The sequence below is a fragment of the Nicotiana tabacum genome, chromosome 22, assembly GCF_000715075.1.
Source record: "Nicotiana tabacum cultivar K326 chromosome 22, ASM71507v2, whole genome shotgun sequence".
Lineage (NCBI taxonomy): Eukaryota > Viridiplantae > Streptophyta > Magnoliopsida > Solanales > Solanaceae > Nicotiana > Nicotiana tabacum.
In genome coordinates this window covers 47,988,829-48,060,491 of record NC_134101.1, presented here as the reverse complement: position 1 = coordinate 48,060,491, position 71,663 = coordinate 47,988,829, and the positions used below count along the sequence as shown (strand labels likewise).

General features: G+C 38.1%; 6 protein-coding genes across 15 annotated transcripts; 4 read left to right on the top strand and 2 right to left on the bottom strand.

Moving 5' to 3' along the window:
- Window positions 1-23,457: 23,457 nt before the first annotated feature.
- Window positions 23,458-29,357, top strand: LOC107787108 (putative RNA helicase SDE3). Of its 3 annotated transcripts, none has more exons than XM_016608630.2 (5): window positions 23,458-23,766; window positions 25,119-25,944; window positions 26,037-26,207; window positions 26,960-28,417; window positions 28,719-29,357. In XM_016608630.2, exons 2-5 carry the CDS (start codon window positions 25,147-25,149, stop codon window positions 29,238-29,240), a joined length of 2,949 nt encoding a protein of 982 aa, XP_016464116.1. In that variant the 5' UTR covers window positions 23,458-23,766; window positions 25,119-25,146; the 3' UTR covers window positions 29,241-29,357. The 3 variants fall into 3 exon arrangements, with proteins under 3 accessions (XP_016464116.1, XP_016464117.1, XP_016464118.1); XM_016608631.2 differs by having other exon boundaries at window positions 23,470-23,691; XM_016608632.2 differs by having other exon boundaries at window positions 23,470-23,691; window positions 25,113-25,944.
- Window positions 29,358-29,410: 53 nt separating this feature from the next.
- Window positions 29,411-31,183, bottom strand: LOC107787109 (non-specific lipid transfer protein GPI-anchored 21-like). The gene is made up of 4 exons (XM_016608633.2): window positions 30,669-31,183; window positions 30,096-30,122; window positions 29,912-29,971; window positions 29,411-29,827 (listed from the first exon to the last, which is right to left on the bottom strand). Exons 1-4 carry the CDS (start codon window positions 31,006-31,008, stop codon window positions 29,589-29,591), a joined length of 666 nt encoding a protein of 221 aa, XP_016464119.1. The 5' UTR covers window positions 31,009-31,183; the 3' UTR covers window positions 29,411-29,588.
- A 910-nt stretch (window positions 31,184-32,093) lies between these two features.
- On the bottom strand, window positions 32,094-42,369 carry LOC107787105 (protein CDC73 homolog). Of its 8 annotated transcripts, none has more exons than XR_012705181.1 (6): window positions 41,241-42,369; window positions 40,963-41,045; window positions 40,728-40,835; window positions 35,507-35,683; window positions 32,874-33,022; window positions 32,094-32,463 (listed from the first exon to the last, which is right to left on the bottom strand). XR_012705181.1 is itself a non-coding variant. In XM_016608627.2 (4 exons), the coding sequence occupies exons 1-3, from the start codon at window positions 42,250-42,252 to the stop codon at window positions 40,746-40,748; spliced, it is 1,185 nt and encodes a 394-aa protein (XP_016464113.1). In that variant the 5' UTR covers window positions 42,253-42,369; the 3' UTR covers window positions 32,326-32,463; window positions 40,728-40,745. The 8 variants fall into 8 exon arrangements, 3 of the variants coding, with proteins under 3 accessions (XP_016464113.1, XP_016464112.1, XP_016464109.1); XR_012705182.1 differs by lacking the exon at window positions 35,507-35,683 and adding an exon at window positions 34,545-34,817; XR_012705183.1 differs by lacking the exons at window positions 32,874-33,022; window positions 35,507-35,683 and adding an exon at window positions 34,545-34,817.
- On the top strand, window positions 32,173-33,588 carry LOC107787106 (non-specific lipid transfer protein GPI-anchored 5). Its single transcript, XM_016608628.2, has 3 exons — window positions 32,173-32,494; window positions 32,937-33,040; window positions 33,452-33,588. Exons 1-3 carry the CDS (start codon window positions 32,173-32,175, stop codon window positions 33,497-33,499), a joined length of 474 nt encoding a protein of 157 aa, XP_016464114.1. The 3' UTR covers window positions 33,500-33,588.
- Window positions 34,513-35,196, top strand: LOC107787107 (non-specific lipid transfer protein GPI-anchored 5). Its single transcript, XM_075244467.1, has 2 exons — window positions 34,513-34,825; window positions 35,058-35,196. The coding sequence occupies exons 1-2, from the start codon at window positions 34,513-34,515 to the stop codon at window positions 35,186-35,188; spliced, it is 444 nt and encodes a 147-aa protein (XP_075100568.1). The 3' UTR covers window positions 35,189-35,196.
- Window positions 37,594-39,697, top strand: LOC142175839 (uncharacterized). Its single transcript, XM_075242840.1, has 7 exons — window positions 37,594-37,876; window positions 37,938-38,055; window positions 38,143-38,288; window positions 38,377-38,648; window positions 38,838-39,075; window positions 39,163-39,221; window positions 39,452-39,697. The coding sequence occupies exons 1-7, from the start codon at window positions 37,594-37,596 to the stop codon at window positions 39,695-39,697; spliced, it is 1,362 nt and encodes a 453-aa protein (XP_075098941.1).
- Window positions 42,370-71,663: the final 29,294 nt, after the last annotated feature.

Sequence of the window (71,663 nt, the reverse complement as noted above, 5' to 3'; positions counted from 1 at the left end):
ATTTTAAGTTTGAGCGAGCACTCACTTGACCATCATGCCTACGGGTTATATTTCTTCAAGTTCGAATCATTGACTCAACTAGCAAGCCTAAGGGCTACATCACTTCAAGTCTGAAAAAATAATCGATCGATCATAGAGACTATGAAGTCAAAATTTGATTAAAGTTTTCATAAAAACAAGTCGATCAAGTTGTATATATATACAAAATTGTCTACATAATTGATTACAAACATAAAAAAAAACTTAAGAACTAAGCTTCCTGGTCATCCTCAGGGGCGTTCGCTTCTCTGTCGGGCTCTTCCCCGTCCTCGGATCCGCTCTTGCTACCGCTATCATCATCATCATCATCAGAAGCCAAGGCTTCAGCTTCAGCTTCGAGCTCTTTAGCCTTTTTTATATCTTCGGTAAGGTTGAAACCTCGAGCGTGTATCTCCTCGAGGGTCTCCCTCCGAGACCTACAATTAGCAAGTTCGGCAACCCAATGAGATCGAGCGTTGGCAGTATCCACCACCTCCCGTGCCTCCATCTGAGCAGCCTCGGCATCAGCCCGATACACAGCAATGGACTTATCCGTCATGACTTTCGACGACTCAACCTCCGCCTTGGCCTCATCAAGACGTGTTTCAAGCTCCTCAATCCTCTTAGCTTGAGCCGACCCCTTTTTGCTTGACGCTTCGAAGCTGAACATCGGCCGATAGTAATTTGGTCAAAATGGTTTCTTTTTCTGTAGCCAGGCGGTCGATAGCCTCCTTCCACCGATTACATTCAGCTTTGATTTGATCAACTTCTTCCCGAAGTAACCCGATCTTTTCAACCTTTTGCTGCTGCTGAGACAACGAAGGGTTAACTTCCATAGTTGAGTCAGACCTATACTTTAACAGAACGAGGCTCACCTGCTTATCGAGTTCGGCCTCTTCTTCATGAACCTTAGCCAAATCAGCTCGGAGGTCCTTTATAGCCTCGTCCTTTTGGCTGCAAAGAAGCCGCAGGGTGTCTCTCTCACCCGAGACCTTCTGAAGCTCGGCCTCACACTGACTAAGATCGACTCGAAACCTACTAATGGCCTGCATAGTAGGGAAAAAACACAAGTCAAGTATGGAAAAGAACAAAGAAATAAAGCGTAGAAAAATCATTACCCGAGTAATGAAACTTTAGGCCTACTCTAGAAGAAGAGAAGCGTCACCAATATCGGAAGCATCATCGACTCCAGTGAAGCAATCCCGAAAAGGGTCCCCTACACTAGAGCCTCCGCCCATATCGGGGGTCTTCAATTATCGAGCTTCCTTTAACGCCTCCTTAGAAAAGGTTGGAAGAGAAGGCGAATGACCCACTGTCATAGCCCCAAGCAAATCACTCGGGGTGCTCCGATCAAGACTCAGGATTTCAGGACCGACCCCGACCGGTACAGCCGCCATCGGCTCAGGAGCTCTAGTAACCTCGATAGCTTTCGCAGAACGGATCACCAAAGCCGAGGCATTATCTTCTTCTTCTTCTTATCTCAGTCGTTGGACCAAGTCAATCGGAAGGACAATTGCCTTCCTCCTCACCCTCTGAGTTTTGGGCTTGGGGTCCTCTGACCGAGAGGCATCTCTTCGCTTCTTATCTTTCCCCGGTTTCGGGACCGGGGACTTGGTTTCTTCTTCACCGCTCGAAGGCCTCAAAGCGGCATCCTTGGTTACACCCGCATGAAAGGAAATCAGTAACAAATAGAACACAAAGAATACTTTGAAGGAAACAAGAAGCAAAACTTTACCATGGTTCTTGGCCTCCTATCTACCTTTAGCCAAATCACACCAAGCGCGTTCAGCATAAGAGGAATTCGAGGCTAACTTCCGAACCCAATCCTCGAGGTCAGGTACCGCTTATGGCATCCAAGGGGCAGCTGAATATCGAATAAAGACATAAAAAAAATCGGGAAAAGACACGAAAAACAAACAAGAAACACTTACGGTCAAAATTTCATTCCTCGGGGAACAGCATCTTCTCTTTCGGAATAAGGTCACGGGTCCTCACCCGAATATAACGACCCATCCAACCCCGATCCTTGTCTTCGTCTATGCTCGACATCAAAGCCTTCGATGCCTGACGATGAAATCTGATTAGTCCTCGAAAGATTTGAGGCCAATACAATCGTATGAGGTGATTCAGAGAAAAATCCCCCCCCCCCGCTTTGATAGAGAATAAGCGAAGTAAGATCACTATATGCCATAGAGAGGGATGAATTTGACCGAGGGTGACCTGATATCTTTTGCAAAAATCAATGATCACCGGGTCGACGGGTCCCAACGTGAAGGGATAAGTGTAAACACTTAAAAAACCCTCCACATGAGTGATACCGCTCTCTTCGGGGGATGGAATTTGCAACACAACCTCGGGACCCAGTTGCAGTCTTTTCTGACGGCCTCGAGATGACCCTCCGTTATAGAGCACATGTACATCGACACGTGCTCGCATCGACTCGGAACAGATGAAGGATTCTCAACCTTAAAATCGATCTTCAGAGTACACGGGCCGGGAACATAGTCGTGAATGGACGGTTCCACCGGCGCCTTATCGCCGGACGGCCATGAAGAAGAAGCTTTCTCCTTCTGAGGTACAGTTTTCGAAGTTTTAGCCATTGATATGAGAGGAAGAAAGGCAAAGAAAAGTGAAAAATTGATGGCACCTAAAACTCTGGTGTAGATGGCTCTAAAGCGATGAAACAGAGGGAAAAGATAAGAGAATTTGGAAGAGTGAAGGTGTAAAAGTGGTAAAAGTTAGATGGAAGGGTTATTTATAGGCTCGCATCATGTCGGCTCAATATCAGAAATGGCCGACCATCATCAGACAAGCATTAAATACCTTGAAAGACTAAATCAATGGGACAGCTATCACATATGTCATAATCGGTCCCTGATAAAACGTCAGCTTGTTGTCCGATCGAACTGTCAAAGATCATGTCGATTCTCACCACATCCTTTATGAGAATCGAGGGGACTATCTGTATACGGTCAAAATAGATTTCGGCTTTCCTACGTTCGATCGAGATCGAGTGGCAAGAAATCGGAGCAGGATTTTGGGAGTAAGCTCTGAAGACGGTACAAACGAGCCTCAAGTCCAAAGGTTGCTCGAGGAGTCGGCTCGATAATCTTATCGAGCCCGAGGCATTGCTTCGAGGTCGGAAATGCACCACGCCCGCTCCAAAGGTCGAACTCAAGCCAAGACCGAAGAGCCGACCCAGTAACGGGTTCGAGCCAGTATCGAGTTCGAGCCAGTATCGAGCTCACAGACAAGAGTCGTTGCAACCGCACCAAGAGAGAGAATCTTGACGGGAATCGAGGAAGAGACAAATCATCATGGGTTCTCCACTATATGCTTTATTTTGTTATTTTGTTATAAATAATGTAATGACCCTCTATTATAAAGGGGGGTCCTTGTAAGCTAAAGGAGGGCAACAGATTGAAACAACAAACCTTTTCTTATAGACAAAGATATCTCCTTGTGCTTGTCTTAATTCGTCCTATTCATTCTTTCTGTTCATCATTCTCATTCTCATAGTCAAAATACTTGTATTGTTATCTTTGTATCAAAGGATATTACGTATCCTTAGAACCATACATAAATTTAACTTCATCTGATTTTTTGGGTAAACAATTATATTTATGACTATATATAGATTTTATTGTACTTAAGGAAAGGCAAATTTGATAATAAAGACATATGTAGCAGGAGAGGTTGGTAATAAATCTATGTAAAAGGGGAGCTCCTTAAGTTCTTTAGAAATTACAAAAGGATTGGATAAACATGGTTGGATGAAATCATCATTGCTTAAGGAAATTCTTGAATTATCAAAGTTAATACAACCTCCACAACTATTGATCATACACAACTGAAAAAAAAATAAAACTTCACTGTCTTAAGACAATCCAAGCGCTCAAAGCACAACAAAAAAAATGAGAATAAGTAATAACGAATCTTACACCTTCCAATCAAATGATGGGATTTTTTTATAACCTTAATTAAAATATTAATATATAACCTTCACATCTAAAAAGAATACTATTATAGTAGTAATTCATCCTTTTATTAATGAATTTATGTAATCTAAAGATAAGTCGGCTAACGTAAAGGACTGTCGAAGAATTGCTCACATATAATACTGTTGGGCCGTGCATAACCTCACCTTGGCCAAACAGGCTAAGAGAAATGTAACCCTTAAAACAGTCAACTCGAAATTAATTAAGCGGAAAGGGTCTAAAAATGTCACTCAACTCTCAAAAATGACCTATCTATGTCATCCGTTAAAAAATTGGTTCATTCATGCCACTAAGTTATACTTTTGGCTCATTCATGCCACTCAACTAACAGAAATGGTCTATTTATGTCATCCGTTAAAAATTGGTTCATTCATGCCACTCAACTAACATAAATGGCCTATCTATGCCATTCGTTTAAAGGTTGGTTCATTCATGCCACTGACATTATACTTTTGGCCTATTTATGCCAGTGTCTACATTTTCCACGATACATTTTCCACGAAGATTTAATAAGTTATTTTATCATTTATTTTTAAAATGATAAGCCAAAAGTATAACGTTAGTGACATGAATGGACCAACATTTAAACGGATGGCATAGATAGGTCATTTATGTTAGTTGAGTGGCATGAATGAGCCAAAAGTATAACTTATTGGCATGAATGAACCAATTTTTTAACGAATGACATAGATAGATCATTTCTGTTAGTTGAGTGACATTTTTACACTTTTTCTGTTAACTAAAGGACAAATTTCGTTGAAATACCAAAAACACCCTCCATGTCAGCTGAAGCCCACATGTTGACCCTAGAAAACCAAAACAATTGCAATTCCCATAATACTCCTACGACCCCAAGCTCCTCTCCTTAGCGGCTTCTATAATAGTAGTAATAACAAGGAAATCCAAAAGATTAAGGCGAATATGAGCAACATGAGTGCACTTGTCCATTCCTACTGCATTTGCCTGATAATTTAGATAATACTTCCATTCAAAAATAGATTGGATTGTTGCTTGCTTTTCTTGCTCATCTATGGATGTTAAAGACAGTAATATAAAGTAGTAATAATAGACAGATTTACAAGGATAGCAAGTAAAGTGATTTGGGATGGAGCCATGATTCAGAATTCAGAAGCACCTTGTTTTGGAAGGATGCCATTAAATTCTCTTCTAAGTTATTGTTCCTATTCTACTTGTAATGTTTATATCAACATAAGAAAACTTATAGTAACACAATTTATTTGCAAAATCATATATATTTTTCTCATTTTTTTCTTCTAAATATTATAAATTATTTTACGCTTCGGAATAGCAAAAAGCAAGTAATATTTCAGTCCAAATATTTAAAGAAAGTGTGTTTCTTGTTCACAAAACATTTCTCCCTTTAATGATTGTATACGGTCGAAATAGATTTCGGCCTCCCTACGTTCGATCGAGTTCGAATGGCAAGAAACCGGAGTAGAATTTTGGGAGTGAGCTCCGAAGACAGTACAAACGAGCCTCGAGTCCGAAGTCGGCTCGATAATCTTATCGAGCCCATGACCAAATCAATCCGCAAGGCATTGCTTCGAGGTCGGAAATGTGCCATGCCCATACCGAAGGTCGAACTCAAGCCAAGACCGAAGGACTCGACCGAGTAACGAGTTCGAGCCAGTATCGAGCGCACAGACAAGAGTCGTTATAACCGCACCAAGAGAGAGAATCTTGGCGGGAATCGAGGAAGAGATAAATCATCATGGGTCATCCACTATATACTTTATTTTATTATTTTTTATTATAAATAAAGTAATGACCCTCTATTATAAAAGAGGGGGATCCTTGTAAGCTATGGACACACAAAATAACTAGAACAAAAGATCTTTTCTCATATACAAAGATTTTTCCTTGTCTTTATTTTACTTCATCTTACTTATTCTTTCTGTTCATTATTTTCATTCTCATAGTCAAGAATACTCGTATTGCTATCTTGTATCAAAGGGTATCACGTATCCTTAGAACCATACATAAATTTAACGTTATCTGATTTTTTCGGATAAATAGTTTGGCGCCCACCGTGGGGCTAAGGATAACAATGATTGTTTGATATAAATATGCAGTACACACCAGTTTACAACTTAAAATAAGCAATGGCTTTGCCTATCGGCCACGAAGTCGGCCTTCAAGATGAAACCAACAACTTGGCACCCCGGGATGGAAGGCCACTTGACGATGGCACTGAGGCTCGAATCGAAGTACCCGAAATTCGAGTCGAAGTACCATTGGATGTCAATTCACAAATAACTCTGGAGGCGAATCAGCATTCTTAACCGAAAAAAAGCATTCAGGGCAGTACTCGATCCGTAGCCCGAGGCACCCGTAACGCGGGGGAAATCAGAGCCAGCTTACGTATGATCTTCGAGATGCTACAAGCCCAACAAGTAGCGATAGTCTAGTTACAGAGTCAAACTCATATACAAAGCAGGCCGGATCACAATCCGCTTCGAGAAATCACCCCCAGAACGGAGTCCGCCATAGTGAAATCAAACGATCAAGAATCGGGGACCACTCCCAAAATTACTAAATTGCTCGAGGAACTCACAAAACGAGTTGAAGCCAACGAAAAGAGAGTGGAAACATACAATGTCAGGGTCGATCAAATCCCGGGGGCTCCCCCAATGATAAAAGGGCTTGATTCGAAAAAATTCATACAAAAACCTTTTCCCTCGAGTGCGGCCCCAAAACCAATCCCTAAAAAATTCTGTATGACCGAAATTCCCAAATATAATGGTACGACCAATCCTAACGAACACGTCACCTCTTACACATGCCATCAAAGGTAACGATTTGGAGGATGATGAGATCGAATCCGTATTGTTAAAAAAGTTCGGGGAGACCCTCTCGAAAGGAGCAATGATCTGGTATCATAATTTACCGCCAAATTCCATCGATTCTTTTGCCATGTTAGCAGATTCGTTCGTAAAGGCACATACTGGTGCCATAAAGGTTGCAACAAGGAAATCAGACCTCTTTAAAGTAAAGCAATGGGGTAATGAAATGCTGAGGGAATTCGTATCCCGATTTCAAATGGAACGCATGGAATTGCCACCGGTCACTGACGATTGGGTCGTACAAGCTTTCACCCAAGGGTTGAATGAGTTAAGTTCGACAGCATCACGTCGGCTGAAGCAAAATTTGATCGAGTATCCAGAAATAACTTGGGCAGATATACACAACCGATATCAATCAAAAATTAGGGTAGAAAATGACCAGTTGGGAGCTCCGTATGGACCCGTGCATCAGAACAGGATAGCTACTAAAACCAAAAGGAGATCGACATAGAACAAAGGTCGAACAGAGACCGATATCAACCGTATGTCGCAGATCGTATGAACAACGGTTCAACACGCAATACAGTTCGGAACAATCGAAGGATTGATCGAGGGAAAAATTCTCGGGGACTTATGAGCAAGAGCGGCTTTGATAAATATGTTGATCCTGTAGAAGCACCTCAGTTATCAAAGTATAACTTCAGCGTTGGTGCATCCGCTATCATGTCGGCTATCGGATGCATCAAAGACACTAAATGGCCTCGACCCATGCAGACCGATCCTGCCCAAAGGAATCCCAATCAAATATGCGAATATCATGGCACTCATGGCCACAGAACCGAAGATTGCAGGCAACTAAGAGAGGAAGTAGCCCGCTTATTTAATAGAGGGCACCTTCAGGAATTTCTGAGTGATAGGGCGAAGAACCATTTTAAAAATAGGGATTTCGGCAAGCAAAACGAGTAAGAAGAATCGCAGCACGTCATTCATATGATCATCGGCGGCACCGATACCCCTCAGGGACTAGTGCTTAAACGCACTAAAACATCGATTGTGAGGGAAAAGCGATCTCGAAGTCAAGATTACGCACCCATAGGGACTTTGTCCTTCGATGATGAAGATGCAGAAGGAGTCATCCAACCTCATAACGATGCATTGGTAATATCCATGCTCTTGAATAAAACTAAAATTAAGTGTGTGTTAATCGATCCAGGTAGCTCGGCCAACATCATCAGATTGAAGGTCGTAGAACAGCTCGGCCTGCAGGACCAGATCGTACCCGCAACTCTGGTTCTAAACGGATTCAATATGGCATGTGAAACCACCAAAAGCGAGATAATCCTACCAATAAATGTGGCCGGAACCATCCAGGAAACAAAGTTTCATGTGATCGAAGGCGATATGAGACACAACGCCCTTTTCGGAAGGCCATGGATCCAACACATGAGAGTTGTACCTTCGACCCTACACCAGGTCCTCAAATTCCCAACATCGAGAGGTGTCAAAATAGTGTATGGAGAACAACCGGCCGCAAAAAAAATGTTCGCCATCGAGGAAGTGAAATCAATATCCTCGCCTTCGCCGATAAAAGGATCTGGCTCAGAAGGAGAACGGGACACCAAATAGCAATCACAGATGTCGGCTTCGACCCAGCCAGATAACCAGAAGATCGAAGAAGATGATGATCAAAGGGTCCCTCGATCTTTCATGATTCCCGATGACTCTGACGCCACTAAATCAACAATTGAGAAACTAGAGCAAGTCACACTAATCGAGCACTGGCCCGATCGAAAGGTATACTTGGGAACGGGGTTGAGCCCCGAACTCAGGAAGAAACTTGTTCAATTTCTTATCGATAACATTGATTGTTTTTCCTAGTCCCATTTAGATATAACAGGGATCCCACCGGACATAACGACACATCGGCTAAGCTTGGACCCTAGGTTCAGACTAGTGAAGCAAAAGAGAAGACCCCAGTCCGAGGAAAAACACGCATTCATAAAGGACGGGGTAACCAAACTTCTCAAGATAGGGTCCATTCGGGAGGTGAAATATCCCGAATGGTTAGCCAATGTAGTTGTAGTGCCTAAAAAAGGGAACAAACTTAGAATGTGTGTGAACTATAAGGATTTGAATAAAGCATGCCCTAAAGATTCCTTTCTGCTACCCAACATCGATCGCATGATCGATGCCACGGCCGACCACGAGATCCTCACTTTTCTCGATACCTATTCCGGGTATAATCAAATCCATGTGAACCCGGAGGACTAGGAAAAGACTTCATTTGTCACCAAATATGGAACATATTGTTATAATGTGATGCCCTTCGGGCTAAAAAATGTAGGTGCCTCTTACTAACGCCTAATAAATAAAATGTTCGAAGAACAAATAGGTAAATCAATGAAAGTTTATATTGATGACATGCTAGTTAAGTCCCTGCGTGCAGAGGACCATTTGATCCATTTGCAGGAAACGTTCGAGATTTTAAGGAAATACAACATGAAGCTCAACCCCAAAAAATGTACTTTCGGGGTCGGTTCGGGCAAGTTCCTTGGCTTCATGGTGTCAAAATCGGGGAATCGAGATTAACCCCGATAAAATCAATGCCATCGAAGATATCACCATCGTGGACAACATGAAAGTTGTACAAAGGCTAACGGGGCGGATTACAGCCTTAGGCTGATTCATTTCGAGATCATCAAATCGAAGTCACAAATTTTTCTCTCTCCTCAAAAAGAAGAACGATTTTGCTTGGACTCCGGAATGCCAACGAGCATTAGAGGAACTAAAATGATATCTATCGAGCCCACCACTACTTCACACTCCAAAAACAGACGAAAAACTTTTCTTGTACTTGGCAGTATCGAAAATCGTCGTAAGCGGTGTCCTAGTTCGAGAAGAGCAAGGTACACTATTTCCCGTTTATTATATAAGTCGGACATTAGGAAAAGTGAAAACTAGATATCCGCACCTAGAAAAATTGGCATTTGCACTGATAAGCACCTCTAGAAAGTTAAGATTGTACTTTCAATGTCACCCCATATGCGTATGAACCACTTACCTGCTTCGTAATATTTTGCACAAGCCCGAGCTATTAGGCTGATTGGCCAAAAGGGTCGTCGAACTCAGTGGGTACGATATCGAATATCAACCCCGTACGGCCATCAAGTCTCAAATTTTAGCAGACTTCGTGGCCGATTTCATGCCAACCCTCGTACCCGAAGTCGAAAAAGAACTCCTATTGAAATTGGGTACATCATCGGGGGTATGGATCCTTTTTACGGACGTGGCTTCAAACGTGAAGGGGTCCGGGCTAGGAATAGTTTTGAAACCACCCTCGGGTAACACTATTAGGTAATCTATTAAAACTACCAGGTTGACTAACAACGAGGCCGAGTATGAATCCATGATTGCAGGTCTCGAGCTAGCTAAAAACTTGGGAGCAGAATTCATTGAAGCCAAATGTGACTCCTTGCTGGTGGTGAGTCAAGTAAACAAAACCTTCGAAGTTCGAGAAGGTAGAATGCAAAGGTATTTAAACAAACTGCTTGTCACTTTGCACCATTTCAAACAATGGACTTTACGGCATGTTCCACGAGAACAAAATAATAAGGCCGATGCACTTGCAAATTTGGGATCGTTGGTCGAGGAAGATGACTTGAGCTTGGGGACTGTCGTTCAACTTTCGAGATCGGTAATCGAAGAAGGTCACGCCGAGATAAATTCTACAAGCTTAACCTGGGATTGGAGAAATAAGTATATTGAATACTTAAAGAGCGGAAAGCTCCCATCGGACCTTAAAGATTCTAGGGGCCTACGAACTAAAGCTGCTCGATTCACGTTGGCTTCGGATGTAACGCTATATCGAAGGACATTCGATGGACCGTTGGCAGTATGCTTGGGTCCGGGAGGTACCGATTACATCCTATGGGAAGTGCACGAGGGCACATGTGGGAATCACTCTGGTGCTGATACATTAGTTCGAAAAATAATCAGAGCAGGGTATTATTGGATCGATATGGGCAAAGATGCAAGGGAATTTGTTCGTAAATGTGACAAATGTCAAAGGTTTGCGCCAATGATCCATCAACCCGGAGAGCAACTTCACTCAATCCTATCCCCATGGCCGTTCATGAAATGGGGAATGGATATCATCGGCCCTCTGTCATCTACCCCAGGTAATGCCAAATTTATTTTATTTATGACTGACTATTTTTCTAAATGGGTTGAAGCGCAGGCGTTCGAGAAAATAAGAGAGAAAGAAGTTATAGACTTTATTTGGGATCATATCGTATGCCGATTCGGGATACCCGCCGAAATAGTATGTGACAATGAAAAATAATTCGTTGCCAGCAAAGTAACAAAATTCTTCCAAGATCACAAAATAAGAAGGATACTATCAACACCATACCACCCCAGTGGGAACTGACAGACTGAATCAATGAACAAAACTATCATTCAAAACCTAAAGAAGAGGTTGAACGACACTAAAGGAAAATGAAAAGAAATCCTGCCCAAAGTCCTTTGGGCATATCGGACAACGTCAAAATCCAGTACGGGGACGACCCCATTCTCCTTAGTATATGGGTCCGAAGCATTGATGTCAGTCGAAGTCGGTGAACCCAGTACCAGATTTTGATTCACGATGGAAGAATCAAATAACGAGGCTATGAATACCAGCCTCGAATTATCGGACGAAAGACGAGAAACTGCTCTCGTCCAATTGACCGCCCAAAAGCAGCGAATCGAAAGATATTATAATCGAAGAACCAAGCTCCGCCATTTCAAGCCCGGGGACCTAGTGTTAAGAAAAGTCACCATCAATACCCGAAATCCGAACGAAGGAAAACTAGGACCAAATTCGGAAGGACCATATCAGGTTCTCGAGAATGTCGGAAAGGGATCGTACATGCTCGGCATTATAAACGGCAAACAGCTATCAAGCAGTTGGAATGTGACCCATCTAAAACGATACTACTGCTAAGGTACGACCCTTCCATATTCATTTACATTTCAAAACTGACCCATGTAGAAGTCTGAACAAGAGCTAAGATGGATCCTTCGCTTGAAAGCACGCGTTGCACTCTTTTTCTCTTAGACCGGTTTTATCCCAAATGGATTTTTTGGCAAGGTTTTTAATGAGGCAACCAATGATCGTGCTGCACTTACAACATTATCTGAGGCCTCTGTACAATCGACCTCGAATACTGAGGGGGCATTTGTCCTCAAATATATCAAGTTCTGATGCAAGAAAGTTATTTCGCAACAACGGGGTTCCAATAGGAAAGGTTATAAGGGCCAAAATGGTCAAAACGAACCATGCTCATGTAGTTGGCCCGAACACGGACGCGAAACATGAACACATGTATAATGACTTGCAGAGAAAGTCCTCATCTTTACCGATATCTTGTATCCAAGAAAAATTCCTATATTTGGAGATTTATTATAAGTCAGAATTAAGATAAACTCGATCACTAAGCCTATAGGCTACTTTTATTACGAGTTCGAGCAAGCACTCACTCGACCATTACGCCTACGGGCTACATTACTTCGAGTTCGAATCAACCACTCGACAACTAATCCTACGGGCTACATTTATTTTGAGTTCGAGCAGGCACTCACTCGACCATTATGCCTACAGACTACATTATTTCGAGTTCGAATCATTCACCCGACGACTAAGCCTACGGGCTACGTTTATTACGAGTTCGAGCAAGCACTAACTCAACCATTATGCCTACAGTCTACATTACTTTGAGTTCGAATCATTCACTCGACGACTAAGCCTACAGGATACTTTTATTACGAGTTCGAGCAAGCACTCACTCGACCATTATGCCTACGGGCTATATTACTTCGAGTTCGAATCACTCACTCAACGAATAATAAGCCTACGGGCTACTTTCATTTCGAGTTCGAGCGAGCATTCACTCGACCATTATGCCTATGGGCTATATTTCTTCGAGTTCGAATCATTAACTCAACTTGTAAGCCTAAGGGCTATGTCACTTCGAGTCTGAAAAAATAATCAATCATAGAGACTACGAAGTCCAAATTTGATTAAATTGTTAAGATCCTTGTGAAAACATTTGTAAGGCACGTATAAAGTCTTCACGAAAGAGAAGCAAGTCGGCCAAGTTGTCTATATACAAACTTGTCTACATGATTGATTACAAACATAAAAAAATAAGAACTAAGCTTCCTGGTCATCTTCAGGGGCATTTTCTTCTCTGTCAGGCTCTTCCCCGTCCTCAGATCCGCTCTTGCTACCAGCATCATCATCATCATCTCCATCAGAAGACAAGGCTTCAGCTTCAGCTTTAGCTTCGAGCTCTTTAGCCTTTTTTATCTCTTCAGTAAGGTTGAAATCTCGAGCGTATATCTCCTTGAGGGTCTCCCTCCCAGACCTACATTTATCAAGTTCGACAACCCAATGTGCTCGAGTGTCGGCAGTATCTGCCGCCTCTCGTGCCTCTATTTAAGAAGCCTCGGCATCAGCCCGATACACGGTAATGGACTTATCCGCCATGATTTTTGATGACTCAACCTCCGCCTTGGCCTCAGCAAGCCGTGCTTCAAGCTCCTCGATCCTCTTAGCTTGAGTCGAACCCTTTTGCTTGACGCTTCGAAGCTGAACATCGGCCGATAATAAGTTGGTCAAAATGGTTTCTTTTTCCGCAACCAGGAAGTCGATAGTCTCCTTCCACCGATTACATTCAGCTTTGATTTGATCAACTTCTTCCCAAAGTAACGCGATCTTTTCGACCTTTTGCTGCAGCTGAGACAACGAAGAGTTAACTTCCACAGTTGAGTCAAACCCATACTTTAACAGAAACGAGGCTCACCTGCTTATCGAGTTCGGCCTCTTCTTCACGAACCTTAGCCAAATCCGCTTGGAGGTCCTTTATAACCTCATCCTTTTGGCTGGAAAGAAGCCGCAGGGCGTCTCTCTCCCCCGAGACCTTCTGAAGCTCGACCTCATACTGGCTAAGGTTGACTCAAAACCTACTAATGGCCTGCACAGTAGGTAAAGAACGCAAGTCAAGTTTGGAAAAGAACAAAGAAATCAAGTATAGTAAAATCATTACCCGAGTAATGAAACGTTGGGCCTCTTCTAGCAGAAGAGAAGCGTCACCAATATTGGAAGCATCATCGACTCCAGTAAAGCAATCCTGAAAAGGGTCCCCTACACTAGAGCCTCCGCCCATATCGGGGGTCTTCAATTCTCGAGCTTCCTTTAACGCCTCCTCAGAAAAGGTTGGAAGGGAAGGCGAATGACCTACTGTCATAGCCCCAAGTGAATCACTCGGGGTGCTCCGATCAATAATCGAGATTCCAGGACCGACCCTGGCCGGTACAGCCACTATCGGCTCAGGAGCTCTGGTAACCTCGATAGCTTTCGCAGATCGGATCACCAAAACCGAGGCATCGTCTTCTTCTTCTTCTTCTTCTTCTCTCAGTCATTGGACCGAGTCAATCGGAAGGGCAATTGCCTTCCTCAGCGCCCTTCAAGTTATGGGCTTGGGGTCCTATGACCGGGAGGCATCTTTTCGTTTCTTATCTTTCCCCGGTTCCAGGACCGGGAACTTGGTTCCTTCTTCACCGCTCGAAGGCCTCAAAGCGGCATCCTTGGTTACACCTGCATGAAAGGAAATCGGTAACTAATGGAGCACAAAGAACACTTCGAAGGAAACGAGAAGTAAGACCTTACCATGATTATTGGCCTCCCATCTACCTTTTGCCAAATCACGCCAAGCACGTTCGGCATAAGAGGACGTCGAGGCTAACTTCTGAACCCAATCCTCGAGGTCGGGTACCGCTTGTGGCATCCAAGGGGCAGTTGTATATCGGAGAAAGACATCAGAAAAAATTAGAAAAAGATACAAAAAGCGACGTCTTATGAGAACCACTTACGGTCGAAATTCCATTCCTCGGGGAACGGCATCTTCTCTTCCGAAATAAGGTCACGGGTCCTCACCCAAATATAATGGCCCACCCAACCCCGATCCTTATCTTTGCCGATGCTCGACATCAAAACCTTTGATGCCCGACGATGAAGTCTGATTAGTCCTCAAAAGATTTGAAGCCGATACAATCGTATGAGGTGATTCAAGGAAAAATCCAGCCCCTCGGCTTTGATGGAGAAGAAGCGAAGTAGGATTATCATACGCCATAAAGAGGATGAATTTGACTGAGGGTGACCTGATATCTTTTGCAAAAATTAATGATCACCGGGTCGACGGGACCCAACGTGAAGGGATAAGTGTAAACACTTAAAAAACCCTCCACATGGGTGATGACGCTCTCTTCGGGGGATGGAACTTGTAACACAACCTCGGAACCCCAGTTGCAATCTTTCCTAACACCCTCGAGATGACACTCCGTTATAGAGCACCTATACGTCGACACGTGCTCGCATCGACCCGGAACAGATGAAGGATTCTCAACCTTAAAATCGATTTTCAGAGTACACGGGCCGGGAACATAGTCATAGGTGGACGGCTCCACCGGCGCCTTGTCGTCGGACGACCGTGAAGAAGAAGCTTTCTCCTTATGAGGTACAGTTTTTGAAGTTTTGGCCATTGATATGAGAGGAAGAAAGGCAAAGGAAAGTGAAAAATTGACGACACCAAAACTCTGGTGTAGATAGCTCTGCAAGAGACGAAATAAAGAGAAAGGATAAGAAAATTTGGCAAAGTGAAGGCATAAAAGTGGTAAATGTTATATGGAACGGTTATTTATAGGCTCGCATCATGACGGTTCAATATCAAAGGTGGCCGACTACCATCTAACAAGCATTAAATACCTTGAAAGGATAAATCGATGGGACAGCTATCACATACGTCATAATCGATCCCTGTTAAAGCGTCAGCTTATAACCCGATCGAACCATCGAAAATCATATCGATTCTCAGCGCATCCTTCATAAGAAACGAGGGGACTATCTGTATACGGTCAAAATAGATTTTGGCCTCCCTACGTTCGATCGAGTTCGAGTGGCAAGAAACCGGAGTGGAATTTTGGGAGTGAGCTCCGAAGACAGTACAAACGAGCCCCGAGTCCGAAGGTTGCTCGAGGAGTCGGCTCGATAATCTTATCGAGCCATTGACCAAATCGATCCGCAAGGCATTGCTTCGAGGTCGAAAATACGCCACGCCCATCTCGAAGATCGAACTCAAGCCAATACCGAAAGGCTCGACCCAGTAACGAGTTCGAGCCATTATCGAGCTCACAGACAAGAGCCGTTACAACCGCACCAAGAGAGAAAATTTTGGCGGGAATCAAGAAAGAGACAAATCATCATGGAGCCTCCACTATATGCTTTATTTTATTATTTCTTGTTATAAATAAAGTAATGACCCTCTATTATAAAAGAGGGGGATCCTTGTAAGCTATGGACACACACAATACACTGGAATAAAAGATCTTTTCTCATATACAAAGATTTCTCCTTGTATTTATTTTACTTCATCTTACTCATTCTTTCTGTTCATTATTTCCATTCTCATAGTCAAGAATACTCGTATTGCTATCTTGTATCAAAGGGTATCACGTATCCTTAGAACCATGCATAAATTTAACGTTATCTGATTTTTTCGGGTAAACAATGATTAGTTGTTTATGGTTATTCAAACACAAATACACAAGTTATTTGCCGGTTAGTTTCGCCAAGTCATTCTGATAGTTAGCTTATGCACTTACAAGTTTATTTTATTAGTTTGTCTACTTATATTATAAGATCATCTTGCTTGTTCTGTGAACTTATGATATTAACTTGAGACAATTATAAAAAATTTCTCTAGAAATAAAAAATAGATATTCACTGCTAATTTAGTTTAGATTTAGACCAAATAGGTGTACGACCCTTAAACTTGGCTCTAGTTTCTATTTTGACTCTTTAACTTAGCGCTTTTTCTATTAAACACTTTAATATTATATAAAGTGGATCTATTGAACACTTTACTCATAACCAGTAAAAACAATAAGGTGCGTGTAATTCACACATGAATGACTTAGCAAAATGACAAATAAGAGGGAGACACGTGGCATTTGGGCCCAAATAGTCAAAAAGAAGTTTTGAAAATAAAAAAGATTTATTTTATACATAAATTCCCCCAACAATTCCATCGTCTTTTCTGCATTTCCCCACCGGTTCTATTGCCTCCCACCAATAGCCGCCATGAACACTATCTTCTCCAGTTAAACCGAGAAGCAAAATGATCGTACTGTTAATCTCATATTCCTAAAACTTCAATCTAAAAGAAACTTCCAAGCATTCAAACATGGCGTCTGAAGAATCCGAGATCCAATCTATTGAACGGATCTCAAGAGAAAGAAGACAGCAATTAAGGTAAAATTTCTCCAAAAAAGAAGCCGCAAAGCTCGAGCCAAAAACGCCACCGTCAAGAGGTGACTGCAATTGCCGCCACCACTGCTATCTCTGTTGTCTCGGGTTTCACGTTGCAGTTTATTTTGACTGTCTCAGGTCATCTGCTCACAATTTAACTAATGAATTTCACGGTGCAATTTATTTTTTCATTAAAACTACTGAAATGGACATTTAATCGGTAGCCGTCACTGCTGAATTTTACAGTATTTTCGTGGCGTGAAGGAGTTTTATGGTCGGTGTGAGGAAATTATGGTGGGAATGGTGGCTCGGAGAGGAGGAGGAAGAAGAAGAATGTAAAACGATGTTTTTCTTAAATAAAACAAAAAAAAAAAAAATAATTTTGGTATTACTTCACGCGTCTAAAGAGAGGTGAGACACTCTTTTTGCCACATCATCAGGCGTGTTCAATAGGAATAATTTATATGACGTTGAAGTGTTTAATAAGTACAAGCTTTAATTAAAGTGTTAAAATGGAAACTACAACCAAATTTAAAAGGTTGTCTAGGTATTTGGGCCTTAGATTATAACTACTAGCAAAATAGCCACTTTGTATTTGCAAATATATTTACAATACTCAAGGGGCAAGAAAGATTTTGTAATGCATTACAAATGTTATTGTATTTGTATGATATTTTGATAAGAGATTCGTTAAAATAATACTATGAATCTTGTAAAAATAACACAAAGTGATTTTTGTAGAATCAATTTTATTACACTAAAGAATTTTTGTAGAATCAATTTTATTTATAAGAGGGTCATTTGCTCAGTCAAAGAGGAAATAGGTTAATTTAGTAGCAATTATTTATAAACTAAGGGAGTTAACGGAATTTTACAATTATTTATAATTAAGTATATGCACTTAATTATCCAGGATTTCCGGTATTGATAGTGTTCGTATTATAATCCTGGCATAACTTTGTCAACGAATCAAACAACAAATAGTAAATTGGGACCAAATCGACGATTTGCAAAATAAAAGGATCTATTTGCAATTAAGCCATGTACACAGGCTTTATTGTAATTTACAAAAATCATAAAATCTTTTTTATCCAATTACAGAATTATCCTCCTGGGACCAAGGCCAACTTTTAAGCCAACAGCTGAGCACACGTTACTACAAAGCTTCTCAAAGTGTGGCTTATATATAAGTAGAATAGAATACATACTTCTTACCTCATAGAAATATTTTTTTTTTATAAATATATTATATTATGAATATTCATTTAGTACTCTATTGTAAATAAGTTTCTTGAAAAAATTTATCCATATAAAACTCCGCCGTAAATATGTTTATCTATTTATCTATTGGAAATAAGCCTCCTGAATAAGTTTATCCTTTCGGTACCTCTGGTAGAAGATTATCTATATCTGGTACAGTAGCAGCTTACAAGCAGCTTAGAGTAGCAACTTTTAAGCAGCTTACACGCCACCTTACACACCAGCTTGCAGTAGTAGCTTCCTTTCTTCTATAAATAGAGGAAAATTCAGTTCATTATGTACATTAGTTTGAAGTTGAATAAAAATATCAATCTCCCATTATACTTGTCTTCGATTTATTTACTTTACAACCTTTATTTTATAACATGTTATCAGCATGAGTCTCTAATTTCATCATTACTACTTGACTGTGAGGCAACATACTGCCCTTGTGCGTGGTCAAATCGAGTTTATTCAAAGCATTTTGAGGAAAATTATATCCTTGGAGTGGTGAACAACACGTTGGTTTTGTTAATTTCCAACTCTATGAAGAGATGAAATCCTTCTGATGTCATTTCTCAAAGATAAGACTTATTAATTTATAATTTTAATTTGATTTCCTTCATGAGCTTGAAAAATTATGTTTATTATCTAAGTCAATCACGTGCTAATTCTAAGCAACTAGTAATGCATGACTTGCATGTATATTGTGATTTGAAATACAAATTTGAAGGCTAAGAATACAATGGATATTGAATCAACTTGCTATGTTACGTGCTCTGTATACGTATTAGCATATAACAACTATTTTTTTATATACTTGTTTTCATCATGTTGTCACCTCCATAAAAGATTACAAAATGAATAACAATGTCATATCCATCTAAACTCCAACATAGTTTTATGAGAAATATATAATTACCAACAGTGGTAATATTTCCTAAGTCTCGTTATGACTTAGCTTCATGGTTCACTTGAACTCCAGCAGAGTACGACCACCAGAAGCAGCTATATTTTATATATCTCATTGTAACTAAATTGTGTTAACCACTAGAAGTGTTATATGTCTATGACCACCATAAGTGATAATTTATGCTTGCTATGGTTACAATGAAGATAAATTAGAGAAAATTCTCTATATTATATTCATACCTCGATTTGTTTCTGAAGTAGCAAATATCTTAAAAGAGATTCAAAACATCACAATTTGATGTGATTATGCACGTTCAGATAATTATGTTCTATCTCCCGAAGGAAGAGAACTTTTGATAATATTAATCAATTTCCTTAAGTAAATGTGACAATATTAAATATGAATGCGCTCTTGATGTAAATATATTACGATTCACCTCCAGAAAAAGGTAATACGATTGAGAGAATATATTCTCAATATTTCAGATTTCAGATTTCTCCTGAAGTAGTAAATAATTAAAATTTCCTCTTGAAGCGGGAAAATATTATGTAGTGGTAAAAAATATATTAAAATTCTAAATTTTCGTCATTTATACATTTAGAATTGTCTTTATATTGTTCATTTGATTATGATTTTCTCTCATGACACCAGAAGTGTCTGAACAATATTTGGTAGTACAAAATTTATCAAAAGCTCCTGAAGATCTAACTGTTTGTTTAAAAGACACATGACACCAGTAGTGTCGGATAAATATTAGATTATGGATAATAAATGAAGGCTCTCGAAGAGTTTATATACAAATATGCCATTCATATTATATGATTATGGTCAAAATATATGTTATAGTAAACCTGAAGTTTACTAATAAATGGCAATCATATTGAGACTACAATTGACTGGAAGATTGAAAATTTTCATGTTTCCACAATCATAGGGGGTAAAATAATATGTATGTGAGAAGTGACCCGCCTTATTCTTTAATTTGTACTATATCATGTATCACAATAAACAAAAAGCTTACTAATGCAAAAGCAGTCACAGTAAACCAAAAGTTTTACTGAGGCAAAAGTAGCTAATGTAAACCAAAAATTTACTGATACAAAAGTAGCCACATTAAATCAGAAGTTTACTGATACAAAAGTTTATGCCATAGTAAACCAGAAGTTTACTTAGAGATAGCACATGCCATGATAAACTTGAAGTTTTTATTTGCCATTTTTAAATGAGCTATTTGAGAATTCAGATAAGCATATACTAAAGAACTAGAAGATTCTTCAAGAATTCTCTTGTGTTGCTTGTTCTCATAATAAATTGATTATACCAGCTAAAGTTGAGACTAAAATCCCTGAATTCTGGAATATATAAAAGGTGAATATGGGCCTATTCACCTATCATGTGAACTACTTATAGATGCATATATGAGATGGTTATATGTGTGTTTATTGTCGACCTGCAGTTTGGCATTTGAAATTGCATTTCTCAATTAAGAGCATACTTTTTAGATTATGAAATCAAGATAGTTCATCTTGATGATGCTGGTTTATATCAAGATAGTTCATCATGGCGCTTCACAAAGTAATCTATTGCTGTTACTTCTTCAAATCATATTGAGATTATAGTTATTCATAAAATAAGTAGGGAATACATATGGTTGAGATCTATGATTCATTTTATTCGAAAAAAATATGGGTTGAAATATGATAAAAAAAACCACAATATTATACGAAGATAATGCTACATGCATAGCCCAATTAAAAGGATGATTTATAAAAGGAGATAGAACGAAGCACATTTCACCAAAACTATTCTATACACATGATCTTCAGAAAAATGGTGACATCGATGTGCAACAAATCCGTTCGAGTGACAATCCAACAGATTTGTTCACTTTGCCAACTTCAACTATTGAGAAGATGGTATACAAGATTGGAATGCAGAGATTCAAATATTTGGAACAAGGTTTTCATCAGGGAGAGTGAAATACGTGTTGTACTCTTTTTTCCTTAATAAGGTTTTTCCCATGGGGTTTTTCTTGTAAGGTTTTTAATGAGGCAGTTAGAATTGCGTATTACTAAATATGTGTACTCTTTTTCCTTCACTTGAATTTTTTCCACTGGATTTTTTCTAGTAAGGTTTTAACGAGGTACAATATCTTTAATGAACATCCAAGGGGGAGTGTTATAAATATATTATATTATGGATGTTCATTTAGTACTCTGTTGTAAATAAGCTTCATGAAAAAACTTATCCATATGGGACTCCGCCATAAATATATTTATCTATTTAGTACTCTATTAAAAATAAGCCTCTTGAAGAAGCTTATCCTTTCGGTACTTCATTATGGATAAATATTACCTCTGGTAGAAGATTATCTATATCTGGTACAATAACAACTTACAAACAGCTTATACACCAGCTTAGAGTAGCAGCTTACAAGCAACTTACACAACAACTTCCTTTCTTTTATAAATAGAGCAGAATTCAGTTCATTATGTACATTAGTTTGAAGTTAAATAAAAATATCAATCTCCCTCTATACTTGTCTTCGATTTATTTACTTTACAGTCTTTATTTTATAACATTATTATTTTAAAGATATAAATAATTATAGACCAAAATTTCCATGCTTAATAATACTTGAAAATTTGTAATCACAATTGATTGCTTACAAATGTTAATACTTAATAGGATAGTGACAATCTATTATGGATAAGAACTGTTTTTTTCACGTACATTTTTCTTTATTAGTAATCCCAAGTATCCAACAAAGGCTAGGGTGCAGGACCCAAGGGTGTGGGTTTAACTCAAAAGCATAAAAAGTATCCAAAGTTGTGATAGAGTAGTAGTTTTTTTTTTTTTTTTTTTGTAATTTTTAAATTTTGTCCCAATTTAAGAGTATTTATAGTGTTTTCACACTACACATCCAGCATGACTCGAACCTAGGACCTAACGATCGTGGATGGAAGTGCTTTACCAACTGAGCAAGCATCACATGTCTTCTCTTTAATTAGAATTTAGAGGTTTGGGTTTGAGTTCTAAATCGAAAGTGGATGGAGAAAAACTTTAGTACCGGACACCGAATAAAAAATAAAAAAATATCAGCCAATTTGAGCAATGTGAAATAATTCCATTGATTCGTATAAAAAGTAGGAAAATTATACTATATCTCATTCACAACTTCATCTTTCTAGTGTCAATGGATATTTGAAAACCGACTAAATCGATCGAGTATCACGCGGAACCGATTTTTAGATTTCTTTTTAAGAAACCGTAAGTTTTTATATAAATCTATAATTGCACCGATAATTAGGGCAACTTTTTTATTTTATAAAAATAAACCGAAAAAATACCGAACCGTACCGAATAAATTTTACATGTGAAAATTATATTTAGCTAGTAAGTTTAAAAATATTAATGCATTGAATTTTTCTTTGAGCCTTGGAATTATGAAAATTATTACAAGCCAGCAAGTAATTAAACTCAAGATACTAATTCCTAAAGCCTATTATGCTACTTCCACTTAAACTAAATTCTTTCAAGTATCTTTATTAGCAAGACAAAATGTATTCTAGCGATTATGAGTAAAAAACTATAATGTATTGAATATGTTTCTTTTCATATAATTTAGATTTATCTTTTTGAATATTTAATATTCTATAGACTTTATTCTTGAGCCCAACTTGGTTAATATATTTTCACTCATGTGATTTATATTTTTTTTGCCTTTGCTTGATTTCTTTTACGTTGTTATAGAATAGTTGATGAATCTATACTCTAGTCATCCTTTTTTTTTAATTCATCACCCTTTAAATAGTAAAAATATCTAGAGAATTTTGCTAAGTCTTATAAAAGAACGTATGTTATTGCATTCTACTTTTATTGGTGAATTTTATATGATATTTAAAAAAGATACTGAAAATTAACCGTATCGTACCGATACCGATATGATTGGGATGGTTTCGAAAAATTCAATTTAATTATATATAATAAAATAACTGAAAAATTAATATGGTACAAAGTTTATAAAATAACTATTAGAACCTAAATTATTAACACCCCTACTTTACGGCACTAACTCTCAATTTGGTCCCACTTTTAATTTATTTTATTTTACTAAATAAAAGGAGCAGAAAAAGTGCCAGCCTAACATTCGCACTTTTTTGCAATTATTTTGTTTAAGACTGCTCTTCTCTTCTCTCCTTGTCACGCTCTTCGTGTTCACTTCACTCTTGACTCTACTACTAACTTATTTCATCAGAGTATGGCTTTATCAAATTCTCAGCTCTGAATTACTCGCAATCTGTAATTTATCTGAAAGAGTGAAAATTTTACGAGGAAAATATATCGCCGTCTCTTAACTTTCAGAATTTGGTAAGGCATTTCACAATTTCTGATCTCAAGTTTAAAACCCTTCTGTAATCTCCCTTTCTAGAGACCAAAATTGAGGTGGGTTTTCCTTCTTATCTGTTTTATTTGATCTGCATTTTCACTTTCTGCACAATTAGCTCGTTTGTGATTGTGGGCTTTCATTTTTCACGCATCGGTCATTTTGTCAGTTTGTCATCCTGTTACCACATGGTTTTATTTGTCTATTTTGTTGACAGTTAATATTTCACGGTTATCATTGCAATTTCTATTTATTTTTTTTGTAATTTTTGGCCTAATTTTGATTCCTTTTTCTTCCTCTTGGCATGACACAAAACCCTGATGTATACTTGATTTTCAATGTTTTACCGTGATTTTCTGAGAGGATCTCGGGGTTACCATGTTTCTACTGAGTGAACAATGTACTAATAATGTTTCAAGATGTTGTTCAAATTCTGATAATCTTCAAACTTAACCTCGCCGGAGTTAACATCATTTTCTCCTCCTTTTATTGGTGACTGAGAAATCCATCTGTGGCCAACCCTTAGGACCAACTGCAGCCGTTGAAGCTCCAGCATAGTGGGCCCGCCCCTCTACCCTTCTCCACTTAAATAACAGCCTTAGTTCGCAACGTGCAAGGCTCGAACCTATGACCTAAGTCACAAGTCCTTCAACCTTTGCCACTTGAACTAAGCCCCGGGGGCTAACATAGTTTAGTTTTTACTACTTGTTTTTGTAATTCGGTTGCTATATGAATCATGTGAAGTTTTTATAGATAAATAAATGAAGGAAGAACAAATTGTGATGTCCATTAGCCGTTGTGTTACTATCACCTGTTTATTTTTTAGGATGACTAACTTTGGAACCTTGTGCTCGGTGATTAAAAAAGTTGATTAGGTTCATATATACGTTCAGTGTATCTAAAAAACTGAGTGCATATTTAACGGTTAACCACCTAGAGTATCAAAAAGGAGAAATTACAATGAAAAACCATGTGCTTTCATAACAATGTTAAATACATAAGAATAATCCACCAATACAACATTGGCATGCTGAATTTATGATTACTTTCTTTGAAAAAAGTTTTCTGCATCTATGGCCTATTAACCTGAATAATGTGTCAAAGATGGAAGAAATTACAGGCTGTGTATCAATAGATATGTTCTCTACAGTGCATTAACATTTCCATATGAAAACTACATTTCATATTAATGTTTTCTTTCATGAAAGAGTCCTGGATTTTCTCTGTTACCCAATCTGAATGTGCTAGTTAATTTGCTGCTTGTTGGTTTAATTCTCATTATTTTGATTGTACTTTTCTTCTTAGATTTATTTGAAACATCAGATTATTTGTGTAAAAGAAAATTTGGTTTAAGTGTTATGGAAGGGTTACTTTGTTGCAGTAAGTATGTTACTTTGGTTGAAAGCTGCAGGTTCTTCTTGAAATTCTCTCAAGTACTCATGGGCTCAGTTGCTGATAAGTCGGATGATGAATATTCAGTAATTACTGATAAAGGAGACATCGGATTCGTTGACTTTGACAGATATAAATCAGCTTGTAGCTACAATCCAAATGGAGAGAGCGAGATAGTTGTTATATCTGTTCCATTTCCACTGATAGGGGGAAAACCTAAATCAGGAATTGTTGGTGAAACTATTGTCGATTCAATCACAATAGAGAATACCACTAATGATTCGCTGGAGCTCTGGTCAATTAAGATTTATGACTCGAAACCTGAGGATTCGTTCACGTTATCTCTGATGAAACCTCCAACTCCATGTTCCGACGTGCAATATATTCAAGAATTCATGGAGTCCTTTAGCTTAGAGGATAGAATGCTACGACCAAGTCAGACACTAACAGTGTGGTTGTCTTGTAAACCGAAAGAAATTGGGTTGCACACATCAGCTGTGCATATCAATGTGGGTGATGAGACCATCGAAAGATTGGTTTTTGTCCTGGCTGAGGATAAGGTCTCGCAGTCACTGGCTTCGAGCAGGCCATACTACAGAGACAGAAAGAAGAAAGCACCAGCAATAGATGTTTTTGCTCCTAATGCATTCGTTGTGGGTTCTCGGCCTACAAGGGCTCGAAATCAAGGATTCAGATACAGGCTTTCTTCATATCCCATTCCTGGGGATATAAGGGAAATCATAGAGAAGAAACAGTTTCCTGATGCTATTGGAGAAGGTTTAAGAAGAGATAATTACATTGTTTATTTTAGAATTTTACTAAATATTGAAGAAATCAAGATGGAGGTTTGTTTTCAAATTTTTATTTGAAGTACTGAAATACTTCATTTTGGGTAGTACAAAAATCTTTTAGTTTTTTTTTTTTTTTTTTGCATCAGGAAGACATGAGGGACTATGATATGGAGTCCGTCACCATGAAGCGAAGGGGACCTCAGTATTTGTCCCTTGATGTCCCGGGGCTAGCTGAGAGGAGGCCGTCACTTGTTTATGGGGATTATATCTTTGCAAGGATAGCTACTGCCGATGCAAGTGAGACCACCCCTTATCAGGTGCTTTCATATATTTGCTTTGGTTTTTATCATAACTTGCTACTTAATAATTTTAAGCTCTCTTTACTGCGTAATTTAGTGAAAATAATTATAAATCCATGGTACCTGTAGCTTTTCCAAGTTAAAAGATATGCTCTGTGTTTAATCCTCCTGTCATCTTCCTATTATCTTTAAAATCTTTTCATCTTGAAATATTCATGTTGGCCATTACGACTACAGATGTTGTGGTAGAGCTTCAGCATTTTTGCTATTAATTATCTTCCTTGAGTCTTTCCTTGTTTTGTTTCTGTTTTTAATTTCATTTTTTTCATGAAGGGGAGACTTGGCCCTTGGAGAAACGATAAAGTTATCTCTGTCTGACCTATAGGCCACAGGTTCAAGCTATGCAATCAGCCTCTGATACATGCGTCAGGGTAGGCTTCCTGCATTACACCCCTTGGGGTGTGGCCCTTCTCCAGATCCTGCGTGAATGCGGGATGATTTGTGCACTGGGCTGCCCTTTTTTTTTCAGTTTCATTTTCATCTATTTTAATGGAAAGTACACCTACCTTGTTCAATGACACATGCATTGCCACTTTCTCAGATACATGTTAAAAGTGCCACTCTTTGTCTAAGATATGCATAAGAACAGGTTTAAGAACAGATAAAAGAGAAATAATCATATAACTGTGAGATTTTATACATCAACTTGAGAGATCAAAAGAAGAAATTTATTTACATGAACTTGGTGATTTTTGGTGGTTCTTGCACAGGGTTATATCCACCGAGTTGAGGCGGAAGAAGTGTATTTGAAGTTTGATAAAGAATTCCACATCAACCATGTTGCTGGAAATCTTTATAATGTGCAGTTTGCATTCAATCGTACGAGTGTGCGGAGGTTACACCAAGCCATTGAAGCTACAGAAAGCTTAAATGGAGAAATTTTCTTTCCATCTGGCATATCCAGAGCGAGACATATACAAGCTGCCAGACTGGCACCTATTTCATGTATGCTTAACAAGGAGCAGACGACTGCAGTTGAAAAGATCCTTGGGTGCAAAGGCGGAGCTCCGTACGTTATCCATGGGCCTCCTGGTACAGGCAAAACAAGGACTCTTATAGAAGCTATTCTCCAGCTACACGTTACGAGGAAAGATGCTCGTGTTCTCGTCTGCGCACCTTCAAATAGTGCTGCAGACCATATACTTGAGAAACTTGTCAGTCAGCAGAATGTTGAAGTGAAGGACCATGAGATTTTTAGGCTGAATGCACTCACACGTCCTCTAGACGACGTGAATCCTAGTCACATTCGCTTTTGCAATGTTGAAGTTGATGCCTTCAAGTGTCCTCTTCTCAGGGACCTTAGAAGATATAGGATTATCATATCTACATATGCTAGTGCATCTCTTCTTTATGCTGAAGGTATTAAACGGGGACATTTCTCTCACATTTTCTTGGATGAGGCAGGACAGGCATCGGAGCCTGAAACCATGGTTCCTCTGTCGCATCTTTTAAGGAACGAGACAGTAGTTGTACTTGCTGGTGATCCACTGCAACTTGGTCCCATAGTTTTTTCAAAAGATGCTGAAAATTATGGATTGGGGACATCATATATGGAAAGGTTATTTGAATGCCAGTTATATGGTGATCTCAACGAAAATTATGCTACCAGACTAGTAAGAAACTATCGGTGTCATCCAGCAATTCTGCAGCTTCCCTCAGAAATGTTTTATGGAGGAGAGTTGATCGCATGTAAAGAAGATGATAAAGCTTCTGCTCAGACTTGGGTGGACCTGCTTCCAAACAAGGAATTTCCGTTGCTTTTCATCGGCATCCAAGGTTGTGATGAAAGGGAAGGAAACAACCCATCATGGTTCAATAGGATTGAGGCAAGCAAGGTAGTAGAGATCATAAGGGATCTGATAGAGAACAAAGGTCTGAAAGAGGAAGATATTGGGGTGATAACACCTTACAGGCAACAAGTACAGAAAATAAGAAAAGCCCTTGAGAGTTTCGATTGGGCTAATGTAAAGGTCGGTAGTGTTGAGCAATTCCAAGGTCAGGAGAGAGAAGTTATTATTATCTCGACCGTCCGATCAACTGTAACACACAATGATTTTGATAGAATCCACTATTTAGGATTTTTAAGCAATCCAAGAAGGTTTAATGTTGCTGCTACAAGAGCCAGATCGTTGCTTGTAGTTATTGGGAATCCACATATCATCTGCAAGGTAATTCTGTATTAATTTCTGCTATTGCAACTAGTAGTATCAATCTAGATTTGATATGCCACAGTAAAGCTGAAGTTTCTGTCTATCCTTTTTGTTTATTTTCCTGATCCTGGTAATATCTATTGTTGGCAACGGAGGAGGAAAATATTCTCAGGGAGCTAAATGTTACTGTCATTCATAAAAGTTGAATTGTTGTGGGCATATGTGGAGCTTAAACTTATGAATCATGAGGCTAATTTTGCTAAAATTGCTATTTATGAGTGAGAAATGCAAATATTTAATGACATGTACGATATGGCAGGACCCCTACTGGAACAAGCTTTTATGGTATTGTGCAGATAATGGCTCCTATAAGGGCTGCTTCTTACCTGAAAGACTGGAGATCCTTGAAGAGGATTCTGGACGAGCAAATAATTGGTGTGATGACGAGGCTCAAGAAAATAACTGGGACTGCAAAGGGGCACAAGCTAACGATTGGGACTGCGAAGGGGCACAAGCTAACGATTGGGACTGCGAAGGAGCACAAGCTAAAAGTTTGGATTGCGAAGGGGCACAAGCTAAAAGTTTGGATTGCGAAGGGGCACAAGCTAACAATTGGGACTGTGAAGGAGCAGAAGCTAAAAGTTGGGACTGTGAAGGGGCTCAAGCTAACAATTGGGATTATGACAAAGCCAAGAATTGTAACGACGGAGGCACCTGTGAAAATGAAGGGAAACAGAGTCTTCAGCCATCTCCTGAGGTTCAATGTGGTACAGTTCACCAGTCAGAATACATCCCAGACCCTGTTATGGATGAAGCTGAATGGTCTGATGGTTGGAAATAACTGCAGTAATAGCTAAGAGGCTGAAAACTTTTGGAGGTTGTACTAGCAAATAGATTTCACTCAGATTCTGTACTAGGACATGCAGTTTTTGCACTTCGAAAAATTCAAGCTCCAAAATGCCTTGTCAAATTTACATAAAGTGGTAAGGTGAAAAATTCAAGCTCCACATATACGTCAAAACTGACATCTTGAAACCTCATATTCATTATATTCCATGAAACTTGACCACAATGGACATTATCAAAACAGTGCAAAACTCATGTATACATGATCTCCAAAGAATGATTATAAACTACAAGCAAGTTCTAAAGAAAAAAAAAAAAGAAAAAGACAAAGTGGGTTGGCAATTTAGTAGAACTTGAAAGCCATTGCTCCACAGGCTGCTAGAAGAACAAATGTTGAAAATCTATCAGAAGATGGGGCCGTTGATGGTGTCAAATCAGGCTTGAATCCTGAATTATCATCAGGGTTTCCAAAGCTGTCTGTTGGGGAAGGTGGTGTTAAACCTGAATTAGGATTACCTGGTGTTGTATCAGCCACTGGTCCCAATCCCAAAGGAGGTGTGAATGGCTGAGGAACATTGGCAGCTGCCATATGCAAGAAACAATAACACCCACTTAAAATTCAGCAAGTTCAGTTAGATTCACCAGAAAAATCAGACTTTTAATTACCTTCAGGACTAGGAGATGGGGGTGACCTAGGAGATTTTGTTGGTGCTAAGGCAGCTGGACCTGTCAGCCAGAAGCTTTTTATTAATCCCAATATTTTGCCAATTGAAGATTTTAATCTTCTTTTTATTTTCTTGTGTTACTAAAATCTGGAAATGCTAGTGCGAGCCAGAGTTATTTTTTGTACCTGGAGCTGGAATAGGGGAAGCAGACGCTGCAATGTATATAGTAATACAATTCAGAGTTAGTGCCCTAATCAATTTGCTCAACATTCAATAACCTCTCAAGGGTAAGGAAAAAAAAAGAAACATTTTTTTTAATTCTGAAAGGTAATCTCACTCCAATATTCATAGTAGGCCAACCACCAAAAAGATTGTGAAGTTTTTGCTTAAGAATGCATATTAGTTCATTATCAAGCAAAATTCTCCAAGTCAAATGACCATTTTAACCTTATGATGCCAATATACTCTAGCTAACAAGCTACAAATTGAAGCAAGTATGACTACAAGTGAGACTTTTTGTGGGGCTTAAGTCGTCACAAAAGACTTTTCGTGGGGCTACTAGAAGATTGCCAGGAATAGACTTATTCGCGGCGACTGCTAAAGTTTTCGAAATCGCTTTTTGAGCAATTTTAGTCACTACAAATAAAAAATAGAGTCGCCAAGAAAGACTACCCTCGAAAATAGAGTCATACAAATTGAAGCAAGTATGACTAATAAGAAATTGGTTGATAAAACAAAGAAGAAAACAACTTGATTACCTTTGCACTGGAGGGGGACACCAGCCATGTTACAAGCTTTGGGAAGGGAAACTGCTAATGTCCTGTTAATGGGTACGCGAAAAGGAACATTTCCAGTAACAATAAGGCAGAGACAATCTGTTCCATTACTCATGACATACTTGAGAGATCTGCAACAATCTGAAGTTGGTGAAGAATTGTTTCCACCATTCGTAATGAAGTTTATGCAAGGGCTAAAGCTACGTAACATTGCACCGCTACACGCTGTACTAATCTGCCCTGAAACTAATTGACTGCTTAAAACAATAGCCAAGATTGATACTAATAGTTGAAAGTTCTTTAAGAATTTTAACACTAACATTTTTGTTTGAATTTAAAGGACTTGGAGAAGTTAAAAGGGAACGTGCAAGGAGGAAAGATGATTGTATATAAGCTGGATGTTGGATATGGAAGACATTGATTAGAAGTGATTTATAGATGGCTAATTGAGATATAAGAAGAAATATGCAGGTTCAAAGTGGTAGTTTTGGAGCTCAACTACCTTAACTAATTACTTCAAATGATGGACTGTTTAATTAGGTCACCTTGCAAGACTTCTCTCTCTCTCTAAATTGCATTTGGATTTCGAAAGTTCTTTAATAGTTTTTTTTATATATGTTTTAATCAGTTAGATGTATTCCTTTCTTATTCTTCTTCTTTTTATTTTAAAAAAAAAAAAAAACTAAGTCTGAAGTATATTAAAAAGAGTCAGAGAAAGTATCAACTAGCTATAGAAAGTGAAATGCTGCTATATATTTGGTCCTTTAACTACTTTGAACCTGATTTTTATAATTAGTATGCAGGTAAATGGAAATGGTTGCTGCTGAATGAATTCTCTACTATCGAATGTTTTAAATACATGGTCAGACCTTTCTATAACAGTCCTCCTCTATAACAACATTTCACTATAACGGCCAAGTTATCTTTGGAACGGATTTATCATGTTATGTTATAGCAGCCAAAAAAATTTCAAACAAACGATGTCATCACTGAGATGTTTGATTGTATATTTTTCTTGCATATACTACTCTTTTCCTACATTGCATGTTTCCAATTTCATATTTTTAAAAATTCTTATCGACATATTAATTTTCTGCCTCGGCTAGTCCTAATGTTTTTTTTTTTTATCGAAGACCCCAAATAAAAGAGAGATTATATTGGTAACAACATAATAACATAAGTCAACAAAGTTATCTACTCCATTGCTTAGGAGTTAGGTTATCAGCCAGTGCTTATGCTATACGGGTTAATGACACCGAATTAATGACACGTTATTGGAAATCTTACCTCATATGAACCCTTATTAGTTAACCAATGTATTCCTTCTGTAATCAGAAGACAAATAATCACCCCTAGCAAAATGTATAAATCTCCAGCCCCCCCACTCCACAAAAGAAGCAAAGCAACTAGTCTAATATTTCTTTGTTTTCCCTTAGTTGTTGTGCGTGAAAATTAATTATAAACATATCTGTCACAAGACCAAAATATGGCATCGAAAAGGATCAAAATTTGCATGGCTTTAGTTGCAATAGTGAGCATGATTTCAACAGGAGCAATGGCTCAATCCAAATGCATGAACGCATTCTTTAGCATGTATTCATGCCTTAGCTATGTCACTGGAAATTCAAAAACACCGTCTAGCTCTTGCTGTTCCGCCCTGTCTGGCGTGCTGCAGTCGCAGCCCAGGTGCCTTTGCACCATTGCTAATGGAGGCGGTTCGTCGTTGGGCGTCCAAATTAATCAAACTCTTGCACTTGCACTGCCTGGAGCATGCAACCTGCAAACTCCTCCTGTTAGTAGATGTTATGGTAAGTGATATACGAAATATATATTATCAGTTCACTAAGTTTCTAACAATTAATATTAGGCTATTAGCTAGTATATACTCCGTCTATTTCATTTTGTATCTCACATCTTTTTTTCTTAGTGTATTCCAAAAAGAATGACATATTTTATCTTTAATGACATGCTCCTATATAGACATATAAATGTCATGGCATTTATAATAAAACCACGAGTTTTAAAGATACTTTTGACAAATGTCTTTCTTTTTTAAACTTTATGCTCAATCAACACTGGCGGAATATAAATTAAAGGGAGTAAATTAACGTGATTTTGAGACATGCTCTATCCAAATTATAAGTCGGTATGCATATTGCACTTGTACTACAAGTGTTTAGCAATTACCTTCAATATTTTCTCTAATTCTGTATTGATGCACAATTTCTCTGCTAATACTATTTGATACAGCTGGTAATGGACCGGCAATGCCTCCAATGCCAATGGGTTCTTCACCAGTGGGTTCAGTACTTCCGACAGAACAGCAGATTCTTAAACTGGTTCATCGTTTTCAGGTAATTAAGTCATGAACATTGCACGCACCAGAGTATTATAAGACCAATTCTTTAACCTAAGTCTACAAAGTTGAAGCAATTTACAAGAACTAAGGTCGAAAGATCTGCAACTATATATAGATTGCGGGTGTAAAGTAATATCACCAGAGTATGTCAACCTTTTAGCATATATATAGTTCATGTCCTAATCAAGAGAAAATATATGATATTTGTTTTAAATTAAAGTACTAAAATTATTAGGAAGCAAACAGTAAAAAGAAGAAATGAAAAATAGCGAAGATCAATTATAATCCACGAATTACAACTATAATTAATCATCTATGTTAATTTGTTTGTATATTTGTGAGATCATAGTACTAATTATCTATGATTGTATGTTTATGACATCTTACTTATCGATGAATTGAGCAGGCTCGAAGACAACAGGGAGTAGCAGTACCTCTGATGGAAGCCCCTTAAATCTCCCTCTTCAAATTGTTTGTTCCTTCTCTCTTTTCATGGTTTCATCTAGGAGTTCTAAAGAAGTAATGTATTTATGTACTGTCATGTTATGTTATGTTATGTTATGTTGTGAAGTGATTTATATTACTACATGTATTTTGTATCCTTTTCAATTTACTCTCCTAGCAATGAGAACTCCAAAAGTTTGAACATTTCTAAAGTTTCAGTTTGAGCTTTCAGCTTTATGCCTGCGTGCAAGAAGCACATTCACGAATTTACTCTGTAACTCATATATATCCATAGGCAATATTAGGAATTTAGGCATGATGATAATTAGGAAATACTAGCACCTAAAAAATAATAATTAAAAATGGTTTCAGGGGAACAGTCTCGGAAAGAAACAATAATTTTCTTCAGGAAAGAGTTTGAAGAGAGAAAAAAGAAGTGAATCATGGCTCAAGCTGTGAAAAAATTAAAAATTATAGAAAAAAAAGGAAGATTCTTTTATCATAGACGGAGATGTTATCATAGAATTTTATAGACTCCTAAGGTTTTCCCTTTCTATGTATAGATTCTTTTACGTGGCAAATATCACTTGAAAATTGTGGATACAGTCAAAACTCAGAAGTTAGAAGCATGTGATGGATAAAGGATTTACACTTTGATCTTGCAGTTCTTAAAGGTCTTCGCCTTTGAGCAGAATCCTTAGGTTTTTCTATGACCACCAAACAAATCATGGTACAGAGTGTTGGCCTGAGTTGGTCAGCCATATAACTAACCACTTATCCACTTCTACCTAATTCCTATGTAAAATATCAAAACGAATATCAATGTCTATCTGTGAAAACTTGTTTTCTTTAATGGTAGATTTATTAACATATCTTAGTTGAGTACTCTTCGTGTCTTCCACCTCCTTTTTCCTATTAGACCAAGCACACAGTTCTTCTCGATCAAGATTACGAGATCAACGACTTTCTTAGACAGAAAACATTTTTCTCGTCATTTCTCCGAGATTTCCGAGTACCAGAGGAATGGCAAGTCAAAGGAATGAAATGGGAGCAACCTTGGTTGTGTTGGCGATGATCTGGGTAGGAGTAACTGCTCAAGAAAGTGATGACTGCACGAACGTATTGGTCAGCATGTTACCTTGCATGAACTACATCACAGGGAACTCCTCGCCGCAATTCTCAGGTTGCTGCACGCAGCTTAGCACTGTGGTTGATAAGAAACCAGAATGCTTGTGTCAGGTCCTCAATGGGGGTGACTCCAACATTAACCAAACTCAGGCTTCGGCCCTCACTACTGCTTGCAAAGTTCAGACTCCGCCTGCTAGCCGCTGCAATGGTAAGAAGAAGGTTCATTCTAAAATCCCTGCATTTAACTTATTAACACACAAAGCATACAATCCTGACACTGCTCCCTAAGAACAGTTGGTTCACCAATTGGCTCTCTGCTGGACAACCAAATTCCCTATGCACTAGGCTACACTAGTTTCTTTAAATTCTGCCCTTCTTCGGGAAAGTCAAATTTTGGTTTTACAAAATGCTTAACATAATGCCCTCAACTATGTTGACAGCAGGTGGTTCTAATTCAGTGCCGTCATCACAAGGTGGTTCCAACGATGCAACTTCAACCAATATGGCAGCTCCTCTTTCTTTATGCTTTCTCTTTATTGCTTCTTATGCTTCAATAATCAACATGGCCTGACTTTGTTTATCTTCCGTAGGCTTCCAATGTATTTTATCTATTGTATTCTTGATGGTTAGCTAATCTGTCTATTACGGAAGAGTGCTTTTACTTTTTAAACATTAGCTCACATCAGCAATCAGCTTCCTACTAGGCTAACTCGCCATTGTATTGTATATTCTTTCGTCAAGCAATATTGCTAATACATATTCCATAATCTTTGGTGCGCGTTAGTTGGATCCATTCAGGTGAATAGTCTACTGTTTAACTAATCTTTCGAAAAGAAAAAAAAAATTGCAAACACCCAAAAGAAAAAAAGCCTCACATTCAAAGATATACCTACACAGGATTCACACGCCTAGAACAAAGGGTGTATATACCCCAATAGAAGACCTCGTCAAACCTAAAAAGGAGGATATTCATCAACTGTATTTCCATTATAGGCTCACAAGTCTATTGGATTTTGTCGAGTCTTCACTGTCCAGTTTTGTAGGCCACTTTGTCATCTAATTTCACCTGGTGCAACCAAGATCAAGATATCATGTTACTTGAAGCATTCTAGTGTTACAAAATATACTTGACCATTAAATTGTTGTATTACAAAAGAAAAACAAAGAAAATAACTATGAATCAGCTCAACTCTGCATTACTCTTAAACACAGGAAAAAGTGGCACGAATTCCTGTAACCATCTACTTTTACAGATTAAACTTTGGCACTAATGTCACAACTCACTCCTCGGCGCTGGAACTAGCAGCAGAGTGGTGGACTCAGTCGAAAAGATGTCCCAACTTAATCAATCTCTTATTGGAAATGGTAGGGGAAACAGGAAAATTAGACTTTCATGATTCCTCCGTCACCTATAACCATGGTTATGACCAATCTCCATATATGGGAGTCCCTATCCTTGCTGGACATTTACCGTACTAACCAGAAACAGAGACTACATTCCATGACACATTTCCTTCTCAAAAAGTAAAAATGAGAAAAGGAATTCTATCCATTTTTAATTCATGCAATATATCGAACGAATTGCATCCTCACCGCCCTCACCCCTATTTCTGATAAATATCCCTGGCCCCATCGTATCATCCACCAGGTAAGTTTTCCTTCACTTAAGTAGATAAAAAGTAGCTTATTCCAAACTAAACCTACTACGGCTGTAAACAAAACTTTAACGACAGTATTATGGCACTATCAGAACTTACCAAATAACCAAAGATTCATCTAAAGCCAGTAAAATTGATTCTTACTTAAGCCAGTAAAATTGATTCTTACTTGTTTCATACGTAAAAATGACATTTTTTCAAGTGTATACTCTTTTTAAATGTTTGAGAATTTACAAGAAGTAGAGTATAAAACAACGAAGTACGCATTGAGGAGAGCTAAGAAAGAACATTTCTCTTCACCCAAAATATCAGAGTAACTTGCAATAGAACCTCCACTTTCTGAATGAGAAATGGCATAAATCAAAGAAGAGAATAACTGGAGCTATGGCACCATGACTGTCCTTTTTTACCCCAGAAAAACAACAGTACTGCTCATGGCAACAATGGGTGGAACATACACGAACCTGCTCACATACAGGCGTACGAAAGGGAATATGCCAGTTTGACGAAAGAAAACCATATTTCTACAACTCTGACCAGTGTTGTAAAAAGTGACCGCTTCCTCGCTTAAAGCGAGAAGCGAGGCGAGGCATGTGGCGCTTCTCTTAACTGAAGCGTATCAGATTTACAAAAGCGTTCGCTTCTCCTGAAAAAGCGAGAAGCGATGAAGCGATGCGAGCGTAAGAAGCGAGCGCTTCTCTTTATAACTGGGCTGCCAACGTATTTAATTAAAAAGGCCGTCTTTTTTTAAAAGACCATTGAGCAGCAGCAACAGAGAACAACAGAGGCGACCTAGGGTTCAAGTTTTCTACACTTTTCAACTTCAAGATCATCAAGTTTGATCCCAGGTATGTGATTTCTTCTTCCTCCTCCTCCTCCTTTTTTTTTTTTTTCTTTCATTGTTTCAGTGTCCAAATAGCAGCGAAATGCTGGCGAAATTTTTTTTCCCCTTCAGTTCTTTCTGCCCATTTTTTCGTTTCAGTTATACTGCCCTTTTTCGTATACTTACTGCCATTTTTTTCATATCATTTATTCTTAGTTCTTATTGTCTTTCTTATGTGTTATGTAGTTGTTCTTTTAATGGCACCAAAAGAAGATAGGAAAGACCCGGCTTGGGTTTATTCTGCAAGAGTTAGCGAGACCAATAAAATGGCAATTAGATGTCTTTTTTGTGACAAGATTTCGAATGGGGGAATCTATCGTCAAAAAGTGTATCTAATCGGTGGTGATCTAAGCGTCGCATCTTGTCCTAGAGTTCCGCCGCATGTGAAGGAAGAATTGAAAGCATACCTTTAAAAAAAAGGAGTTAAAGACTCAAATGCTTCATGAACAAGAATTGCATAATCTTGATGATGACGATGATGAAATAGAAGAAGGTGACGATAGTTCGTTGCTTCCATTAAAATTACAAAAGCGGGGAAGGATACAAACAATGTCTTCTAGTTGTGGATCTACTGGTAAGACTAAAGGTCCTATGGATTGCTATTTCTCGCAAAAACCAGGAGATATGGGAGGGAAAAATGGTAATCCTCAAATTGATGCCAAAGCGATTTTGAGGGATCGTGCAGTTGCAATGTTTGCGCGGTGGATGTATGATGCAGGTCTTCCTTTTAATTGTGTTAATTATACTGACACTTTTTTCTGCTTTTATTGAGGCTATAGGCCAATATGGTCCAGGAATGAAGCCTCCAACTTATCATGAAGTTAGAGGTCCATATCTAAAAAAAGAGGTGGAAGAGACTAACAAAATCGTGGAGGAGCACAAAGTAGAATGGAACAAGTTTGGTTGTTCCATTATGATGGATAAGTGGACGGCAAGAAATGAAAAAATGATCATCAATATCTTGGTGAATTCTCCTAACGGAAGCTTGTTTCTTGAGTCCGTTGATGCAAGCAACTCTTCTGCTGATTCAACCAAAATGTACTCCTTGTTCAAGAGTACAATAAACTCTATTGGAGCAGAAAATGTTGTTCAAGTTGTCACGGACAACGCCAGTGAAAATGTTAAAGCCGGTGATTTGATGTCTGTAGGGTACCCACATATTTATTGGACTCCGTATGCAACACATTGCATTAATTTGATCTTCCTGACATTTTCAAGAAAAGGTTTTTAATCAGGCAATTAGAGTGCATTCCTATATCGTTCAAAGGCCTTTGTTATTGAATATGATGAAGAGATTCACTAAACAAAGAAGCTTGATGAAACCTGCAAAGACAAGATTTGCTACCGCTTTCTTGACTTTGCATAGGATGTATGAGCAAAAAAGCAATTTGAAGAAGTTGTTTGTTTACACTAACAATGCCTATGGAAGGGAAGTTCGAGGGAGAGAATCTGCAGATATTATGCTTTCTACTACATTATGGAACAATGTGGTTCATGCATTTGAAAATTGGTGGTCCTTTAGTTAAAGTGCTTCGTTTGGTGGATGGGGAGCAAAGACCACCAATGGGCTACCTTTACGAAGCAATGGATAGGGCAACGAAGGCTATTCGAGACTCTTTTAGTGATAAAAAGAATATAAAAGAGTCTTTGAGATCATAGATAAAAGGTGGAGCGGTCAGATTCATCGACCTTTGCATGCAGCTAGACTTGTTTTGAACCCGGAACTGTTTTATGACAATGAAGAGAGGATTATAGGAGATGAAGAATTGTGGAGTGGATACATTGAATGTATTGAGAAGTTGATACCTGAAGAATCCGTGCAAGATAAAATAACAGAGCAATTTAGTACTTATAGGAATGCTGAGCAACTTTTGGGAAAAAACATGGCTATTAGACAAAGAAAGATGAAGTCACCAGGTGAGCGAGTGCTTATATGTTGCTTTATAGTTAATAGGTTATTTCTTTATAAATATTATGTTTTGAATATTTGTTCTACTTCTACAGTTGAATGGTGGAAGCAATATGGTCATTCCACTCCAGAATTACAAAAGTTTGCCATCAAGGTTCAAAGTCTAACATGTAGCTCATCCGGGTGTGAAAGGAATTGGAGCGTGTTTGAACATGTAAGAACTAAGAAGAAAGATTTAGTATATTGAGATAATTAAATTATATCTCAATGGTCCTAATCTTTCTAATTACTTATTATTTGCATATTCATACCAAAAAGAGGAACAAACTAACCTTGAAGTGTCTCAATGATCTAGTCTTCATTAAGTACAATAAAACATTGAAGCGTCGTTACAACGCTCGCAATGTACTTGATCCAATTAGATTGGACAACATCGATGATGCTAATGAATGGCTAACTGGAGTCCCAAAAGATCATGCAGATGAAGAAGTATTTGAGGAAACTTTTGATTTCACTCGGGGTGATGTTGCGGAGGCGCGTGGAATTGGGGAGAGGATTTATGATTTGAGGGTAGTACCTCAACTTCAAGCTCACAGTGGAAGGGAAAAGAAGCAGCTACTTTGTCCCTAGTTGATGAAGAAGAAGAAGTTGAAGAGATGACGAGCAATATAATAATGATAGTGGAATACAAGAATTTGACAATTCTGTAGAAGAATAGGATGCTCATTTTGTGCTTAAATTGATGCTACTCTTTAGTTTTTACATTGAAGTATTGAACATTTGCTTACATGTGTTGTCTATGCAGTATTTATTTTAATTTATTTTTTTTAAATTCCGCTTCACTTCAAAAAAACGAACGCTTCGCTTCTCGCTTTAAGCGAAAAGGGGCTTGTCGCTTTTCCTCGATTCACGCTCTTCACAACACTGCACTGGCTCTGACATAATATTTATTATTCTCGCGGCTTCAACCTTAAGATCTAGGCTAAGGCCTCATTAGCAGCATGTTCCCTCTCGGTGGTGCCAAATTGTAATAAATCCTCAATCAAAATCTCACTCACTAAAGTCCTAGAATGCGATGTACCAATAAAATAAAAATGATGTCCCAGTGAGACCACACTTTTACATGCCGGAAACTACTACGACCAATTCTCAATCCCAAACTAGTAAGCGTCTGTCTACAGGAATCCTCTAGCTCCATTTAAAAGTAACTCTTATATTTATCTCCGTTGATTAGGAAACAAGAATCATCTCAGATGACAAAGAGGCCAATGATACATTTGGACCTGACTGAAATCAGCACATGGCACAAGGTAAATATGGCTTACCATAAATCAGATAGTTAATTTCCTACTGTATGGTAATGACTCTGAGAAAAAAATACAAAGTTCCAAACACCTTTAGTTTAAAGATACTAATAAAACACAGTCAGCTATCCAAAACTAGCATAACTATTTGAAAAAGTTTAATACTAACATTTTAGAGCATCAAAACCTCCTTAGACTCAAACCATCATCAGATAAATATAACCGCAATAGTCAAAGGAAGCAAAATACCAACCATTTAGCTTCTCAAATTTGAAAAAGTTAGGTTAACCAAGTTATTGTTGCAATAATAAAAAGAGAGTCATAAAAGGGAAAACAGCATATAGCAAGTTGTCTACCTAGAGCCTCAACATGCATCAATGCGAGCGAGACCTCATAAATTCTTCAAGCTTCTCCCACACCTCAAGTGCTGCAGCTCTATCCTGGTGGCGTTTGTTTTTACTTATCTGCAAATTCAATTGGCAATATTGGTAAGACATAACAACCATACAAAATAAAATGCAAATTGTCGTCATAGCATATAATTGACAATTTTAAGGATAAGGACTAAATGAACAATCATAATGTGCTAACCGAAATAATCTTAACATTCCATTGCTTTGCAGTCTTCGCTGACTCCACGCTATCATCCTCAAAACGCAAGAAAAATCCTACAACTGCAACAAAGGCCAGGAAATGGATATTGCATTAAGTATAAAATCTAACTTCAGATTCAAACAATCACTACTTTTTTGTCTTAGGATAAACAAGATTACTCTGATCCGTTTCAGAACTACTGTTGCAAGAAGTTATTCATCATTTCGCAAACAATTTGGCAATAATTCAGCTGCACATAATCATTCAAAACTTACTCTTGTTAAAGATCTCAACATGATTCTTAAAGGGCCAATCTTTGAACTGCCATTCTTTCCCCAACACGAAAACCGCCACCACACGATCCCAATCCTCCGCCTTCAATGCAGAAGGCTTATCCCTCACCTCATAGGCTGTAACTACCCTATCCCTACTAAACTTCTTCTGCACTGTTATACAATCGGGTTTCATCCCCTTCATCTGCTTCAATTTCACATCAGTTGGTATAAAGACCCCATCCTCCAAAAACTCCTTCACATTATAAATAGTAATCAAAGTCGAAAAAGCACTGGGAACCAAAATAATCGGAACACCCTCCCCTATCTTGCTTCCCTTCAAATGCATTTTCGCCTTCGGCCCACCATCATACCCTAATTCATCACCACCGCCAAACCCCCCTCTCTCTATCCGATTCTTCGCTACCAAACCGTCTTTCCTCTGGAAAGACTCTGCCCGCTGCCGGTCCTCATCTCTACGCAACGCCGCTGTAAAAACACTGTAAAAATCCCGGTTCTTACACATCAAAATCGACTCCCTATCCTTCAAAGGCTTCTCTACAGCTCTAATCAGCTCAATCGGGTTTCGATTTTCCAAAACCCTAACGTCCGTTAAAAAATTCTCATCGTTACCAACACCAGCAGCAGAAACAGAAATAGGAGCCGTAGTTTCATTGGGCTGAGGGAATTTGAGGAATTCAATGGAGTCAGACGAGGCAGTTTTTCCGGTGAGATAATCGAGGAGAGGTTTACGATCAGGGAGAGTGACGGCGGGGATACGAAGGGAGCGTGATTGCTGGATGTAATCGGTGTGTTTGAGGTGGTGATTGGTGATGAAGTTGATTAGGGTTTCAAGAGTGTAGCGATTGGCTTGCACGTGCTTAGAGCGGTAAGCGGTTTCAATGGTGCAGGGGAAAGAGTAGTCGTTGCCGAAACGGTAATCGTCGCCGATGCGGACGATTTTGTGGAGCTCGTTTCGGATGGTGTACTCCCGGAGGAGGGTGAGGGGATCCATTGGAGTGATTGTCTGAAAGGTGGAAAGTTTTTGGACTAAACTTATGAGCCTTATTAATGTGTTTTCACTGTTCAACCTGTTCTGTTGTTCATAGCTGACTAGCTAAGAACTTGTGGCCTAATTAGAGAATTTTTTCCCTTTTTAAGTAGGTTTGAGTTGACGAAAAAATAAAATGTAGGTTCGGGAGTTGACTTTCTAAACTACACTAGTTACTTCCACACGACAATACGGGTAAAATTAAGGTCATTAAATCTTCGATAAACTCTCGGCTCCCTACCTCCAAGAACTCTTTACCTTATTCTTGCGGTGACTCGAACTCACAACCTATTGATTGAAAGTGAAGTGTGTTTACCACTAAAGCAATCCATGAAATACTCCACTTTTGAAATATCTGCAAAAATGGATATTGTATATTATTTGAATGTAGACACATTGATACTCTTGTCAACCTGAAGATTAACTTGTTGCAGGACAAGGGAAGATTCTAACTACTCGTTCCATTCATTTTTACTTATCCACTATGAACTTTGTACACCCCTTAAAAAATAATAAATGAAGTACATAATTTATTATGATATCCATATTAAGTAATGCATATCTTTAATGGATTTGAGAAAATTATTTGAAATGAGTAATTAATACAGTGAGTGTAACAGAAAAAAAATTGTCTTCTCTTGATATGATAAAAGTGATAAGTAAAAGTGAAAATCTATTTTTAGAATATTGGACAAATAAAAGTGAACGGAGGGAATAGTAAATAGCCCATGCCGATGTGGAAAGGTTGGTTGGCAAGCTCAACTATCGCACAAAGACATCTAATCTGCTGCTAGTTAGTCAATTTCTTCAAAACTACTTGTGATATTAATAGAATGAAGTAGTTCGCATTAAGATATATCAAGGGTTCTTCAGGCAAGATATGTTATACGAGGACAGAGGACAATTACATATTGTTGAGTATTCTAATGCGAACATGACAAGAAATTTTTCCCAAAAAATTAACCTCGAAATAGTAGTATTAATTCAATGAAATTTAATATCGGTCTTCAAAAAGCACAAATATTTTGGACATGGTGATCAAATGCATAAGTAGAGTATGGAGCCAATGGCTTTAGCCATATGCAAGCTTATATGGTTAAAGCAACTTAATAAAGAGTTTAAGTTTGGAGGAGACGGACATGAAACTAATTTACCTCAATTAAGTCAATTAGGTTGCACTGTGCTTTAACTAGGATGTTGTATTAATTTAGATCACTTTTCATTGACAATAATGTACAAATTTAAAGTAAAAATACAAATAAAAGTGCACTAGAAATTTACTCACATGACTAAAACATAATCCCAACTAACTGATATTGTCTACATAAATTTCTCATCCATTGTGCTCCTGTAACTGCTAACTCTAACTTCTAAAATCCAGGTTCTATATAGGTGGGGGAGATTTTTAGTATACCATACCTATTACCTATAGCATGAGTGTCTTTAGAGCCCGTTTGGATTAGCTGATTGTAAATAATTGATAAGCTTGTAATGCTGGGAAAAAAAAATTTAAGTGTTGAAACTGATTTTTAAAATAAGCATTTACGTGTTTGGATAGAAGTGCTGAAAGTGATAATAAGCAGTTAATGTGTTTGATTAAAAAGTGCTGATAAACTATTCTTTTGTTAAAATGACTAAAATACCCTTGAATTTTTTTCAAAAGATTATAAATTAAAAATTTCTTTATAAAGAAAAGAATTAATAACAAATATGGAATGAAGAGAAAGTCAAGAAATTTATTTTGGAAAAAGTATTTTGTAAATTAGAAAATATTATTAAGGATAAACTAGTAAAAGTGTTGGTCAAACTAAAAATGCTTATAAGCTAAAAAGCCATAAGTTGGGGGTGACCAGCTTATGACTTATGGTTGATTTTGGCTTATAAACACTTTGAGTGTTTACCAAACGCGTAGATAAGCCAAAAGATGTTTATAAGCCAGTTTGACCAGCTTATAAGCTTAGCCAAACACCCTCTTAGTGTCCTTTATCAGGGTTATAACTTATAAGAGACCAGTGGCAGAGCCACCTTATAGGAAGAGATGTCAAATGACAACCCTTCGCGAAAAAAATACACTGTGTAGATAGATAAAAAAATAAATTATATGTATATATACTATGTATCGATTTCCCTTAATTTTCTGGTATATTTACTTTTATATATTTTGATACCCCTTAACTAAAATTCTTGTTCCGCCACTGCATTAGATAGATACAGCCTTTTTGATATGTTAGAATAGCTTCAATAATCAGTCATACCTTTCGCGAGGGAAATAAAGTGGCAAGCGAAGATCCAAGCAAGCAAAACTTGGCACCTTGTTCCAGTTCCACCATTGTTTGTTAATGCAGCTATCTTAGAAGATAAAATAGGAACTAGTTTTGAGAAAGCCATATCATCTAGTGTTTGTAATAATTTGGCAAAACTTGGTATGCTTGTAACAGTGGTGGAAGTAGATTCAAAAAATAAAAATAAAAAGTAAATATGTGACACCTAATATATGCAAATATGAAGAAAAAAAATTAACCCCTTATACGAAGGAGGTTCGGTTGAACCCCTTCCGGCCACCTAGCTCCGCCCCCGCTTGTAATGACATTTTAGTACTTTAATATTAATACAAGTATCTTATGTAAAAAAAGAAACAAGATAAAAGTGTAGACATATAAAATTTATTGGGTTTAATCCATACAAAATTTGGATTAAATTCAATTGGGTTAAATAATTAATTTGGGCTTTAAATATTAAATTAGTCTATTTTATTATTTTCAAACCCAAGGTTCATTTTATCTTAAAACCCAGACTCATGCCATGTGTCAAGTGACATGACATATCTAGTCAAACTGCAAGCCAAAAAGATGACGCCGCGTGTTAAATGATGTGGCAATCCAAGTCAAAAAAAAGAACCAACCACAGGTCGCCAAATAGCTAAAATGACATGGGCCAATCAGAATCAAGCAAGAGAGTTCATATGTCGCTGGACTGTCCATCCTCTACAATTATAAATAGAGGGGTTACATAACTCTCAAGAGATTCAGAGTTGGAGTAGAACACTCCGCAATTGGTGAAGGCATCCACAAACAGAAAGATCAATCATCAAGTGCATAATTCTTCAACAAAGGAGTGATCAACGGAGTTCTTCCCGAAGATCAACCCGTAACAACAAAGTGTTGCTCGACGTTCTTGGCGATTAAATACATCACAAGGAGGTCTGCATCGTCCTACATTCGAGAAAGATGCTTCTCAAGACCTCGAATCACGGAGAATTTTAGAGAAGAGAATCAAGGGATACATAGAATTGTACTCACAAATATTTATCAATAAAATCTCTTTTTTTTCCATATTATTTTTGTTGCAGTTTATTTTTCGGACTACAAAAATTTGTTGCGAACAAATTTTGGCACGCCCAGTGAGACCCATTCTGTCCTTCATCTCTCCTTCTTGCAAGTTGAAAACTACGAACTTCAGATCTACTGCTACAATGGCCTTCTGCAAGTGTGATGTTTCATGCAAAGATACTATTATTGCCGTATCCGCTGAGCTCAGTCATGTTAGCCCAATCACTCGAAGCAAGTTCAAAGCTAGTGGGTTGGATGGATCCGAATACTTCGCCTCCTTGGAGATGGCAAAGAAGAGCAGGTCTCACATGATGTCTGCAACCACAATCTTTGGGAGCAATACCCTATTCTCGCTATTTGACGAACTTTCTCAAACAGCCTCCAACCTTGGTGAACTTGAGAATCTGGTGGATTGTTCGGTTTCAACGAGAGTCAATGCCTTAATGATTGACGCAACTAACTTGGATGAAAAGTTTGCCATGATGAAACAGACTATAGAAGTCTTGAAGAAATATGTTGAAGACAAAAACCTTCAAATCGCTCAACTCATGAACAAATTGGAGGCCTATGAACCTGGAGAGTCAAGCCACGTCCCTCCTCGTTCACCTGTCTTCACCTTGCAAAAAACGGCTGTTGAGGAATTGCTTGCCAAGTTCAGCATTCAGAGGGAACAACAATCCTCTTCGGTTGCGGTGTTATCTGTCCAAAAATTGCAAGACATGATAAGAAACACCATCCGAGCTCAATACGGCGAACCATCACTGTCACGCCCCAAACTCGGGGAGCGCGACCGACGTTCAACCAAGTGAACCCGGCCGAGCAAGCCTATTAGATTTTCTTCTACCCAAACTCATTCATGAATAAAGAGGAGATGCACTCTATTAATCAAACACTGGAAATATTTTATTAACAACTCTCATTCATTCCATTAGCAACTTCCTTCACAATTTCCAAAGTATTACAAGTTTATAGGTATAATGAAAAATATGTTTGCCAAATAGCAACATTTCTAGTTCAATTCCCAATATCATACACCACCCACAACCTGTCTACGGAGCCTCTAAATATGAAAGACGAATAGTATGGAAGTGCCGGCAATAAGGCTCCGGTTATACCTCAAGACACAAAGTGTAACATCAAGTGACATCAGGCCCGGAATAGAGTAGGGCTCACCAAAACATGCTGAATAGGGAGTAACTGCTAACGAGGACCAAAGTTGCGTGCTGCTGAATCACCTGCATCCATTGAAGATACAGCGCCCCCGGCAAAAGGGACGTCAGTACATATGGAATAGTACTAGTATATAAAGCTAACAGTCCTCTTTCAAATAAAATGCCAATGTAAGAAAGGGAAATCCATAGAAACAACAAGTCACAATCAATGATATTTAAATGCCAAGTTAAAACATAATAATTTCTAAAATATGAACATAGCACTGTGAAGTGATAATCAAAATATGATGATAATAATATTTTTGGTTGAGGGATCTTTAGCACCAATATATCACTGTTCACAATTTCACGTTTTACGATACCAATATTCACAATAATAATACCACCGTTCACAGTACCAATATTCACAATAGAAATACCACCGTACTTTTAGCACGGAGTCCGATCACGACCCGATCGGCTAGGCTATCTCATTAGAGACATCAACCACAATCGCTATCAATACCAATACCACCATACTTTTAGCACGGAGTCCGATCACGACCCGATCGGCTAGACCATCTTATTTGAAGACATCAACCACAATCACAATCTCTGTGCAAATATACCACCGTGAATCTAGCACGGAGTTCGATCACGACCCGATCGACTAGGTTGTCTTATTTGAAGACATCAACTAATATCACAATTTCAATTATAATTTCTAGCACAATCACCACCATTTGTGCGGCATGGTGTCCGATCACGACCCGATCGTCTAGGCAGTCTTATTCGAGTCATCAACCTTTTTATATCAATCAATCTCATCCCAATTAAGAGGAATAATTTTATCACATCAATCTCATCCCAAATAAGGGGAATAATTCACAAAAATAACATAAGTGCAAATGTATTTACCTCATCATATTTCACATTGTATAAATCTCCACTAGAATTTTCAACCAATAATAACAATAATATTTTCTTGGCTCTTTTGGCCATTCACAAGATTCTTTATTCAAGGCACTGTGGCCATATTTGATATTCCACACTTTCATTTCTTCCCCCTCATGTATCATCGTCATAAATATCAACATACATATAATATTCCGAAAATCACAACTTTAAGTTCATTAGAAATGAACAATTTAAGCACAATAGATTTCTTTCTGAGAAATGGAGTAAAATAATTGGCAATTGATGCGCAAGTTAAAATCATCAACAAGTAACACACTATTTATTCTTGAAATACTTTTTCCCAAAAAAGAAAATACACAATTTTCACTCATGAATATGTAAGAGCGCAAAACACATTGAAAATACTCACAAAGCATAGCATTTGTTAAAACAGCCACATACGGGCATGACTTGAGTTCATAAGCTTTTAGGCAATTCTATTTGCGAAGTCAATTCGGAATAGTTGAATCAAGGCTCATTTCATAACCTTTCTCATATCATTTCATTTCATTGGCACCATTGGCCACAAGTATAACTTTCACTTATATCAATCATCGCATTTCATACTTCTTTCACATCTTTTAATTCCATTGGCACCATTGGTCACAAGTATAACTTTCACGCTTGCACATTGGCCACACGTTATATCCCAATTCACTTATTTCACTTCCAACCATCTTTATAGGTTATCAACAGTAAGACATTTCCAATCAAGACTTTAGGTACACATATAAGAAATTAAGAGTCTTAAGCATATTGAGTTTTCTCACACAATTTGGAATCATAACCTTCATTTGAAACATAACTCAAAGACATAGCATTTTAATACACATATCATTCTTGAACACATTCCCAAAGGATAACATAATATGTTAGGAACATTCGAAACACGTTTTGAATACTTAATTCTCGACACTTTGTTTATTCAGGACAATCGAATTCATTGGGAACAACTCGGAACATAGAATAAGGAACTTGAGACAACCATACTTGAAACTTATGATAACATCATTGAATTCAATTCTAAGAGAGTAGTTTAGCCAACATACCTTGCTTTGAGCTTTCCTTAAATTACTACAACATTCCGAAAATTCTAACAATCCCAATCTATTTTGAGATATAACATAATTGAACCATAATTAGGAAGATATTCATGGTCTCAACTCATTTGAACATTTTATCATACACTAGGTGTTCAAATTTAACTTCAAGGTTCTTCTACAAGATTTCATTCACTCCACAATCCAATCTTTACTTATTTGAGATCAACAATCTTCCCACAAACCTTATTAGTACAAGCATGTATAAATAATACTCTTACACCCAAGAATCATACTCCCAGTCACCCATCCTTTACCCCAAACTCGAAATTGAAGACTAGCGGTTTGAATCTTATCTCTTAGATGAAGATCTTGTGAGATTTCCTTGTTGGATTTCAAAGCTTAGGCAAGATCTTGATGAACAAAACACTTCATATACTTTATCTCTCTAGAACACTCTCACTTCTCTCTAAAAAACCTCAGATGATTGCCCCAAAATAAGCCCCAAAGCCTATTTATCAAAATGGGGTCGAGTTATGAAAATAGAAAAATTAACCCTCCGAAATCAGGTCTGCGGTCTCATAATGGACCGCAAAATGGCTATGCGGGTCGCAAAATGCACCGCAAAATCGGTTCCAAAAACTAAGTTGTACTGGTCCATTCTGCGACCAGTTTGCTGTCGCAGAAGCACTTTCGCGATCACATAATTATTCTACGATCGCAGAATCTCATTTTTCCAGTCTTTGGTAATTTGGTCATAACTTCTTGTAGGAGTATCCAAATGATGAACGATTTGAAGCGTTAGAAACTAGACTCAAAGGGGATAGGTAGATCATCTCTTAAGTAGTTTTAGTTTGGAAGAAGCATGTATTTGAAGTAGGATCTTGTGCGAACTCACTTGAAACTTTATCCCATGATAAAAGTTTCAACTTGACTTAGCCTTGGGGCTCTTCTTAGACCATAAACCATTCTTAATGCACATCATACATGTATTATCATGATAAATTTATATCATTCATATAATAGTTCTTGTCTACATATAAAATAATATAATTAGCGCACATCAACTTTCTTAATAGCGCTTAAGTACTTCAAAATTTTTCGGGGTGTTACATTCTCCCCCACTTAAGAACATTCGTCCTCGAATATTTTAAAAGTCACCTCTAATAATAGAGTTACCATCCTTTTACCTCAAACCATTATGCATAGGCACTTATGACTACATGGGTTTTATACTTCCTATCCAAAATCTCAACTTACTTAGGACCCTTAAAATTTGACTATCTTTACAAATTCTTAAAAATTTCGACAGAGTTTCCCCTGTAACTGGGCCTATCCACCTGTTGGAGAATCTCAGAAATCAATCCTAACAATATATCCATTACTCAACAACGCATCACAATATATATCAACACCACATATCTCAATATTAGGGCATTACATTAACAAAAGTGGTATCTTGACATGAAATTTACACATTTAAACCATAATGTGTAGAAGGTACGTTTTTGAACCACAACCATTTGGCTCAACAAACAAGTGAGAATGTTTCCTTTCCTCAACACTTTCGGCCTACGAGGTGATCTCCTCGACTCACAGACTTAGCCATAGCACTTGACGGAGGCAATCTTAACTTCCGGACTTATCTAACAAGGATAGCATTAGTTGCTCCTCATAATCCAATTATCCATTCACTTCACCTTCTTGGACATAGACACATGAAACACCAGGTACACGAAGAACAATAATAGGAAAACATCATACTCATAGTTATGCCTATTTCCTTTAATATTTCATAAGTCCTAATGTGATTACACATACTTTACCTTTATTAACAATTCACATAGCATCTTCATGGAGAAAATATTGAGAATAACCTGTTCACTTTCTTCAACTCTAAATCTCTACACCGAACACCCCAAACTAAACCTTTGGCGATCTCCAACAGTTAGTCTAAGATGTGCTAGCTTGAATATGACCATAAAATTTTCTATCCAATATATTTGATCACGGGATGACGCTTCTTCTTTGACATGTGACATATGGGAGGCATAATCGAAAGGATAAAGACATTAGCACCAGTTATTCTTGGAAGACTATTATTCATGAAAAGGACAACAACAATTGTTTTATTCCATAAGCCTTGTTTGGCAATAGTAGGCCTCAAAGAGAAATAGCCAAGTACGTGACACCAATCGTCTCCTAGAGTGTAGGAAAAATCAGTTTAACTTGAAATGAAATTATTCTAGCACCCCGAATGTGATATGGGTTTCAAAATGCATGAAATTACATTACATTCTTAACATTAACTGACACAAGGAATCTATGTCACAAGCCCATGGGGATAAAAAGGAAGTTGAACACTTGTGAGATTATTATCATTCTCACAACTTAACCTTTGCCAATAGTTGATCTTATATGAGAGGACTAGAGATACTACAAACTTGTCTTTCAAATCAATATGATCTCTTATTACCAGACGGTGAAAAGGATTCATGATAATATACACAAAGGAACAAAGTGATTGTTCAAACCATAGGAGCCACATACACTGGAGAGAGAAAAAGTGACTCAAGAAGGATCTCAACACTAGACTGCTTTACATTAGATTTGATACCACATAGGTAAATATTATAGTGGTGCATGCATAGGTACAAATGACCAGATGTTATCCATTTGAATCAAAAGACTCTGTACGAAATTCATCAGGTATAGTCCCTTATTGAGAATTTAGGAAAGCAAGTAGGAAGTATTAATCCTAAAGTTATAACTCAATTCAAGGACATAATTATAGAGCTCAATTCCACAAGAGGTTGTAAATAAGAGAATTTGTGATAGAGTGGATTCACGAATAATGTGTCTCGTTCAAAGAGTAGATACATGCAATGTTTTGTGATTCAACGTTTTAGTTAAGACCATATTTATGTAGGCCTCTTTGATATGGATGTACATATACAACAAGAAAAATAATGCGGTGTTCATAATGAGGTACTAAGGAGTGACTTACTTGATGACTTTAGATTGACAGGGCAGTCCCTTAATTGATTCCATTTCTACTCCACATCCAAAACATACATTAGTACCATAGTGATATACCCCCGAATGACATATCATACACTTCACACAATGAGGATGGGGTCCGCTAAACTGATTCGCCCCACTTATCCGATATTTACACTTTTTGCATGCATCATAAGCATTCCCTTTAGTCTTTCTACAAGCCTTCATGGTGGGAGTAACAATCTCTGCAACAGCTCGTTGTATGGACTTTTGGAATTGTCCAAATCTACCACCCCTAACACTCTTCTAAGCATACTCACAAAATGATGCAAATTATTTTGTCCCGCATATCGGGCATATCGGAATAGGTGTATCCAACCTAAGGGCATTTGTTCTTCTTGTGCCCCCTCTTTCCACAACCATAATATATTTCAAGAATCATCCAACATAAACCCGAGTGGCTAAACCCGAGTGACTATTCTTTTATATCAAACATTCCGGCTTATTGATGCCAATAATCCTCTTTCATTTCTTAGGTGCTCTCACCACATAATTTGGTGGCGTGGTTACATTGAACACGTTCCCTAGCAATTGGTTCTTTCATTCCCTCCTCGATGCCTGAAACCCGTGGGTTACTCATTTGGAAAATGAGATATGACGAGGAATTTAGCTTCTTATCTTGAGCTCTATCGCACGATCTGGAGTATCAAAGAAGTGTGAAATTCCTAAATGTCCATGTAGCCTCCTCATTATAGATGTGGTCGACAATATACCAATAAGAAGGACTCTACTAGACACGACTCCGAGATATCCTAGGACACTTTAAAACCTTAGGCTCTAATACCAAGTTTGTCATGCCCCAAACTAGGGGAGCGCGACCGGCGCTAACCGAGTGAACCCAACCGAGCAAGCCTATTAGATTTCCTTATACCCAAACTCATTCATGAATAAAGAGGAGATGCACTCCATTAATCAAACACTGAAAATATTTTATTAACAACTCCTATTCATTCCATTAGCAACTTCGTTCACAATTTACAAAGTATTACAAGTTTATAGGTATAATGAATAACATGTTTGCCAAATAACAACATTTCTAGTTCAATTTCCAACATCATTCACCACCCACAACCTGTCTACGGAGCCTCTAAATATGACAGGTGAATAGTATGGAAGTGCAGGCAACAAGGCCCCAGCTATACCTCAAGACACAAAGTGTAACATCAAGTGACATCGGGCCCGGAATAGAGTAGGGCTCACCAAAACCTGCTGAATAAGGAGTAACTGCTAACGAGGACCAAAGTTGCGCGATGCTGAATCACCTGCATTCATTGAAAATACAGCGCCCCCGGCAAAAGGGACGTCAGTACATATGGAATAGTACTAGTATGTAAAGCTAACTGTCCTCTTTCAAAATAAAATGCCAATGTAAGAAAGGGAAATCCATAGAAACAACAAGTCACAATTAATGATATTTAAATGCCAAGTTAAAACATAATAATTTTCAAAATATGAAGATAAGGTTGTAAAGTGATAATCAAAATATAATGATAATATTATTTTTTGTTGAGAGATATTTAGCACCGATATATCACTGTTCACAATTTCACCTTTTATAATACCAATATTCATAATACCAATACCATCGTTCACAGTACCAATATTCACAATAGAAATACCATCGTACTTTTAGTACGGAGTCCGATCACGACCCGACCGGCTAGGCTATCTCATGAGAGACATCAACCACAATCGCTATCAATACCAATACCACCATACTTTTAGCACGGAGTCTGATCACGACCCGATCGGCTGGGCCATCTTATTTGAAGACATCAACCACAATCACAATCTCTGTGCAAATATACCACGGTGAATGTAGCACGGAGTCCGATCACGACCCGATCGACTAGGCTGTCTTATTTGAAGACATCAATCAATATCACAATTTCAATTACAATTTCCAGCACAATCACCACCATTTTTGCGGCATAGTGTCCGATCACGACCCGATCGTCTAGGCTGTCTTATTCGAGACATCAACCTTTTTATATCAATCAATCTCATCCCAATTAAGAGGAATAATTTTATCACATCAATCTCATCCCAAATAAGGTGAATAATTCATAAAAATAACATAGGTGCAAATGTATTTACCTCATCATCTTTCACATTGTATAAATCTTCACTAGAATTTTCAACCAATAACAGCAACAATATTTCTATGGCTCCTTTGGCCATTTACAAGATTCTTTATTCAAGGCACGGTGGCCATATTTGATATTCCACACTTTCATTTCTTCCCTCTCATGTATCATCGTCATAAATATCAACATATATATAATATTCCGGAAATCACAACTTTGAATTCATTAGAAATGAACAATTTAAGTACAATAGATTTCTTTTCGAGAAATGGAGTAAAATAATTGGCAATTGATGCGCAAGTTAAAATCATCAACAAGTAACACACTATTTATTCTTGAAGTACTTTTCCCCAAAAAGGGAAATACACAATTTCCATTCATGAATATGTAAGAGCGCAAAACACATTGAAAATACTCACAAAGCATAACATTTGTTAAAACAGCCACATACGGGCATGACTTGAGTTCATAAGCTTTTAGGCAATTCTATTTGCGAAGTCAATACGGAATAGTTGAATTAAGATTCATTTCATAACCTTTCTCATATTATTTCATTTCATTGGCACCACTGACCACAAGTATAACTTTCACTTATATCAATCATCACAACTTCTTTCACATCTTTTAATTCAATTGGCACCATTGGTTACAAGTATAACTTTCACTCTTGCACATTGAACACACTTTATATCCCAATTCACTTATTTCACTTCCAACCATCTTTATGGGTTATCAACAGTAAGACATTTCCAATCAAGACTTTAGGTACACATATGAGAAATTAAGAGTCTTAAGCATATTGAGTTTTCTCACACAATTTGGAATCATAACCTTCATTTGAAACATAACTCAAAGACATAGCATTTTAATATACATATCATTCTTGAATACATATTCCCAAAGGATAACATAATGTGTTAGGAACATTCAGAACATGTTTTGAATATTTAATTCTCGACACTTTGCTTATTCGGGACAATCGAATTTATTGGGAACAACTCGGAACATAGAATAAGAAACTTGAGGCAACCATACTTAAAACTTATGAGAACATCATTGAATTCAATTCTAAGAGAGTAGTTTAGCCAACATACCTTGCTTTGAGCTTTCCTTAAATTACTACAATATTACGAAAATTCTAGCAATCCCAATCTATTTTGAGACATAACAAAATTGAACCATAATTAGGAAGATATTCATGGTCTCAGCTCATTTGAGCATTTTATCAAACACTAGGTGTGCAAAATTAACTACAAGGTTCTTCTACAAGATTTCCTTCACTCCACAACCCAATCTTTGCTTATTTGAGAGATCAATAATCTTTCCAGAAACCTTATTAGTATAAGCATGTATAAATAATACTCTTACACTCAAGAATCATACTCCCAATCACCCATCTTTTACCCCAAACCCGAAATTGAAGACTAGGGGGTTGAATCTTACCTCTTAGGTGAAGATCTTGTAAGATTTCCTTGTTGGGTTTCAAAGCTTAGGCAAGATCTTGATGAACAAAACACTTCATCTACTTTCTCTCTCTAGTACACTCTCACTTCTCTCTAAAACACCTCAGATGATTTCCCCAAAATAAGCCCCAAAGCCTATTTTTCAAAATGGGGTTGGGTTATGAAAATAAAAAAATTAACCCTCCGAAATGAGGTCTACAGATGCATAATGGACCGCAGAATGGCTATGCGGGTCGCAAAGTACACCGAAAAATCGGTGCCAAAAACTGGGCTGTACTGGTCCATTATGCGACTAGTTTGCGGTCACAGAAGCACTTTCGCGATCACATAATTATTCTGCGATCGCAGAATTGGTCGCAAAATCTCATTTTTTCAGTCTTTGGTAATTTGGCCATAACTTCTTGTAGGTGTCTCCAAATGACGAACGGTTTGTAGTGTTGGAAACTAGACTCAAAGGGATTTCATTTTATATGTAGATCATATCTTAAATAGTTATAGTTTGGTAGAAGCATGCGTTTGAATTAAGACCTTATGTGAACTCACTTGAAACTTTATCCCATCATAAAAGTTTCAACTTGACTTAGCCTTGGGGCTCTTCTTAGACCATAAAACATTCTTAATGCACATAATACATATATTATCATGATAAATTTATATCATTCCTATAATAGTCCTTGTTTACATACAAAATAATATAATTAGCGCATATCAACTTTCTTAATAGTGCTTAAGTACTTCGAAATTTTTCGGTATGTTACAATCACAAAGTTCATTGTACTACTCTAAGCCTTATACTAAGAGGATTGATTGTCTAACTATGCCAACCAATTATCAACCACCAAAGCTGCATCAATTTGATTGCAAAGGAAACCCAAGGCAATATATTGCCCACTTTGTCGAGACTTGTAGCAATGCTGGAATGCATGGTGACCTTTTGGTAAAGCAGTTTGTTCTTTCGATGAAAGGGAACGCATTTGACTGGTATATTAACTTAGAGCCCGAGTCTATTGATGGTTGGTAGCAACTTGAGAAGGAATTTCTCAATCGTTTTTATAGTACCCGAAGAACTATAATCATGATAGAGTTGACAGGAACCAAGCAAAGGAAGGATGAGCCCGTGGTGGATTACATCAATCGTCGGAGGGCATTAAGTTTGGACTGAAAGGATCGCCTTTCAAAAATATCTTCTGTGGAGATGTGCATTCAGGGAATGCACTGGGGAATTTTGTACATCCTACAATGGATCAAACCGCGAACTTTCGAAGAACTTGCAACGCGAGCTCACGACATGGAGTTAAGCATCGCAAGCCATGGGAAGACATCTCCATTCGCTGATCAGAAGGAGTTCAAGAAAAATGTTGCATCAAAGAACCAAACCAAAGAATCTATGGCGGTGAAAATAACTTATGTGAAAGTCACTACTAAGCAAAAGGTCAAGGAGGATAAAACCCTGAGTCAATATCCCAAAGAGGAGAAACTTCGTCCAGCCTTGAAGGAATTGGAGGCAAAGGTTTATCCGTTTCCAGATTCAGACGTACCCACGATCCTCGATGAATTACTGACCAAGAAAGTCATCGATCTCCTTGAATCAAAAAGGCCTGAGGAAATTGGTAAATTTGGCGATCCAGAATATTGCAAGTTTCATCGAGTCATTAGCCACCCTATAGAGAAATTCTTTGTCCTAAAGAGAAAATCATGGCTCTTGTAAGTGAAGGAAAAATCATCATACACATGGATGAAACGGCATAAGCAAATCATGCAAGTATCGTGCTCAAGGAAAAGAAGTGTTCAAGGTTGCAGAATGCGTCAAGCACCGCCTTATTACAATTTGGAAGTTTCGAGCCCGTTGAAGTTGATCATCTAGGGAAAACTCTTGAAGGTTCACTAGAGCTGGACACTCAGTCCAAAGACAAAGACGATGAGGGTTGGACTCTAGTCACTCATAAGAAACGAAGACATCAATAAGTTTTGAGGCTACCACTTCCTAAGCCAAGAGCAAAAATAAGCGATGTGGATAAGCTACAACCACCAAGAATTATCAAATCTTCTATTAGCAAGAAGATTAATGGTGCTTTATCGTCGAAGTTCCGAAAGCCCATCACATTGCATGAATTCTTTCCTGAAAAATTCCTTCATGGAAGTCACGTTGGTGCAACTCATGTAGTTTCTAGTATTGACGAAACAAAGGAAAGCAAATATGAGCTCGCTCTAATGAAAACACAAGAACATCATGATAACCGAAAAGTTGTCACATGTTGTGCAACAATTTCCTTCACAGATGATGACTTGCTGCTGGGGTCTAGGCCACATAATAAACCTCTGTTCATTGTAGGGGCCATTCAGGAACAACATCTCAATCGCATACTTGTTGATAATGGTTCAGCTGTCAACATCATGCCAACGATGGTGCTAAAAAAGCTTGGGATCTCTATCGATGAGCTATCCAAAAGTAACCTAACAATCCAAGGTTTCAACCAAGGAGGATAACGAGCCATAAGTATGATCCGCGTGGACTTATCCATTGGTGAGATGAAGTCAAACACCCAAATTCACGTCATAGATGCTAAAACATCATATAACCTACTGTTCGGACGTCCTTGGATTCATGATAATGGAGTGGTATCGTCTACTTTGCATCAATGTCTGAAGTACATAAGGGATGGAGAGATAGTCAAAATTGATGCAGACATCAATCCTTTCACTAAGACGGAGTCATACTTTGCAGATGCAAAATTCTACCTAGATTCTTGTGAACCGAGTGTGGAGAAATCATCATCAGTCGATGAAGCTGATGTCAATTCAGAAGAAAAAAATGAGGCTCAATGGACTACCACCAAGTTTCCTAAGAAGAGAACTGAAGAAGTCTCCATTAAGCTATCATCATCTGAAGGTGACATACAAACAAAGACTGATAAGGAGCATCTAGTTTTTCTCTATGTTCCACGTGAGCGTCGAAAGAAAGGGTAACCTTTGCTACAGGAATGTACTCCAAAGAAGCAAATGAGTCACAAAGATATCCAACATTTGAAGGAGCATATGACTGTCCCAGTTGCACAAATCCCATACGTGACTTGTGAGTCTACTAAAGGCAATCTCCAAGCTGATAAAATAAAAGGGCACTATGATCCTAAGGCCTTCATACTGCTTGAAAAGTCTAGTTATGACTTCTCCAATCCATCAAGACTAGGATAACTCAAAGACGAAGTCCCTGGTGAAAAGATACATGGGCTCAATGAGTCCCAAATGAAGTTGAAAAAGCAAGGGCACTACGTTGCCACTCCAAATTTTGGGTTGGGATTCAGTTTGGTAGAGCCTCTTTGAATTTCATCTAAGAGAAGAAAAGAGATAGCTTTATCACAGCATACCTCGGTAGAGGAATGAAGGAAGTTAAGGGCAAGAAAATAAAACAACGGGCTTCAGTGTTTGATCGCATTGGAGGCTCAACCCCTCTGGTCTCGGTATTTGAAAGGCTAAGTCACAAAGGTGAATATGTATCTTCCAAACATCTAAAGGAAGTTTCCACTACCTCAAAGACCTCCGTCTTTTTGTCTCCTGGGAACCACAAGGAAGTCATCATCTAGAAAGATATTGTCAAAACCTAAGGAACAAGGCCATGAGGAGCAGGGTCATTTTGAAGTTGTTACTGACAAAGAAATCTGTAGTGCTTTCCCATCAAGTATGAAGAGGAAGTCTATTTTGTCAATATCCACGGATGGTCCACTGAAGCTTCAAAGGAGAACCATTGTTTACACTTGCCAGCCTCGTAAAGAAGTAGAGAAAGAGAAAGAAGCCATGTCGACTATCCAAGGAAGTCAAACAGAAAAGCCAGACTTTGTGGAAACATCCTATCACATAACTGTGGAAGATAGCCCATGCCTTGACAATGATGATGAAGTACACGAGAATCCCCCTCAACTAGAAGATGGAGGACAATCGACTGTAGATAAGCTTAAGGAACTCAATTTAGGCACTCCAGAAGATCCACGCCCCACCTTCATTAGTGCGCTTCTTACGCCTCAGGAGGAGGAGGAATACTCCAAGTTATTGATCGAGTACAAAGATGTCTTCGCTTGGTCGTATAAAGAAATTCCTGGTCTTAGTCCTAAGGTAGCCGTTCATCATTTAGGGATCAAAATTGGAGCAAGCCCTATGAAGTAGTCACAACGCATGTTTCGACCCGAGCTAGTACCACAAATTGAAGTCGAAGTCAACAAGCTCATCGAGGCGGGATTTATTCGAGAGGTGAAGTACCCATCATGGATATCGAATATTGTACTTGTCAAGAAGAAGAATGCTCAAATACGTGTTTGTGTTGACTGTCGAGACCTAAACAAGGCATGTCTGAAAGATGACTTTCTACTACCAATTATTAAACTCATGGTTGATGCTACAACATGGCATGAAGCTATGTCATTCATGGATGGGTCCTCCGGATAAAATCAAATCATATTGTCTCCAAAAGATGAAGAGTGTACTGCTTTCCGAACTCCAAAAGGGATATATGTCACGACTGATAAGAGGGACTGTACTTGACACAACTCCATAGACCTCCTAGAACTCGACTTAGAACCTAGTGCTCTGATACCAAGTTTGTCACGACCCAAAATCCACGTGACTGGCACTCGACACACTACCCGACCCGAGCGAACCAAACCATGTGATGCACCCAAATCATATGCATGAAAACCAATTTAACTGCGGAAGCTCCTTGAAAATCATATACATTTTCAAGTTAAATGATAAAATATTTTCCAATTCAAAATCACACATGATGTCTTTCATGATAATAACCATGAGACTAAGTAAAATAAATATACTTTCATGTATGTCATGTATAACCCCATTATTGCTGCCACGACCCGAAATTCCTACCTTCGGACCGTGATGGCGCCTAACATTTCACTTGCTAGGCAAGCCAACGTTAGAATAATGTTAACCAATTTTTAAACATTCTTTACAGTATTAATAATCAAGGAACCAAAAGCGGAAGCAAATTTTGAAATATAGGGAAATGATCAATAAAAACAACAGTGTCTAAATAACATCCCAGAATTGGTGTCACAAGTGCACGAGCTTCTAGAATAATACAAATAAAGGTCTGAATAAAATAAAACTATCTGGAAATAAACACACAGCTAAAGTAAAATAGACGGGAACTTTAAAACTACGGACGCCATGTAGTTATACCTCAAGTCTCCTCTGAATAGCTGAAATCTGAGCAAGTCTATGGTACGCAGCTGGGACCAACTCCAAAATATGCACAAGAAGTGCAGAGTATAGTATCAGTACAACCGTACGCAATATTAGTAAAAACAACAATAATAGAAATAAATCAGGTAACTCATTTATAATAATTGAAGCCAACCCAGCAGTCATAACCAATTATCATTTCCATCAATTCTGTTGCAGCGTGCAACCCGCTCTCACAATATATTCACATTCAATTCTGTTACAGCGTGCAACCCGTTCTCATAATATATTCCTTTAATCAAATCTGTTGCGGCGTGCAACCCGATCCCCCAATATATATATATATGTATGTCGACTTCTTAATAAGTCTGTTGCGGCGTGCAACCTGATCCTCCAATATGGACTTTTCATAAGTCTGTTGCGGCGTGCAACCCGATCCTCCAATATATTCATTATAATTAATTCTGTTGCGGCGTGCAACCCGCTCCTCCAACATATTCATTTACCAATTCTTATAGAAGAAATTTTCCCAATAAATGCAACAATTAATATAAAATTATAAGACAACAAGCATACAATAATTATAATTTAATTATGAAACAAACAATGACAAATATCAAATTATTATGAAAATCAGGGAGAAAATAGGCAGTTTAATATTTAATATGCTAAATGTCAAATAACAATTAAAACACATAATTCAAATAGCATGTAACAATTAATGCAGGAATTCAAGAATTAATATTTGACAAAGAATAGGAGAGAAACAGTTATTATAATAATTAATTTATGATTTTTCAAGTAAGCAGGCAAACAATTAATTTGACGACGTATAGACACTCGTCACCTCGCCTATACGTCGTTCACATGCAATTCACATAACAATTAAATTAAGGGTTCTATTCCCTCAAGTCAAGGTTAATCACGACACTTACCTCACTTTACAAATTCCAACCAATTACTCAACCACAGCTTTTTCTTTTAAATTTGACTCAGAAACCTTCAAATCCATTCATAAACAATTCGATATATTCAATACTAATCATAGGAATTAATTCCATATGAATTTATAAATTTTTCGGATAAAAATCCGAAATTCATTTAAATATTCGATAGTGAGACCCATGTCTCAAATCTCGGAAAAACTTACGAAATCCGAAAATCCATTCCGAGATGATTCCAACCATACAAAAATTATCCAATTCCGATGTCAAATGGACCTTCAAATCTAAAATTTTCAATTTTTGGAAAGTTTTACAAAAATTCCAATTTCTTCCGTCTAAAACCGAAATAAGTGATGAATATAGACTTAGATTTATGAAATACAATCACTATATGATAAAGAACACTTACCCAGTTCGAAATCGTGAAAAACTCTTTAGAAATCGCCCCTAAGCCGAGTTATAATTGAGAGTTTGTGAAAAATGGGGAAAAAAATCTCATTTTGGTTCTGTTTTAAGTCACATGCATCAGGCCTTCTTCGTGTTCGCGAAGGGCCTGTCACATTTGCGATGAATAGCAGCCCGTGGCTTTTGCATTCGAGAGTCCTCCTTCGTGTTTGCGAAGGCATTTTCCCCCTAGCCTTCGCGTTCGTGTGCCAGTGCTTGCGTTCGCGTAGAAGGACAACTGACCCCTCCCCCAGGCCTCTAAAGCTTCGCGTTCGCATTGAGCTGTTCGCGTTCGCGAAGGGTAAAGTCCCCATAGCTTCGCGTTCGCGACCCAATCTTCGTGTTCGTGAAGAAGGAAAATTCAGCCAGCCCATTTTGCTCTTCGCGTTCGCGAGAGTACATTCGCGAACGCGATGAAGGAAATACCAGAAGCCTAAAGTTGCAAAAAACCCAGATTTTCTAAGTTGAAAATCATCCCCTATCCTATCCGAAACTCACCCGAGCCCTCGGGGCTCCAAACCAAACATGCACACAAGTCTTAAAATATCATACGAACTTGCTCGCGCTATCAACTTGCCAAAATAACACCTAGAACTACGAATCAGACAACAATTCAAAGGAAATTTTCAAGAAAACTTTAAATCTTATATTTTTACAACCGGACGTCCGAATCACGTCAAATTAACTATGTTTCTCACCAAATTCGGCAGACAAGTCATAAATATTATAGTGGAGCTATACCGGGCTCCAAAACTAAAATACGGACCTGAGGTCAATAAATCCAATATGAGTAATTTCTTAAAAATCATTAAGCTTTCAAGCTTTTAATTTTTCTTCAAAATTCCATATCTCGAGTTAGGGACCTCGGAATTCGATTCCGGGCATACGCCCAAGTCCCAAATCACGATACAGAGCTAACAAAATTATCAAAATACTGATCTGGGTCCGTTAGTTCAAAATGTTGACTAAAGTCAACTCAGTTGTGTTTTTAAAGCTCTATTTCACATTTTAATCCATTTTTCACATAAAAACTTTTCGAAAAATTTTACGGACTGCGCACGCAAGTCGAGAAATAATAAATAGTGCTTTTCGAGGTCTTAAAATATAGAATTACTTATTAAATTTAAAGATGACATTTTGGGTCATCACAATTACAACCTTTCACAACTATCTATGGAGCCTATATACCAAAGAATAGAACCAACGGTTGGAGTAGTTCCAACAAAATAAAATAAGGAAGAGCATGATAGCTACCACGAAATAAAAGTGGTGCTTCATAATACCTCGAAAAGAGAGTCATCCTGGCCTGACCACATGCCACGTATCATACATCATCCTAAAATATGTAAAGTAAGCAGGGCCCTGGAGGAGGGGAGGAGGGCTAAGGGCTGAGTACACCACATCGGTACTCAATAAGTGTCTGAAACTCTCTCTACTTAAGTTCTTGGGACAAACGTTATAAAACCAATGCACCCCTGGAGGAGGGGAGGAGGGCTAAGGGCTGAGTACACCACATCGGTACTCAATAAGTGTCTGAAACTCTCTCTACTTAAGTTCTTGGGACAAACATTATAAAACCAATGCACCAATATTTGATATAAAATGATAAGAAATTTTATCAATTCACGACCCTTGCTATTTTAAATAACAACCAAGTGAGATATAACCCACCATATATACTTTTAAAATATTTACATCAATCCAAGATTTTGGATAAAATCCTACAAAATTATTCCATTTATTTTAAGTTATCGAAATCACTTTCGGCTCCTTAGGCCTAAACATAAGGAAATCATCCTTACCTTTCAGTGGGAGTACTATACCATCACCGACACAAGAAGGTCAACTAGGTTATGTACCTAGCGGCAAGTATCATATACCCTACTTGCTCAGGTCGTCTCATCGTAGTATCGTACGAATCGACTCATCCATGCTAATAATAGCACAAAATAGTACTCTCTCGAGGGAGAGCACTCTGCCGTAGTCTATACCACAAAGTGGCCATCTACTCCTACACCGGCACGTGTAGTTTCATGACAACGAACACGAATATCCGAAGTCAATCTCGGTGAACACAAGTAAATCCCAAAACATTTGATACTTCAAATAGATTCATAGCATAGTAGCCCCACATGATCTATTTTTATCAAATCATAGCATTTATAGAAAAACTAAATCCTTTGAACAAACTTTAAATAAATAACCTTTTACATGCTAAAGCCTTTAACAATTTAGCATAATTCTTTAAAAGATACCACAAGTGCTATTCTGTTCGTCAATTTCCAAAAAAAATACTTTCCATGAAAAATTATCTTTAGCACTCAAATATGTATACTCTTGTCAATACATAAGTTTTGATAAAAACTTATAACATTTGCCTTGAGTGTCACTTTGCCAACAAGATTTAAAATAAAATTTTCTAAAACGTCATGACACTACATATCTAACGTAATAACATCCGTACTTGTTTGTCCCCACAAGCACGAAAGCACATTTACAAACAACTTAAGTATTAACTTGAAATATGCTTTTAGAGAAAGTCCCTCAAGAAGAGTAAGTTTTAATCAACTTACCTCGCTTTCGCTTTATTAACATTCATAAGCTTTCAATCGTCCTCCATCATTCCAATGTTGATTAAAATTCTCAATATCACCAACAAGTTGATATCTACAATTAGATATCCTAATTACATCAAAATATAACCTAAGATATTGATCAACATCCATATATGGCTAACAAGTTGGCTACAAGCTTCCAACAACTCAAATCGCCAAATAGTTTTACATGCTAGACCATTCAACTTCATTCTTATGTTTTAATACCCATTCGAAGTCATTAATGATACTACATCAATTGTCCATTGCCACCAAGTTACTATTCATCGTCTTCCATAATCAACACTTGCAAAATATACAATTCGAGTGATTACTTAGTTGATCACTTCCATATTTTGCTAACAAATAATTCCATAGGTTCATTGTATTCGTAAATTTTATCGTCAAGATTACCATTCATCTTCTCCCTTATTTTCTCAAAAGTATTATTCATGCCATGAACTAGGGTTTTATAATCCAATCTTTCAACCATTAAAACTTATAAAAAATACTTCAAATACTTCTAACTACTCATAATAAACGAGTTTGAAGCATTGGAATTACCTCTAGTAGATCAATCTTGAAAAATCACAACTTTGGTGATTTTTGTGTTCTTGAGGATTTGATGAAGAAATCTAGTATTTGGATGTAAGAATGATGTTAGAACTCATGTATATTGAGTAATAATCAACCCAAAACATCATTAACAACTTACCTTGGTTGATTGGACTTGATTTGAGCTCAAAATCTCCCCTTCACTTTAAGAACCCTAACCCCCAAATACACAAAATACTCCCCTCCCCCGACCTTGTATTTATAGGTCGAGATTTCTGGGTTTCGGATGCGGACATGGATGCTTTGCATCCCTACTTCACTCCTCTTTGAAGTTCGAATGCGGACCTGGACGCTATGGTAGCACTTCTATGCCAGCCTTTCTTTCGGATGCGGCCTCAGATGGTTCGCATCTGCAGGCTCCTCCGCCAGCCTTTGGTAATTTGGTCATAACTTCTTGTAGGAATGTCCAAATGACAAACAGCTTGAAGCGTTAGAAACTAGACTTGAAAATTTGGTGATATATAGATATACTCATCCAAACTTTGGTCTTGTGCGTATTTATTTGGAACTTTAGTCTATCATGTAATTTTCAACTTGACTTAGACCTATGGCTCTCCTTATACCCCACATCACTTATAATATACCTCGTACAATTATTATCATATCCAATTGATATCCATCAAATTAACAGTCATCATCTACACATAAAATAATATAATTAGCGCACATCAATTTTCTTAATAGTGCTTAAGTACTTCGAAATTTTCCGGGGTGCTACAATATACTACTACAAAGTGATGCCCTTCGGTCTAAAAAATGCTGGTTCCACCTACCAATGCGCGATACAAAACATCTTTGACGACATGCTTCATAAGAGCATTGAATGCTACGTCGATGATTTGGTGGTGAAGACAAAGAGTAGGCGTTACCACCTTGAAGACCTTCGAATTGTTTTTGAAAGGTTAAGAAAATTCGACCTGAAGATAAATCCACTAAAGTGTGCATTTGGAGTTACCTCAGGAAATTTTCTTGGCTTTATTGTGCGTCATCGTGGAATTGAAGTTGATCCCGCAAAGATTGACGCCATTCAGAAAATGCCCAAGCTAAAGAACTTGAGGGAGCTTCGAAGTCTCCAAGGAAACTTAGCATTCATCCGGAGGTTCATCTCTAATATGACCGGATGATGTCAGCCCTTCAATCATATATTGAGGAAGGATATCCCTTTTCATTGGGACCAGTCATGTCAAAAGGCTTTTGAAAGCATCAAGAGATACTTGCTGAATCCACCTGTGTTAGGGGTTCCAATGCTTGGGAAGCCATTGATACTCTACATCGCGGCATAAGAATGTTCACTTGGAGCACTACTTGCTCAAGAGAATGAGGAAGGAAAGGAACAAGCCTTGTACTACCTCAGTCGAACTCTAATAGGAGCTGAGTTGAACTATACGCCTGTTGAGAAAATATGCTTAGCGTTACTTTATGAGATAAAGAAGCTAAGGCATTATTTTAAAGCATACACTATCAAGCTCATCTCTCGAGCAGATCCCCTGAAGTTCGTGATGAATCGACCTGTTCTTTCTGGATGCCTAGCAAGATGGTCCATATTGTTTAACCAATATGAGATCACATACACACCTCAAAAGGCTGTGAAAGGACAAACACTAACCAATTTTCTAGCTGATCACCCTCTTCCAGCGGAATAGGATCTTTCTGATGAGTTTCCAGATGAAGACGTTTTGTTCATTGAAGAATTGCCACCATGGACCATGTTCTTTGATGGATTTGCACGTCGTAATGGAGTCGGGGAAGGTATTGTGTTGATCTCTCCAGAAAGACAAGTCTTGCCATTCTCCTTTGTTTTAGGTGAAACATGCTCCAACAATGCTGCAAAGTACCAAGCTTTGATCGTTGATCTCGCAATGGCATTAGACATGAAGATTCTATAGTTGGAGATCTACGACGACTCTAAGCTGATCATCAACCAACTGTTGGGGAGTTACGAGGTAAAGAACGAACATATCTTGACATACCATCAATATGCTTTTGGTTTACTTGAAAGATTCGACCAAGTGTTCTTAAACCACGTCCCAAGAGAAGAAAATCGTAAGGCTAATGCTTTGGCTAACTTGGCCACGACAATGGAACTGGGAGAGAATGAGTCAACAAAGGTATATGTGTGTCATCGATGGGTTATTCCAAGACTTCTTGCTCTTCAAATCAACGAAAGTTATCATACATCTGTTCGAGTGATTGAAGAAGAAGATTGGAGGCAACCAGTGATAGAGTACCTAGAACATGGAAAGTTACCTGAGGATCCGCGACAAAGAACATACATCAAAATTTGGATTAAATTCAATTGGGTTAAATAATTAATTTGGGCTTTTCATGTTAAATTAGTCCATTTTATTATTTTCAAGCCCAAGGTTCATTTCATCTTAAAGCCCAGACTCATGCCATGTGTCTAGTGACATGGCATATCTAGTCAAACTGCAAGCCAAAAAAAAAGACGCCACGTGTTAAATGATGTGGCAATCCAAGTCAAAAAGCAAGAACCAACCACAGGTCGCCAAGTGGCTAAAATGATATGGGCCCATCAGAATCAAGCAAGAGAGTTCATACGTAGCTGGACTGTCCATCCTCTACAACTATAAGTAGAGGGGTTACATAACTCTCAAGAGATTCAGATTTGGAGAAGAACACTCTACAATTGGTGAAGGCATCCACAAACAGAGAGATCAATCATCGAGTGCATAGTTCTTCAATAAAAGAGTGATCAACGGAGTTATTCCCGGAGATCAACCCATAACAACAAAGTGCTGCTCGACGTTCTTGGCGATTAAATACATCACAATGAGGTATGCATCATCCTACATTTGAGAAAGACGCTTCTCAAGCCCTCGATTCACGGAGAATTTTAGAGAGGAGAATCAAGGGATACATAGAATTTTACTCACAAATATTTATCAATAAAATCTCTTTTTCTTCATATTATTTTTGTTGCAGTTTATTTTTCGAACTACGAAAATTTATTGCGAACAAAATGCTCTATAAATTCGACAGACATAAACAACACTCACAATGATAGAATGTATGAGTCCACCAAACTGTATAGAGACCTGGTGCTATAACAGTTCCCACAGAACTAGCTAATCTAACAGTAAGTAAATGACATGAGAGATTTTTACGTGGAAAAATCCTTGCTCAAGGGGATAGAAAAACCACGACCTACACTGGTAGTCAACTTCACTACTGAGCAATCTTTAGATTACAACCTATTGCAACCTAGAAATTAAACTCTTAATCCCTCACTTACTTGAAATACACCTATTACAAGCCACTTTGCAATACACCTATTACAAAGACTTCAACTCATGACTAACTCTAGTCATGACACAAGCTCTACGGGTTTGTGGTTTTTGAGGTTCCTAATTTAAGCTTCTAGATAAGAAAAGTAGGAATTATAATAAATAACCAATATAAATATACAACTCAACTAAGGACATACAAAAGACTTGTTATGGAACTGGTCCATAATAGTGTTGCACTTTGTTCTTGATGCACTTGTGACTTCAATGCTGGATAATCAGATCTTGAATGCTTTTGTTTGAATATCACAAGTGTTCAAGTGATGTTTTGTTGTAATGCTTCTTGTTAATATCCTTTGAATGACATCACTTAGATGATGTAAACACTTGGTTGGTAAAAAGCCCTTCCCAATGGGAAGTGACTGCTGCACTATTTCTGCACTGCAGTATGTACAGTGCAGGCAGTCACTTTCCAACTATAGAGTTGACTTCGTACTGCTGTCAGGGAAGCTCCAAGGGATTAGGTCCCTGAGTTGGTTCTTTTCTATACGAAATCATACAGCTCACATTAGCTTAAGTCCATTGATGAATAATATACCAAGTGTGCATCAGGTCCTTTATCTGGTTCTTGACAATAAGTTTGTTAGATCATCAAAACATAAATCTAAGATACTTTAAACCCATCAATTTTCCCTTTTTGATGATGACAAACTTTAAAAATTCACAACCATTTGCAGAGCACAATAAACTAGATAAAGTACCAGGAACTTCACAAGTTCCCCCGGACTCTATGCTTCCCCCTTAATCAGACCCTCGTGCTTCAATTTATCCTTCAATTTATCTTCCCTCTTTTGGACATCATTAAAAATACACAAGCAAGCAATCAACATAAAGAAGTCTAGCCTAGCTAACTCATGCCATATGTGTGCACACAACATGATAGAAAAGAGAAGCAGAAAAAGACAAGTATTTAACAGCAAAAGAGAGCCTTCATTGATTTGTATAAAACATAAGCCTTTGCTATTACAACAAAGGCAAGTTTGGACTGTTGAAAGCGGGAGCAGTACAGGTGAAATCCATCCACATCACAAAAAAGACAAAAACAACTACTACCACAAGTCATCAAAATAAAAGATAGAAACTTGACACTGGTCACTGGAAGATTTTCTTAGAGGGGCACTAGAGGAGGAAGGCTTGGAGAAGGCAACAAGAGTGTTGAGAACAAGGTCAATCCGAGCATTTGCGGACATTTGCTCTGCGAGCAGTTTCTCTCTCAGATTCTCACCTGTTGCCTGAGCTCATCATTTTCTTTAGACAGACGAGCAACTTCTTCACTTGATGAACTGGAGGGTCCTGGTGCTGCTATAGCCTGACTAAGCTGAGTCTCAAGAATGACGTTCCTTGCCTTTAACTTCCTGATCTCCTCTGTGGCACTATTCTGGGCATTGATTAGCTGTGAGATCGTCGAAGTGCTTCCCATTCCTCCAACCTTTTTCAATACATTCACATTCCTCCAGTGTAGTTTTCGAGAAGGTTTGTTTCCTGGTCCCCATCTTGGGATTTCCTAAGAGTACATCAAAGAATTTGAAGACACGCGTGAGAAGAAAGCCATACAGAAGTCCATGGTTCCCATCTTTGAAAGCTGCCATTTTCTGTATATGTTCAATCATAATGGCAGGCAAGTTGATAGAACGAAACTCATCTAGTGCTTCCATTAAGTATAGATCAGACTTGGAAGTAATGAACCTTCTTTCAGCACGAGGGAACAAAACTTTGTTAACCAACTCGAACAATAGTTGGTACACAGGAAGCAGAGCCTTCTTGTGTACCCGTTCCCCATGCTGGACAACTTTTTATTTCACAATGACGCGCCTAAAATTAGAGCCACAAGCACCTCTCACAGATGACAACCTTTCAGATGGAACCTTGAGAATGTCCCCTAACACAGTAGCATCCAATATCATATCCACTCTATTCACTAAAACACAGATATGGTCATTTTCAACAGTGAAGAGGTCGGCATAGAAGCTTTTGACCTCATCCTCATATACTTTGGCCACATCCTCTTTGAACAGATGGCCCCACTGCTGAAATTCCACCATCTCAAGAATTTGTCTCATACCCGCCATTTCAGAAATCTCTGGGTCAAAAGTGCGACCCCACAGTACCTTTTGATGTCTCAACCTTTCTTGCCCTAGTACACTTATACTTTTCACCTTTTTTGTAGAACCGGATTCTCCAATAGTTTCCAACTTCCTTTTGCCAGACCTGCCAATAGACTTGCCCTTACCACTTGATTTTACCAGAATATCACCATCAGACACAGATTCTTCCTCCACAACTTGCTTAGACTTGACACTACCTTTCACGGACTTTTTACTTGGTTTTTCAACAACTTCCTTTGAAGCACTCTCAACAGATTGTTTCTTTTTTTGAGATCTCTCAACCAGGGAATATTTTTCTACTATTGGAATATTTTTGTCACACACAATTTCCCCTTCCTTCATCAGCCTCTTCTTCTTCTTCTTGCTACTCCTTCTGTTTTCTTCAGGACAGACTCAAAAGCCTCCTTCTTTTGCAACCTTGTGGTAGGTCTCTTAGAAGGGGACTCAGGAGTGACCACAGGCTTTCTAATCTTGAAGCGAGCACTGAGAACCACATTATCCTGATCATCCTCATCACTAGGTCTCACAACAGGAGGGATAGACTCCAACGACTCAGCGTCAAAGTGAGGAGAAGGAGAAAGGTCAAAGCTGACCTGGGAAGATGATTCCTGACCTGTTTCCTCAGGGAGGGGATCCGGTTCATCAGCAGGGTTCCCAGTAGCTTCTTCAGGTACAGCTGGTTCAAAGAGCACCATTGTTCCTTTTTCTCCTAAGACCCAAGTCCCTTCCCCCTAAGACTCAGGCATGGTAGAAGGTCCTTCATTCACCAGTCCCTCAGCAGCAATAGCCAATATATTTTCAACGGCCTCCTTTTCCTGAGATTATATGGGAGCAACAATGTCCAATTCTGGAGAACTTATGTACTGATCAATATCTTCCTCAAAACCCCCTTTTTCTTGTTGAGTTTCACCCTTTTTTTCATCATTGTTCTGGTTTTTGAGAGTATCAGGCAACAGAGAAGAAATAATGTCGACTTTTGAGGCTTCTGAGTCCTCAATACTTAACGAAGGAATAGGGTCAGATGGAGTGGTGAGAGAGATAAGAGGTGAAAGGGAATCAGGTTTGGATATATCGGTGTCAGTAATGGTGGA

Excerpts from the sequence above, each read along its gene's own strand:
- LOC107787108 (XM_016608630.2), top strand. The coding sequence starts at position 25,147 with ATGGGCTCAGTTGCTGATAAGTCGGATGATGAATATTCAGTAATTACT. Across the intron at positions 26,208-26,959 it reads GTGAGACCACCCCTTATCAG|GGTTATATCCACCGAGTTGA; the intron begins GTGCTTTCATAT and ends GTTCTTGCACAG. Across the intron at positions 28,418-28,718 it reads ATCCACATATCATCTGCAAG|GACCCCTACTGGAACAAGCT; the intron begins GTAATTCTGTAT and ends ACGATATGGCAG.
- LOC142175839 (XM_075242840.1), top strand. The coding sequence starts at position 37,594 with ATGCTTCATGAACAAGAATTGCATAATCTTGATGATGACGATGATGAA. Across the intron at positions 38,056-38,142 it reads CACAAAGTAGAATGGAACAA|CTTGTTTCTTGAGTCCGTTG; the intron begins GTTTGGTTGTTC and ends TCCTAACGGAAG. Across the intron at positions 38,649-38,837 it reads CTACATTATGGAACAATGTG|ATTCATCGACCTTTGCATGC; the intron begins GTTCATGCATTT and ends TGGAGCGGTCAG.
- LOC107787109 (XM_016608633.2), bottom strand. The coding sequence starts at position 31,008 with ATGTTAGTGTTAAAATTCTTAAAGAACTTTCAACTATTAGTATCAATC. Across the intron at positions 30,123-30,668 it reads TGTCCCCCTCCAGTGCAAAG|CGTCTGCTTCCCCTATTCCA; the intron begins GTAATCAAGTTG and ends TATACATTGCAG. Across the intron at positions 29,972-30,095 it reads TTCCCCTATTCCAGCTCCAG|GTCCAGCTGCCTTAGCACCA; the intron begins GTACAAAAAATA and ends TCTGGCTGACAG.
- LOC107787105 (XM_016608627.2), bottom strand. The coding sequence starts at position 42,252 with ATGGATCCCCTCACCCTCCTCCGGGAGTACACCATCCGAAACGAGCTC. Across the intron at positions 41,046-41,240 it reads TGTTGAGATCTTTAACAAGA|TTGTAGGATTTTTCTTGCGT; the intron begins GTAAGTTTTGAA and ends CCTTTGTTGCAG. Across the intron at positions 40,836-40,962 it reads GGAATGTTAAGATTATTTCG|ATAAGTAAAAACAAACGCCA; the intron begins GTTAGCACATTA and ends TTGAATTTGCAG.
- LOC107787106 (XM_016608628.2), top strand. The coding sequence starts at position 32,173 with ATGGCATCGAAAAGGATCAAAATTTGCATGGCTTTAGTTGCAATAGTG. Across the intron at positions 32,495-32,936 it reads TCCTGTTAGTAGATGTTATG|CTGGTAATGGACCGGCAATG; the intron begins GTAAGTGATATA and ends TATTTGATACAG. Across the intron at positions 33,041-33,451 it reads AACTGGTTCATCGTTTTCAG|GCTCGAAGACAACAGGGAGT; the intron begins GTAATTAAGTCA and ends TGAATTGAGCAG.
- LOC107787107 (XM_075244467.1), top strand. The coding sequence starts at position 34,513 with ATGGCAAGTCAAAGGAATGAAATGGGAGCAACCTTGGTTGTGTTGGCG. Across the intron at positions 34,826-35,057 it reads GCCTGCTAGCCGCTGCAATG|CAGGTGGTTCTAATTCAGTG; the intron begins GTAAGAAGAAGG and ends CTATGTTGACAG.